The sequence below is a fragment of the Lactuca serriola genome, chromosome 5, assembly GCF_051521515.1.
Source record: "Lactuca serriola cultivar US96UC23 chromosome 5, Lser_US96UC23_V15, whole genome shotgun sequence".
Lineage (NCBI taxonomy): Eukaryota > Viridiplantae > Streptophyta > Magnoliopsida > Asterales > Asteraceae > Lactuca > Lactuca serriola.
Window position 1 is genome coordinate 56394594 of NC_136412.1, and position 72089 is coordinate 56466682.

The 72089-nt window shown below is 37.9% G+C and overlaps 3 protein-coding genes across 5 annotated transcripts; 2 read left to right on the forward strand and 1 right to left on the reverse strand.

Moving 5' to 3' along the window:
• Positions 1–2659: 2659 nt before the first annotated feature.
• On the reverse strand, positions 2660–5771 carry LOC145049535 (uncharacterized). Its single transcript, XM_078997921.1, has 4 exons — positions 5182–5771; positions 4881–4938; positions 4683–4784; positions 2660–2956 (listed from the first exon to the last, which is right to left on the reverse strand). Exons 1-4 carry the CDS (start codon positions 5769–5771, stop codon positions 2660–2662), a joined length of 1047 nt encoding a protein of 348 aa, XP_078854047.1.
• Positions 5772–15062: 9291 nt separating this feature from the next.
• On the forward strand, positions 15063–19288 carry LOC145052503 (BED zinc finger and hAT dimerization domain-containing protein). Of its 2 annotated transcripts, none has more exons than XM_079000325.1 (6): positions 15063–15361; positions 15445–15534; positions 16441–16513; positions 16993–17208; positions 17283–18154; positions 18247–19288. In XM_079000325.1, the coding sequence occupies exons 2-6, from the start codon at positions 15523–15525 to the stop codon at positions 19150–19152; spliced, it is 2079 nt and encodes a 692-aa protein (XP_078856451.1). In that variant the 5' UTR covers positions 15063–15361; positions 15445–15522; the 3' UTR covers positions 19153–19288. The 2 variants fall into 2 exon arrangements, with proteins under 2 accessions (XP_078856451.1, XP_078856452.1); XM_079000326.1 differs by having other exon boundaries at positions 15465–15534.
• Positions 19289–21125: 1837 nt separating this feature from the next.
• LOC145052504 (uncharacterized) lies at positions 21126–24609 on the forward strand. 2 transcript variants are annotated; one of them, XM_079000328.1, is made up of 7 exons: positions 21126–21806; positions 22115–22243; positions 22317–22690; positions 22764–23508; positions 23972–24065; positions 24172–24226; positions 24335–24609. In XM_079000328.1, the coding sequence occupies exons 1-7, from the start codon at positions 21356–21358 to the stop codon at positions 24395–24397; spliced, it is 1911 nt and encodes a 636-aa protein (XP_078856454.1). In that variant the 5' UTR covers positions 21126–21355; the 3' UTR covers positions 24398–24609. The 2 variants fall into 2 exon arrangements, with proteins under 2 accessions (XP_078856454.1, XP_078856455.1); XM_079000329.1 differs by having other exon boundaries at positions 22320–22690.
• The last annotated feature ends 47480 nt before the right edge of the window (positions 24610–72089 follow it).

Below are 72089 nucleotides of genomic sequence, written 5' to 3' on the forward strand. Positions count from 1 at the left end.
AGGTAGTTAGTACAGCAGTAGTTCCTATAATACAACACTACAGTACTACAATAATTTATCCTTTATATACAATTAGTGATCTTTTCACTTAAACATTAATGTACAAACTATATTTTGTTAATGATAGTTACACTTGGAAAAATTACACACTTTTACGATAAACGAACGTACAAAACAGTTACGCCTTGGTAGAAGGCTACTTTTAATAGAAAATATAGGTTTTTCTGAGAGATTCAAACTTTTACAAACACGTACAAACATTCACATACTTTTATCACTAATGTTTACAAACTCATGTTTAAAGCTATTTTCAAACGTCTTGATACAAACACCGACACTAAAATACTTATGAACTCAGGTATTCAAGACTCTTTCAAAATAACTTGTATTCTCAGGTCATCAGTAGACAGGTACCGAGGCCAACTTTTGAGAAGATGGAGCGCATCCAAGACTCATCTTATTATTTTGATTTACATTATTTTTGGTGTCTATAACTGTACAGAACACGCTTGTATTAAAATTATATATTTAATGCAATGGATGATGTTGTTTGCTTGTTTACTTTTACTGTGTTGTGATACTTTACATGACGTCATCCGCCCCAGAACATTTCTGTCGTTCTTGGTTTTAAGGTGTAACATAAACTGTCTCTTCAAGTTCGCCATTTAAGAATGTGCACATAACATCCATCTGAAATACCTCGAAGTTCTTATGTGATGCGTATGCCATGAAAATACGAACGGATTCCAACCTTGCAACATGTGCGAAGGTTTCTTCGTAGTTGATGCCCTCTTCGTGAAAATACCCCTTAACCACGAGTCTCGCCTTGTTCCTGGTAACGTTCCCTTCTTTATCCATCTTGTTGCGAAATACCCATTTCAAACCAACAACTGATGCATCTGGTGGAGTGGGAATCAGCCTCCAAACCTTGTTACGTTCAAACTCATTGAGTTCATCTTGCATCGCTTGCACCCAATCAGAATGATCAAGAGCAGTGTTGACGGTTTTGGGTTCGATCTTGGATACGAATGAATTAAACACACAAAATTCTACTTTAAAGAATAATGCAGGTAGCTTCACTTTGAGTTGAGACTGTGTAAGGACACCTGCAGACGATTCACCAATAACTTGGGTTTTCGGGTGATCTCTGGTCCATTTGGTTAGAGGAGGATAATTTGGATCATAAGATGGATCCAGTTTAGTATTCACCTCTTCTAATTCTGATTGAACATCCGAATCATCATTCACTTCTTTATTCTCCCCATTGAATGATGAGAACTCCCCAACTTCTGGAATTGAGTCATCTCCTGCGAATGGAGGTTCGTGAGTCATTGTAGGAGGCGAACATTCCCCATCAGAAGGATGATCAGAAGAAAAGGTTGAAGTAAAACCCTCCCCCTACAGTGGAGTATTCAAAATTTGATGTGTAGAACTCTCCCCATGGAAAGTAGTGTTCGTGACTTGAGGGATGTTCGAAGTTGATGGGTGTTGGTGCATGTCTTTCGCAGCGTCATCAATGATCTTCTTTAATCCGTCTACTGTGTTGTCAGGTGCTTTTGCTTCACATGTGATAGCTTTCTTTGGCTCATCAAAGAGTAGAATGAACTCCTCAGACACATTGGATACATGAATCGTGGCTGGACTAGGCTTAGGAAAGATTTCCTTTGTGTGACTTTCGCTTGATTGAATCCTCTTCAAGTAGTTGTCGTCAAACATGACATAACAGGTTTCTTCTATTTTCTTGGAATGTTTGTTGAGAACCCTATATGCCTTAGAGGTCAACGAGCATCCCAAGAATATACCCTCGTAAGCCTTCGCATCGAACTTGTTTCGTTGTTCCTTTGAGTTGAAGATAAAACACCTGGAACCAAATACGTGGAAGAAATTAACATTAGGTTTGTGATTATTTAAGATTTCATAAGGTGTAGTGGAGAATCACATATTCAATATGGATCTGTTTTGGGTATAGCAAGTTTTCGCAATTACATCTGCCCAGAAGTAGAGAGGCTGACATGTGAACGTCAGCATGGTTCGTGCAGCTTCACATAAAGAATGGTTTCGTCTTTTAACTACACCATTCTGTTGTGGAGTGTAAGGAGAAGAAAATTTATGTGTTACTCCCTTCTCAGCAAGAAATTCTTCAAACACTTGGTTTTTGAATTCAAGCCCATTGTCACTACGAACATTGCGAACCAGCTTTCGCAGTTGAAGCTCGATTTGCTTTATGAAATCTCTAAGTTTTGGTGTTGCTTCAGACTTCTGTTTAAGAAAATAAACCCAAGTGAAACATGAAAAATCATCAACTATTACAAGAATGTATTTACTACCACCAACACTTTCAATTGCAGAAGGTCCACAAAGATCGATATGTAGTAGTTCCATCGGTTCAAAGACTTTTGAGTTTACAATGGTTGGATGACTTTTCCTACTTTGCTTCCCCATCTCACAGGCTGCACACAAATAATCCTTATCATATTTCAAGAGAGGAAACCCTCACACATGAACACGAAGAACAAGCTTGTTGATGTCTTTGAAGTTGAGGTGTGAAAGTCTTCTATGCCACAGCCAGGTCTCATCAGAGTGAGCTTTCGTAAGCAAGCATATGGCAGGCTTCCCTTTCATTGTGACTTTAGGAGAATTGCTTTCGTTTTCTTTTCTATTATATAGATCCTTCATCGTCAAAGGATACTTTCAAGTCTGTCCCTACAACCAATTGTGAAACACTAATTAGGTTGTGTTGTAATCCTTCCATATATGCCACCTTAAGAATCAAAAAATCTTTGTTAGTTATCATCCCATAGTCTTTGATCTTTCCAAACAAGTTGTTTCCAAACTTTACATTTTCACCATCTTTGAGAGCTTGAAACTCTTGCAGTTCCTCCTTCCTCCCTGTCATGCGACGTGAGTAGCCACTGTCGATATACCATTCAGAGTCAAACTGCTCATCATGAATTACCTGAAAAAATCAAGCAGATTTAGGAACCTAAAGTTTATTGGGTCCTTGTGAGCCTTTTACAGAAAAAGGAAAAGCGATTGCAAGATCAACCATATAAGTTCGTTTAACTAATGTGGTTTCATCTTTCTTATTAATGGTGAAAAGTTTTATTTTATTATTTTTCATTTTTATTTCTTTAGAATCATGTTGTGTTTTGTTATTTTTGACTTAATTCTTGACGAATTCACTCTTAACTTTCTTAGGGTTAGTAGTCGATTTCTTGGTTTGAACTTCAGAATCCGAGACTAACTTTCCCTTTCCCTTGACATCTTTGGGTGATGCTTTTGTGGGATGAGATTTTGGTTTCTTAATGGGCTTCTTTGAAAGATAAGTTTTTGAACAAAGTTCCTGTTTGATTTGCAAGAATGAAAGTGCGAACATTGACTAGGATTCGCATGCGAACGAGCTTTCGCACTATGATTGGAAGGTTTTTCTCTGCGAACATAGTTAGAATTTTGGGATTGCCAAAATTGTTTCCTTCCATTGAGATTACTCTGATATCTCTAATTTCTTAGACGTTTTTGCTCAGCAAATTGCTCGATGGACTTGTGAATATTGACTTTAGGTTTTGTTTTTCTTGCATGAGTTTCATCCTTTGCTAACTAAGGTTCACTTGGAATTTCCTTTGTTCCACTTGGAATTCCTTTCTCATTGTGGGAACGATTGTTCAGTGGTTCTGCCACATATCCACCTTATACTCTCCATGAGGTTCTTTCAGATAAACCCTTCGTTTCGTCTGCATTATCTATAGGAGCGGGCCAAAAGAACTCATCGCAACCGTCTTTGTTGTTTTCGTTGACGATGGACGTTAGTTCGATAGTTTGATTTTTATCCAGTCCTTCGGTGGCAAACACGTGCTTGGGTACAATTTGGACTTTAGGGAAAACAGTTGCTTTCACTTTTAATGTTTTTGGTTTACTTTGAGAAATACATGCGAATTCAACCAAAATTTTCAAAAATCAGATCTTTCGCAGGTTGAGGTTCGTTTTTAATAACTCTGAGTAATCCACCTCATCCTCTACAAAAATTTCGCTCATATCACTGTCCTCGTCGAATTCATATGTGCTTTCAACATTTATCTTATTTTCTGAACTCAATTTGGCACTCAATGAGTTGAATTTCAGTACAATATCGGATTTGATTTGCTTCTTATTGTTTTCATCCAAAAGTTGTTTTAACATATTTTTGAGGTCTTTGGACTTAATGAATGATTCAATTCGTTCTAGTCCAATCCTGTATACATCAAAGTTTCGTCTGACGAAACTATGGATTCACATTTGTAACAGTCGGTGTCTATCTCATCTTCCTTTAATTCAAGAAATGGTAAGATCATCTTATGAATTTTCTCACCAATTCCACAATCAATGTGCAACTGAGTAATGTTAAAATAAAGCCTTTTAGCAATCAAACAGAAAATGTTATGTTGTTTTAAAATCATTAAATTGTCTCGTTGCAAGTAAATTAATTGATTCCTAGACTTAGACAACTCCGACTCGATCTTCTCAATCCACATTCGCCTCACATCGCTTTTCGACGAAACCCTGCTGATTTGATCAGTTAGGTTAGAGTTTGTCAAACGAGTCCTTTTTAATATATCGCTTATGTTTGAAAAAGTGAATTTTAGGTCGTTTAATTCAGTTTCGTATCTAGAAGCAGGTATATTGAGAGATTCGAGAATTAGTTTTACCTTGTTGATTAGTTGTTCACGTTCGTTGATTTGTTCAGGAACTGGTCTTGCAGTAAAATAACTATCATCTCTTCTTCCACTCCCAGTAGCATTCTCCTGCGTCTGTGACCCATCATTCGTCACCATCAAACACCTTCCTGCAAGCCACAAACTCTAATCTTTCGCAACGAACACCCTTCCATGTGTAGGCATGCAAACCTCGTCGTCCTCCGAGTATGTTGACCAAACCTCAACTCCTCCAATCAACAACATTTTCCTGCACAATTAAAGAAAGTATAGAGTTATCAGTAGTCTTCTTCTTGATTTCCTCCAACTTTTGCATGTGGTATGCCTCATCATCTTCTCCTTCTTTCCTCTCATTCAATCTTCTCAACATACAATCCTTAGCCAAATGGTTTTTGCCATGACAATAGTTGCAGTAATAACCAGAGTCACCAATGATTTTTTTCTCCTTTTTCTCTTCCTCCTTTTGAGAAGTACTTTTATTTTCCTCCTTCACCTTTTATGAACTATAACTGCCTTGCCAGTTTCGGTTTTTTTGTTTAATGGAAATTTATTCCTTGTGAACCGCTTGGGATTTGAAACCATTAAAGCATACTCCTCATTTGTAAGATCACATTCAGAGTGATCAGACTCAGACTCATCCTCTGCAACAGTCTTGCCCTTCGTAACAAGAGCTTGAGACCTCATACTAGAAACAACTTTCACTTCTTTTGACACCTCACTTTCATGTGCCTTAAGAATCCTAACAAGCCTGGCTAAAGTGTAACTTTTGAACTGTTCGTGCGCTTTAGCGGTAGAGACCACTGCCATCCATTTTGATCTAAGCCCATTCATGAGACATCCAATTCCATGTTTCCTCATCTTGTTAAGAAGATGATTATACCGATTGAATGTTTGGCTCAGATTCTCTTCTGGCTTTTGTACGAAGGCACCAAACTCCGAAAGCAGGGGTGTTTGAGTAGAATGTTCAAGATATGCGTCAGTGGAGTAAAGTTCCTTAAGTCGATCCCAGATGGATTTCGCAGTATCACACGAACTCACAAGACGAAAAGTATCGTCATGCAAAGCAAATCTAATGATCCTCATTGCTTTGACGTTGCTGATTAGTTTCTATTTCTCGTCCTGAGGAACATCCTTCACATCAAGGAGTAACTGGTTATATTCCTTCTGAGTTTTGATAGTTCTTTTGGTCTCTGTATGAACAAATGGACCAAGATTAATGGCCTCCCATATTAAATATCCATTATCGTCTGAACAGATAATAGAATCTTCAAAATGAAGCGTCCACACTTCATATTCATGAGGAAAGAGAATCGGGATCCTGGTTGTTGATCCAATACTGCTTGAAATATTCAAGGAATTGATGTGATAATTGTCGTGTTGCATGATGATATTTTCTTTGACACCTGTAAAGAATCAGACATGTAAACAATGATTGTTTGTAGGGTAATATCAAGATCACTTTAAGCCATCAAGATGACAATGAAGATGACTGAACTAGATCCTATATTAAGGGAAGCCCTAGAACTCTGTAAACAGAGAGATTCATATGGATTACACAGTCTCCTAATCTGATACCAATTGTTAGGATGATAATCCTTTAAGATCGATTAGATTCAAACAGGCAAAGCAAGAGCACAACGATAATCAAACTGATGTTGAATGATTCAAAGTTACGCCTCAGAAGAACTCTATGAAGAATTGCTACTGTAGAGGCGTGATTAGGGTTACAGCTAAATAATCAGAGTTAACCAAAATAAGATGCATGCATGCACCATAAATAATCTAACCCTATAAATAAATACGAGTGGACAGGCCCAACTCATTAATACAAAAGATTAAACCAAAATCCCAATGACACAACATCTAAATACTCAACAATGAGGAACCAGAAGCATCATTTGAAGTATACATCTGTAAAAACAAGGTAGTTTTAGTGAGATAAGAATAATCCTTAATATAATAACCCAAAAAATGAAATATTAAGGCTAGGATCCAACTATATAATTCACAACTTAGAAAAGGGATGCCGTAATCTAATGTAAATTTTATAAAGGTAGGTAAATGAAGATTTACCAATTCCACCAATAGAAAATGAAATTTGAAGGAAATTAAGTTAAGTAAAATTCCTTAATCTTTTAAGATTCATTGAAACTATTCAATGACATGTTTAATCTCAGATTATGTGCATCCATTTGTGATTGGGATACCGATGATCACATACAAGATATGAATAACCATGCAAAGTAGCTTGACACTCTCGTTGTCTTTTATCATCTCATTTTAATGTGTCGGCTAACCACATGCACTCCATTAATTAATGATAATTTTCGAGATGCCTATTATTACTCTTTATAGTCACTATTAGTGTGTCGGTTAACTACACGCACTCCACTAACTACTATAAAGTATAATGTGCAATTTCATGGGTTAGCATACAAATTCACATTTTTTAAAGTAACTAAGGTTGAGATTTTAATAAAAAAAAGGTATAGCTACTTTTAATAGCATTATACTACCTCCGTCCCATATTTATTGTCTACTTTTGACTTTTGAAGTCTTTATTCTTCAACTTTGACCTTAAATATTTTTGTCCTTAATATATAAAACTTAATGCAAAATTTATGAATGGATTGTATTTTAAATGTTTTTTCATTGCTATAAGTTTCAACGAGTAATACATAACAGAAATAACAATATTTAAGGTCAAAGTTGATGAATAAAGACTTCAAAAGTCAAAAGTGGACAATTATTATGGGACGGAGGGAGTACGTATTAATGAGAATTAATTGTCCTATAAAACCTGTTCGGCTAATGACCATCCACTAATATAGGAATCGGTGGGTGAGAGTGGACACTTATTCAACTACCATTTTTGTATCACCTCCGAACCAGACGACGGAAACGTCCGGGGGCTTGGTGTGACTTCATCCTTATAGTATCATCACATAGTGTATAATTGAAACATAACATCATCATCATCACACGTGTAATATAACAACATACATTGTTAACATCGAGTATTGTGTTTTGAATAATACATGCCAAAATAGTTAAAGTATGATGAAACAAAATATAACAAAGTATCCATTAGTTCGTTCCGCCTAACCTGCTCAGCGGTTTCCTGAGAATACAAGTTAATTTAAAAAGGTCAACATAAAAATGTTGGTGAGTTCATAAGCATGTTAGAGAAAATGATTTGTATGACTTTATAACTACCAGAAAATCCTATATTTTCTACAAACAATTTAGTATGTTTGTGTCCGATCTTGTATTAATGCATGTGTATTATTGTTTATTAGAATGCAAAAAGATAATGAAGAGAATGCATAGAGAATGCCCCCAGACAACTCGATGTTGTCTGGAAAAGAGAATGTCGGTATATCAACCCCCGATGTTTAGTACCGACACGAGTATGTTACCAAGTAATCCAATGAGAAAAGACAATGGTCTTCCGTAAAATTATAATGTTAATTCCTCTAAGTGAGTCATTATAACCATACTAGATAATGACAATTTCACCTGTCTTGGCGTTGTTGAACGTCGACAGAATAAGGTAAGGTTTTCGTCACCCTAGACTGGTTCAGTCTAACTATAGTGAACTGCTCAGGTGTGGGGTGTCATCCCCGTATAGATCTATACACAAATCCCAGCTCTCCCTCCAAGAGACTCTGGTTATAACTACAGGCTACGATCGTACACTCAATAGGTCTCAATCGACACGTCTCACTAGATCCTTAATCAAATTTACGCAAAGAGAAACATATGAAGCACATTCCAGGCCCAATGAACATGTAAGTGAACGACTACGACCCACTAACATGTAAATCATTTCTAGGCTCATAAAGAATGAGATTATATAACATGGGCCCAAAATATATGTAAAAGGACAACTAAGGCCTATTTCACATGTATGGTATTTACAGGCCCAAATAGCATGCAAGTAGTATCCAAGGTCCGTCGAGCATGTAAATGGGTCAGCAAGGCCCAATAAACATATATAGAGTATTCAGGACCTATCAAGCATATAAATGAGTCATTAAGGCCCAATAACATGAGAATAACATAATTAGCCCGTTTGTCATATTATTGCATTGTTCTAGTTCCATTATTTTCCGAAATGACATAAAAGGCCCACTTTTTGTAAAAATAACCTTTTTTACTCACTTTTGTCAAAAATATCATTTTTGGGCTTGATCTTTATAAAAATGTGCATTTTCGGCCCATTATAGGTAAATCCATCTTTTTGGCCCAAATTTTAATAATTTCACATTTTAAAACCCCTCTTATAAAATATTTACATTTTTGGTACAACTTTCTTGAACATGACATTTAAGCCCATAAAAGTCCAAATATGGCCCATTTATGAAAATGTTTACATTTTTAGTCCTTGTAGGGTCTCAAATATTGCAACTAACCATGTTTAGCAAAAAATAATCCCTTTTACCCCTAAAAACCGTGAGTTGCATAATTAAGACCCATCTTTTATGAAAATTGGCATATTTGGCCCATTAAAACCGTAAAGGCCCATATAGAAGCCCATTTGTGAAAATTTTGCACTTTTGGCCCTTCTAAGACCATGAATGTCACAAAGATCGATTTTGATTTAAAAATGACTCTTTTGGTCCTCTCAAAACCGTGATTTACATAAGAACCTCACCTTTTGTATATTTTGTCAAAAATGGCCCTTTATACAATTTTGGTTAGTTTTCACACATTCTTAGCTTGTTTAATCCTTTTTTCATCACATAGTATGTCACACAAGATGGTTTAGTTTACAAACATCACCAAATATGGTGGATATTTCAAATTTGGTAAAGATCTAGTATGTTTTCATAACATAAACACAACATATAACTTGAAAATGCACATATGCATGCATAAACACATAGATCTACACAAAACAACTTGTATTCTCCCCCCAAAACATAGTGAAAACCAAAAATAAGGGGTATGAACTCACATTGCTTTGAAGGTTTTGGTTTTTGATGAAGAATGGATGAGATCTCGGCCCTAGTAAGCTTCTTGAGTGAAGTTTTCGAACTTAGGAAGTTCTAGGAAGCAAGAATCACGAAAACATGTGTTTATGAGGAGTGATTTAGCTTAAAAATGAAGTAAATTAACTTGAGTTTACATGATATTACCACAAGTGTAAAGCTTGAAGTGATCTTCTTGAAAACCACACAATACTCACGAATTTTTGGGAGTGAAGATGAGAGAATTTTAGATGGCCTTGAGAGGAATTTAGTAGTGTTTGAAGTGTGAATGAAAAGTGGTGAGTAAGGAGAAGCTTGGTCGAAAATAAGAAGAGAAGGAAGTGAAGAGAGAGATGTGATGGATTATGCATGGAAACATGGGATTTCTTGATACATGAGGGATAAAATGCCTAGATAACCTCTACTCCATAGTGAGGTGTCAAGTTTTGATTTGAATTAATCTCTTTTTTATATGTATAGCCGAGAATGGGGAAAGGAAAGATAATGAAAGATTTTGGGCCTTTTCTTGATTTAGTTCGAAATTATGAGGCCCAAGATGAAGGTTTTCGGCCCATTGGGCCCTTATGAGGGTTCACAGCCCAATAGTGATAAGGAAAAAGGATTTACAGCCCAATGAAGCCCAAGAAGATAGTTTACGACCCATTAGGGCTTATGAAACCATTTACGGCCCATTAAGGCCCGTGATGACAAGGTGAGTCATTTTAGGCCCAATAAGTCCCTTGGGAAGTCTTATGGCCCCAAATTGCTATTATTTAATGAATATGGGTCCAATTAGGGTTCATATAAGGATTCTTGACCCAAAATACTCAAATCGAGAGTTTATTGGCCCATTAGGCCCCAAATATACGACTCCTGGTCCATCTTGGGTTTGAATCGAGATATTAGGGTTTCAAACTAAAACTTAAGTATATGAGATGTGTTGATTTAGGTTTTGGACCTCACTCAAGAGTTTTGATTCAAATGATTGATTTAGAATTAACATAGTACTTGACATTAGCTTAGATTATAGGTTATACAAGAGTTGATCTTTACAAGAGGACATAACTTCGTAGCTAAAAATACTAGTTGTGACAATTTTATAGGCAATTTCCTTATACCCCCATTATAGACTAGCTTCGTGAATGAAGCGTACTAGCGGTTTGACTAACTTATTCTTATACATATAATAATTATTAAAACTTTTGATTATATAGTATAAGGTGTATTTTAAAACTTGTTCAAACTACTAGGTTTATATTTAAATTTCAAAAATTAAATAATAAATTTAAAATTTAAAATTAAACCAAATGATTTAATAATTATCTATTAATTAACATTCAATTAATTATATTAAATCAAATAATGATTATCCAATTAAATTAATAAACTAATTTAATCCTAATCCTTATACGCCTAAATTTTCGAAAAACAGGTATAAGATTTATCTAATTTTAATTATCCCTTTTTTAGGCAAGTAAAATGATAATGACCAAAATTTAAAAATCCGTAACCACCTAGCAATTTTCGAAAATAGCTTGGGGAGGAAGGTAAGGGTTTCAAACACTTACCTAAATTTCGATTTTCTTGGGGAGGAGAGTTAGGGTTTCAAAACCCTAACCCTAATTTTGAAACTTAGGGGGCAAGAAACCCTAATACAATTTCGAAATTTATGGCCTTATATGGTTCAATTGCCATAAACCCTAATTTGATCAAATCAACAATTATAGCAAATTCAATTGAAAACAAACCTAATACTTTAATACAACTGATGGGTTTTAGGCATAACAAAACAATTGAAAACAAACCTATTGAACCTATGACTATGAATATCGAAACTAAAAACCCTAGGTAATTTTCGAAATTACTAAATGATAAGGTTTAGGGTTACAAACCTTTTAGTTGTTATAGTAAACAACTATAAATCCTCTTATTGATCTTTTGGAAGCAAACACCACAAACGTCATGCCTCTAATGGTTCATACCCAACACAAGCAAGAAATAGATTATGGAGAGAGGAGGGAGGAGGGAGGATGGAATAATTTCGGCCTAGCTCTCTAAAGGTATGAGTGGCTGAAATTGCTAAGGGTTGGGTTCCTTATATAGTGCAACCTGGAAACCGTAGATAAGCCGAAAACCAATATAATATTATTTTGAATTGGTAATTATCTAGCTTCATAATTATCCTCCAATGATAATTCTAGAACCCTAAAGGCCTCATAAAAACCGTCCAAGCCTCTAGGAATGTTCTAGAGTGCCTCTTGTTCAACTATTAAACAATTATACTTTAATCCCTGTATTTTTAATTAATTCCATTAATCCTAAAATTAATTCAAATTAATTTCTGATTAATTATTAATTAAATATTACTATTTCTAATTAATATATTATTCTCATAATATACTAATAAATTGTTTATTTCAATTTATTAATCAAATAATAAATCAATCTCTCTCTCCAAAATCATCCTGTCCGGTTGCTAGGTTTTAGGGCAACCCAAAGGACTGTGCTACTATCAATTCAAGTTTATATCGATTATGGTTATGGGCTTAGACACCTAATCCAACATTTAAGAGGGAAAACTGTGTGTACGTTGGGCGTATCGAAGGGTGCGTTGCACATACACATGTTGAGCCCCGATGCCTCAGACCACGAGTACGCCCCGCGTACGAGGCCTCCGTTAACTCGGCTGAGTTAACTCAGATGGGTTGAATCGGTTAGGTTGACTCAGTGGATTTTTCTGATTTTGACCGGTTTGGACCAATGGTATTTTGGGTATTTTGAGTTATAAATTAAGATTAGGTCCTTGGTTTTGGTTAGGTGATCGTTAAGCCAATTTTTCGGGACTGAGATTTATCCAGCATGTATTCCGACCGAGCGGTGTATTTTCCTCACTGTGCTTATGGTTCGAATACACCAATGCCGACCTAGTAGATTACGTATCCTAGTTTAGGATGTTACTATGTTATAGTGATATATTAAGATCTGCATGTTTATCTATTTGCTGTTATATGTTTATTTGTCATAAATATGTCGACATAATATGGTTGAGTTGAGGTAGTACTGCTTTGTGCGGTAGCCAACAAACCCGGGAGCAAGCTAGGCATAAGACGTGGGCCTAAAGAGCAAGCCAGACTTGTGTTGTGGCTTGGGAGCAAGCCATATATGAGCTGTGGGCCTGAAGGGCAAGCCATACTCATATTGTGGGCTCAAGGGTAATCCACTCTTTTAGATATGGACCCAATATATGTTGTTATTTGTATATGTGTGTTGGTACATTGGGCTCTGACTTATAATTTTTAGTTTATCGTTTCAGGTACTTATGAGGATCGTGGGAAAGCAAATGCGTGATCGTACACAACTTCCTGTTTTATGTCATTGGGTTTTGGGAAAACTCAAATTTGAAATAATGCTTTTAAAACAATGACTCTTTTTGTAAACAATGTTGATTAATGGTTGATTTTGAAAATTTTAAATTTCTTTGAATTTTGGAGTGCTACAAAAACCTTCGGTTCCGCGAACTCAAGATCCAACAACTGAAGATCCCCATAGTTATAGCTCATTTACATATATGCCAGATTATAAGAGAACTAATATGTTTGATTTAAACCATGAACCAAACATGCATAACACGTATTGTCCCTGTGAAACTTCAATGTTCAACCAGGAACCAAAGAGACGCAACACGTATTTGCACCTAGAAACTTCAATGTTCAACCAGGAATCAGAAAGACACAACACATATTTTCCTAGGAAACTTCAATGTTTAACAATGAACCAAAAAGACACAACACATATTTACCCCGATAATCTTCAATGTTCAACCGGGAACCAAAGAGTCACAACACATTTTTTCCACGTGAACCTTCAATGTTTAATCAGGAAAAAACACGTCATAGACCCTACTTCAACCATGCACTTATGAATGGAATCACACGTGAATGTCAACCATACATACCACACATAGAAAATGTGGAAGGAGATGTAAATTGTGGATTCTGGGCAGTAGTTATTTCTATTGGTTTTGGTGAAGATTATTGGCTTCAAATTCGGTTGGACTTACGGAAAGAGGTATTAAGTCACCTCATAAAGTACAAAAATATTTTTAGCGATAATGAGCTATTTTCTCTTAATCAATCATTGAATTTCTATGAATCACCCACGATTGGATGCTGGTTTTCTAATTGCTAACAATTACGATGTAATTGTTTATTTCTTAAGCAAACTAGACTCTTCAACATGCTTCTCGCTTTGGGTGGTCCAGAACACTACCCAAATCATAGAGCTATTGCTATTGCACTCGTTTACGGTAATCATTATATGAAAGTTGATTTACAGGAAGGGTATCCAATGCTTATCGTTTTTCCATGTTGGGTTTCTCACTATTCACTATATGCTATTGGATGAGAATCTTTGTATAATACTAGACTACATACATGTTGTTAGATGAGAATCTTTGTATACTGTTAGACTAAATGCATATTTTCAACCAAATAGACCACAAAATAATCGTGATATATACATTGTTATCGTATTAGTTTATTAAAAAAATAAGTTATAATTTATTTACTATTATTAATTTTTGAATCATTTTTTAATGTTTTCCACATTTCATTGTTAATTCTATTATTATATTAACGGATGAAAAGGTAATAAAACATAATCTAAACCCATTAGACCATATACGTGGACCATATATTAATGAATTTATATGTCAATTTAATATTAGTGAATTTAATAACAAACCAACATTTACGTAAGTCATAATCTAAACCCACTAAATAATACTATGTTAAGTTTAATATAAAAACAAAAAATAATCAAAAAGTAAAAATCATATGTCAATTCTAATATAAAAATAAAATATGAACACAATGTACATAAAAAAAGTAACATATATATAATCCGAACGAAATAGTCTGAATGAACAAAAGAAAAAAAATTTAATAGTATTAATAACCATAATAATCATATTTATTTAATAAAAATATTAAAAAAAAAAATAACTTGTACCAAAATCACTACAAAGAATAACACAAAGATAATACAAACGAAGTAGTCCCAAAGAACAAAAAATTATTTTCAAAATATTAATAACCATATATATTTAATAAAAATATTAAAAAAAAAAACAAAAAGAAAAAAAAAACAACTACAAAACAAAATATCAAATCAATGCATCAAAATACTACGTAAAGAAAACCTTTTCAAAAATTGCCTTGCTTTTTTTTTTAATGAGAATGACGTTTCCAATTTTCTTTTTACAAATATATATGTATTGTTTGAAATGACAAATTTTCAAATAAAAAATAAATATTTTGAAAAACATCCTAAAATTTACAAAGGAGTATAACAATATTTAGTGAACGAGAAATAAAGTTAAAGTAAATGCCATTCTATGGGGTAGAGATGTAAATTGGCATTGAATTGGGAGAGAGAAAGAGCGAGAGATCCTACGGCTCTGCTAAGCCTCGCTCGACTCCATCGCCTTTATCGCTTCTCTTTTTCTCCGCCTTTTCCCCCTTCTTGCCTGTACTCTAAGCTCGGCTCCGATCCGGCTAAGATCCAGCTCCCACCATTTTCTCTCCTGTTCGATCTCCCTCCTTTCTGCTTTGCAAACCCACACAGACTGACAGACTTACAGTCAGTATGCATCTTTGCCTTTTGAAACATAGTTAGATGTAGGACATTCAAATCTCTCATGTGTGAGTTCAATCCACTCGACCCTTTTACGTTTTCCTTGCTCGATTTGTGTATTTTGTGTAATTTAGAGCATTTTTTTACAGTTTGATTTTGCTGATTGAAGTTTGCTTAGGTCGAGAGTGAAGCCCCAAAAAAAGTTGTTGGCGCTTTCTTGACTTTTCATGCAGTTTGGGGTAAATTTCTACTGAATTTGTTGATTGAGTTCCTGTGAAATTGGATTATTTCATCAGTCTAGTTTGTTTTTCTGTGTGAAGCTACTTGGATTCTTAAATTTGTTATAGTACATCTATCAATTTTTATGACTGTTGACTGTTGATTATTTCTGTTACTCAATAGTGTTCATGTACACCCCTGAGACACAATATTTGAAGTTTTAATATGCAGAAATGAATATATTGTTAAACCCTAATTCGTTTGATTATGCAAAATTTCTCCATCTATGCAATATCATACTTGTTTCTTTCCATAACATATAAGACCATGAAATGCATGTGTGTTGACATCCGATTATAGCACATTATGGTATGATGTAACTAAGAATTCGGGCAATGTAGCATATGAGAAATGTTTTATGAAAAGAACTTGATGGAAAATGTTTGCTAATGGGTTCATATGTGGAAAGTGTTATGGAAATATTGTGCATCTAAGGGGTTGTTTTGATGTGTGTTTTCAAAGTGATCATTGCTACTCAAAGAATCAGAATCAAAATTACATAATCAGTTAATGGAAGTTAAAGATAATTAGGTAAGTTTACATTTATCTAACAGAATAGTCATTTTTAAATCGATCTTTGTCTATTTATCCTATTCTGATTATATATAGTACAAATTTTATAACCATATATCAAAGGCTCTGAACTGAAACAATCACTTTAGATGCACATCCAAACACCCTCTAGAAAGAGGATTTTTCTAGTAGCACTTTTGTGTTTGCATTAGTAGGTATGAAATTTGAAAATTAGTTTTAGTTGATTTCATTTGCTTATGAATTAAAGTTTCTTGTTATTTAAGATTCTTTTTGGTTGCATGTTTTACTAAATCTAACATGTGAACTTTCTTTATTTCATATTATTGCTCCAGGCAGGTGTAGTTGGTGACAAATCTGGAGTCTTGATGGATTGGAACGTAAGCACTGAATACAAAAATTTAAAAGGTACTTACTTGATTTCTTGCCATATATAATTATTTTTATTATTGAACTTGATTGGAATCAAATGAGAGGTAAGTTGTGAAAAAAATGAAAATTCAGATGCTTTAACTTAATGACCTTATGGGTAGGCACTTAATATGGACAATTATACATAGTTGTTTCATTTCGACTTAATCTGGACAAAATGACTTAATGGGTTAAGCCAAAAAACGCGTATTAATGCATTACATATTTCTCTTTCTTCTTTTTTCCCTCTAAACTCCTCTCACGTTAAAAAAATGTTAAAAATGATGAAGATTGTGAAATATCGTTTTAGAAATATACGGTAAATTGGTCATTTAGTATCATTCAGACGACTTATTCAGTCCAAAATTATGTATACAACACTTTATGTAGAAAGAATGACATCTATATCTAATTATCTAAACTCTTGGTTTATTGATTACAATGATATTATTTTTTTTATTGTTTTCTTAAAATAGATATGGAACCAAAATCTGTGATGGATGTGGCACTCATTCCAAACATGGAACCAATAGATGTTACACCAGGTACCTCTGACAAAGGAAACAATTCAACAAAACCAAGAAAGAAGACCATGACTTCAGTTTACCTCAAATTCTTTGAAACAACACCCGATGGCAAGAATCGTAAGTGCAAATTTTGTGGACAAATCTATTCAATTTCTACAGCCACAGGTACTTAAACTACTTACTTCATCTACAAGTTAATATATTTCTTGTATGTTTAACATTTTTCTTTATTGTTGAAGGCAATTTGGGGAGACACCTCAGCAATCGTCATCCAGGGTATGATAAGTTAGATGATAGCATCTCCACCCCAGGCTCACAAGCAATAATTGTCATCAAGAAGCCTCAAACCCAACCCAAAACATCTCACATTGAACCCGAACATCTCAACTGGCTCCTCATAAAATGGCTCATTTTAGCATCTTTGCCACCTTCCACATTCGAAGAAAAATGGCTATCCAACTCCTTTAAATTCCTCAGTCCACCTGTCCAAATCTGGCCCACCGAAAAGTTCCAAGCAGTACTCCACGAAGTTTTCAGAAGCATGCGCGACGACATACGGTGCATGTTAGAAAACGTCTCTTCGAAAGTATCGATAACCCTAGATTTTTGGACTTCGTATCAACAGATTTTTTACATGAGTGTTACTTGTCAATGGATTGACGAGTCTTGGTCTTTCCGGAAGTTTCTTTTAGATATATCTCGGGTTCCTTCACCTTGTGGAAGTGCAGAGATATATCACACGCTAATCAAAGTGTTGAAGTTTTATAACTTGGAAACTAGGGTTCTTTCGTGTACTCATGATAATAGTACGAATGCTGTTCTTGCATGTCATACTCTTAAAGAGGATCTCGATAGCCAAAAAGCCAACCCGTTTTGCTACGTTCCTTGTGCTGCTCGGACTTTGAATTCTATTATAGATGACAGTTTGCGATCGACCAAATTAGTGATTTCAAAGATTCGGGAGTTTGCATTGGAGATGAATTCATCATCTGAGATGATGGAGGAATTTATTCAGTTTACAACAACTTATCAAGAAGGGAATTGGAAGTTTCCACTTGATGTTTCTTCCCGATGGAGTGGCACTTACCAAATGCTTGATATTGTTCGTAAGGTATAACACATAATCAAAAAAAAAAAAATCATGGTAAAAGAGTAAAGCATTTAATTATTTTTTTCTTTTTCTTATTAAATAATCTTATCTAGGCAGGTAGATCTATGGAAACTTTAATTCGAAAGTATGAAGAAACACATGGTCGATTACTGTTAAATTCAGCTGAGAAAAACGCAATCAATATCATGCATTCGTATCTCGAGCCTTTCTACAAGACCACAAACGACATATGCACGAATCGCCTACCAACTCTCGGACTCGTTCTCTTCTTCATGGACCACATTTCCGAGACCATAACCGCCTGCCGAGAGTCCCGCCACACCCCCGATTGGCTGAAAAACGCGGCGGTTGACATGGCGGCAAAAGTCCGAAGCTACAACGATCAGGTCTCGAATATTTTCACATACATGACCGCGATTCTCGATCCCCGAATCAAAATCGAACTCATTCCCGAAAGTCTTAATTTAGAAAACTATCTCGAAGAAGCAAGGAGCCATTTCGTGAGAAATTACTCAACTACCCATTTCGCGTCTGTCACGGTGGCGTATGGGAGTAATCAAGAATTAGAGGATGGAGGAGGGGTAAATGTGTCTTTTGCGGAGGAAATTGCGCGGAAAAGACGGAGGGCGAGTATGGGGACGGCGACGGATGAATTGACACAGTATTTGTCGGAACCGCCGGCTCCGATTCCGATCGATGTGTTGGAGTGGTGGAAGGTGAACAGCAGTCGGTATCCGCGGTTGTCGGTGATGGCGCGTGATTTCTTGGCGGTGCAGGCGGCGGCGGTGGTGCCGGAGGATTTGTTTTGTAGTAAAGGGGATGAGGTGGAGAGGCAAAAGGTGTCGCTTCCGTATTCGAGTATGCAAGCGATTCTTTGTGTTAGGTCGTGGACGGAAAGTGGGATGAAGTTGAAATATAAGTCGACGGAGATTGATTATGAGAGGCTGATGGAGTTGGTAGAGAATGGGGGTGGTGGTTTTGAGAAGAAACAGAAATGAGATTGATGGGAGGAAGGGGTAGGATTGTAATTTGGAGAGGGGTTTGAGTTTGTTTGTGTGTTGGTGTATATTTAGGTCTTGTAGTTTGTGGATGTACAGATTACAGTGGATAATGATTCTAACCCATTTGTTACCATTTGCCTTTTACAACACCACATTTAAGGCTGAGCAGCTAACTTATTTTTGAGTTTCTTTTAAGTTAGCTAGCTTCTTTTTTTTTTTTTTTTTTTTTTTTTTTTAATTAGTTTTTTTTTGTCATAAAAAGTTGTTTAGATTAGTCTTTCAGAAGTTTTTAATTTTTTTTTTTAAAATATATCTTTAAATAATTATAGAAACATATATATATATATATATATATATATATATATATATATATATATATATATATTAAATATCTTTTATATTATTTTATATCTTTCAATTTGTTTATCAGTAGTTTTTTTATCAAATGTTAATTTATTTTAGTAGCTATCATTTCAAATAGTATATCAAATCTAGCCTACCATGCAACCTTTATTTGTAACAAGATAACAACATTTGACACTAGAAAATATTTTGTAACTTTTTCAAGATAGCTGAATAGAAAGGCAACCAACTTTGATCGTTGCTATTAGTCTACTTTTTAAAGGTAACCAATTTTGATCGTTGCTATTAGTCTACTTTTTAAATTCTAGACAACACTCTTTTGGATGTTGAAAACAATTTTAGTAATTTTTTGTTTATAATTAAATTAAGTTGTATAATCATAATTTTTATTATGTAATGGTCGGTATAAGTTCAAATATATAATTTAAACTATATATAATAATAATAATAATAATAATAATAATAATAATAATCTGTTTTGGTTCATATTTCAAACATGATATATTTTTAGTCTCAAAACCGATGACTTTTTTTTTATATCATCTACTCTAATAAATTAATGTTTTTTTGTCATTTGTCACACTCTCATTCAATTTGTCAAATGTTATTTTGTGCTTATTTTGAATTTATTTTTTTTCTATGTCATTTTATGAGTTTTTTCTATTTTATTAAATTTCACATAATATTTAATGTAATAATTGTAATAAATGTAGTAATACATAAATATCAGTTTTATTAATAACTTACCTTTTAATTTCAAAATTTTCAAGATTAAAGCTTATTAGTTTCTTTTGTTTATTTATGTAAATTATTTGTTTAAATTTAAAAGTTACATTTTCATTATAATAATTCATTATTTTTTTCTTATTTTATTATAAATTTAAAGTTTTCAAATATTTAGACTTTTATATTTAATGTTTTTTTTTTAAATTAACCCATATAATACATGAGTTTCACAACTAGTTATAAAATACAGTTAAATTCTTTACATTGTTATAAAGTACTTACCGAGTTAAACAAAAAATCTTTGCAACCGATATATTTGAGGGGTTTTTATAATACCATTAATATATAATATTTTATCTACACATATAAATGAAACATAAATATATTCTTTCTATTAATAACAATATCAAAAAATCTATCTAATAAATAAAGATCTTTTTGACATATTGTTACATTCTTATTTATTTTGCCACATTAATTTTATGGTTATTTTAAATTAACTTTTATTTCACATATCATTTTATGGTTTTTCTATTTTATTAAATTCCATATATTATCTAATAATAAATGCATATCAATTTAATTAATAAATTTTCCTTATAATTTCAAAATTACTAAATTAAAGTTTCATTAATTTCATTTATTTATATATCTAAATTATTTGCTTAAATTTAAAAGAGAAAAAAAATACTTTAATTTTTATAATTCAATATTTTTATAATTTTCTTATAAGTTTAAAATTTTCAAATATTTTAAATTTTATATTAATTTTTTTTAAAATAAACCCAATTATACATAAACAAAATTCAAAGCTGAAGGAAAAAATTAAACGGGCCCAAAGTGATGAATGATATAACAAAAAACACACCATTTGTGATTTACTTTATGCTATATCTTATTAGAAAAACGAAAAACCCGACAAGTAACAGTTCCCTGCAAATCGTAAAAAACCCTCGTATTCAAAACCTCCGATTTTGATTCACCAATCAAGTTTCAGCCTTTCTGCCACTAGTTCTTCATCCCAATTTCACAATTCTACAGTAAACTGTTGATGGAAATTATACCATCGGATCACCACAGCTGCCGCCGTCGTACCAACTGATAATCGCCGATGGACCCTCGCCGACCGTCCCGGGTGATCGATCCCAAAGTCCGGAAGGTCGGTTTCTTCACCCCTGGCCCACCCCCAGACCGCACCCAATCGGGTCCGGCCGCCACCCCTCCCACCCAGTCTCCTGTCTCTAATACCCTTTCTCCCGTTATGATTCCACCTGCTCGCCATGCGTCTGACAACTTATCTCGCGCAGTTGGCATGCCCGTTCCTGCTGGTCTTCAATTGCATGCCCATCCGCCGGTAGATAGCTTGCAAGTTGGGAGCTATACCTTGTCTGATTCCGTTCTCAGCCCTTCTCCTACTCAATCGCCGTCGAGCCGCGTTGGACTTGATGGAGAATTTTCCGAGGATTCTGTTAACTGGATGAAGCGGAGCAATTCTGGAAAATTCGCGGCTGTTCTTCCCACAGGCCGTGACTTCACACAATCAATCGAAGCATCTATCGATGGTAGTAAATCAATTCCACTACTTTTGAAATCAATATTACTTATCTTGTTAAATTTTTTATAGTGGTGTGATTGTCTCACAAAGCTGTGTTTATATAAGGGCTTATCATTACTTGTTCACTGAACTGCCAAATCTCATTGATTCATTGTTCCCCACACAACCAAAGCAATGCACATATTTCACATAGTGTCTGCTTTCCATCAATGTTTGCCACACAAGTTTGTTTACAGCTCATATATTATGTGACAGGATCAAAATCCATTTTGTTACCCAAGATCTGAAAATTGCCTTTTAATTTTCATTTTGCAGAAAATAGTGGAGACCTTGTTGCTGAATTGCCATTGCAAAAAAATCCAAAACCACTAAAGTCAAAAACAACAAAGGCTGAGAGACGTGCTTTACAGGAGGCTCAACGAGCTGCAAAAGCTACTGCCAAAGGTTTTATCACATCATCATCATCATCATCATTATGATTATTTCTTATTATAATTTGTGGTTGATGTGTTTTTAGTAGGTGAGGGAAGTAAGTCTGTTGCTACTTCTGCCACATCAGCGCCAGCACAAACAAGTAAACCAGTAAGACAGCCTAATCAGAAAAAAGAGAGTGGTCCACTTTTGGTTTCTTCAACATTAGTTAATGAGAAGAAAGGGAGTGAGAAAGCAGTAGAGAAAGATAGAAAAAAAGAAATGCCACCTCCACGAATGCAATTTGATGACAAGAATCGTGTTGAAAAAGCTAAAAAGAGGTCAGTGGTCAAACAGACTGAAGCTAGAAACAGAGTCGAATTGTTTAGGCATTTACCACAATATGAACGAGGAAATCAGCTTTCTGATCTTGAATCCAAGTTTTTCCAACTCGATCATGTGCATCCTGCTGTTTACAAGGTATGCAGCTAATTTTCTTCATTACAAGAAGTCATCAAGTGTCTAATAATTATATAATATCTTTTTTTCTTAGGTTGGTTTACAATTTTTAACTGGGGACATAATGTGGAGCAATACCCGTTGCATCGCAATGCTACAAGCATTTCAAAAAGTCATAGAAGACTACACAACACCACCTGAAAAAATCCTAACCAGAGACCTAACCTCAAAACTCAACAGTTCAGTCTCATTTCTAATCGAATGCCGACCCCTTTCAATCAGTATGGGAAACGCAATCCGTTTCCTAAAAGCCCGAATTACCAAAATACCCCTAACCCAAACCGAATCAGAAGCAAAAATCTCTTTATGTTCAGACATCGATCGTTACATAAACGAAAAGATAGTTCTTGCAGACAAAGTAATCGTCGGGCACGCGGTTACCAAAATCCGCGATGGTGATGTTCTTCTCACATACGGTTCATCGTCTCTCATTGAAATGGTTTTATTGCATGCTCATGAACTTAGGAGGCAATTTAGGGTTGTGATAGTTGATTCGCGTCCGAATCTTGAAGGGAGAGTTTTGCTTAGAAAGTTGGTTGAAAAGGGGTTGAGTTGTACGTATACGCATATAAACGCGGTTTCGTATATAATGCATGAAGTTACGAGGGTTTTTGTTGGGGCGGCTTCTGTGTTGGCTAATGGAACGATATATTCGACGGTTGGCACTGCTTGTATTGCCATGGTTGCTCATGCGTATCATGTCCCGGTTTTGGTTTGTTGTGAATCGTATAAGTTTCATGAAAGGGTGCAACTTGATTCCATTTGTTCAAATGAATTAGGTATGCTTGCTTTTTACTCGACACTGTGTTTAATATGCATTGGATTGGGACTGAGACCGAGACTGAGACTGATGTCAGTGTGACAAAAATTATTATTTTTTTCCATCCAAAAAGTTGGAACATGATGGGACATGGACTCGCTCTAGATCTCTCGTCTGTGCAAAAGACGAAAATATCCTTGTCATCCTCTTCGTCAAAAATAGCCTTAGAAAGTTTGTCCAGTCATGTCCAGTTTTATCCAATGTAACGATAAAACTGGACTATAGGGCTGTATTTGATGACGAGGATGACAAGGGCATTTTTGTCTTTTGCACAGACGAGAGATTGGGAGCGAGTCCATGTTCCACCTTTTTGGATGGAAGAAAAATTGTAATTTTTGTCTCATTGACATAATGCATGCCAAACACAGTATAACATTTGTGGGACATTTTTTTTTATGTTTTGCATCTGTAAATGTTTACAGGTGATCCTGATGTGATAGCTAAGGTTCCTGGAAGAAGAGATAATTGTTTGGATGATTGGGCTAGCAAGGAAGGCCTTCAACTTCTGAATTTGGCGTGAGTGTACAAAAAAATTCTAGTTGAAATAAAGTGAAGTTATCTATCATTCTATATTGTTAACAGCTAATGATTTTGATTATGTGCAATTAATTAATTGTAACAGGTACGATGTGACTCCTGCTGATTATGTGTCGATGATAGTCACCGAACATGGCATGGTAAGTCAATCCACATCTATGCCTTTGTGGCATCTTGAGTTTGTTTGATTGGAATTACTTTATACATTTAATTTCAGATTTAATTTGTATGGATAAATCATATTTCAGATCCCACCCACAAGCGTGCCTGTGATTGTGCGGGAGTATGGGCGAGAGCATATACTGATATAATACAAGAATTGAGTGTTTTTGTTTATGAATGATTCTTTGTGGATTTTTGCAAACATGGTAATTGTGTGGTATGTAATATGGTTTTTGTAGACTATAAAGTTTTTTTTTGACTCCCTGGTTGTGGGACGGGAGCATACAAAGATAGGAAAATAAGTTATGTAATGGAGTACATACACTCTTATTATGATTCGTTTAGCCGAAAATTTTGGAAATAGGTTGTTCATCTACTGATTGAGTAAGTCTATTTTTGATGAGGTTTTTGTTGTATTTTGTTATACATCATTCAATGTGGCTGCTAAGCTGAACATGTTTGGTGTTTTGTTGTTGATTTCATAAAGGTTGTGTTTGTTACATGTGACTAGGTGTATAGGACATTGACAAACTTTTCTTATGGGCTATTTTCATTAGTGAGAATTTAGGACCTAAGGTGTAGTACTTGGAGGGTTAGAAATAGGCAATGGAAAATATTCTTCTGGTATATCTATATTTAGTTTTTCCATATTCAATCATATTTCATTTAATTTGATCTTTACCAAACACATTCTTAAGCAGCGTCGGAGGATGCTAAAATGTCTAGCAGTAGTGGCACAAAAAAAATCTGATCAAATATAATAACATTGACATGTAAAACGGGTTCGGGTCGAGACATTAAATGGGCTAACAGTGATGGACCCGGACACGAGACATTTAATAAATGGGTTATCATAATCTAAAAGAAATGTATGTCATATTCACATAGTTTACGGAATGTTGTGGTATGGATACGCGTTTGCAGTATGCAACTTGCTAGGTCCTCGAAATTTGGTAAGACTCATTTCGGTACTCTCCGGTACGATATATCATAATAGCGGTTCTCACATTGGTATAACATGGATATAGCAGTTTTTTATACTACATAATTAAATAATAATTTTTGAATTTTTTAAAAAATGCAGAGTTTTAAATTTTTATAGAAAACATGATTTTTTAACTGTAATATATATATATATATATATATATATATATATATATATATATATATATATATATATATATATATATATATGCGCCTTGTGATGCTCCGATGGCGACACAAATGATAGGAGAACAGATTTGATGTCGATCGAACGATGGTTCAGATGGATGCTTATCGGAACTTTGTCAACCTCGATCTCGCCAAAGCTACTAGATCTGCTAGATTTTTAAGATCAGCCGCGGCTAGGGTTTTTTGTAGTGGAAGAATACGACAGTTAAGAGTAGATGTGGAGTCAACGACGTAGATCTACATGTAACACATCATATTTGCATATGATCTGGTAGAGTTTCGTGGAGATCTGAGAGAAAGAGATAAATTGGAGAGAAATCGACAAAGGCGGTAGATCCGAGATGTTGAAGGCGATTGGTGAGTTTTCCAGCAACCTAAAGTAGTAATAGATAGCAATAGATGGTGGAGAGAGATGATAACAATGGTAGGTAGCGACGACAAAGAGAGCTTGTAGATTTGATGTTGTTGGTCATCGGATCTCATAGATCTAGCGTGGTGTGTCAATCCAATACATATATGGTGGTTTTTAGTGTTTATTCTTATGGCGGAGGAGGACAAAACTGGAGGCAAATGGATGTAGTCGTTTATGCAGGTGATAGAGGTGGCAGAGGTAGCGTCGCCGACGATGGTTGTGGTGGTGGTGCCGTTGTCAGCGATGGTGGTTTGCATCATTGGTGGTAGAATCAAATAAGAAAAAAGTTTTGTCAATATCTAAGTTTAGATAAAAAAAAAGAGTATCTAATCAGATAGATTCCATAAAATGAAATATGAAATAAGGGTTATATTTTGTATTATTTAAAATCATGTCATTCCTTTTTTAGACATTGAAAAAAAATGCAATTTATAAAGTTTTTAAACATGTATTTGATAAATGGAAAATGTACCTTCAATAATAAGTTAAAAATAATGGTTTTTAGGGTTTTTAACTTTTAACGGTTCTCATTTGACCTTATATATATATATATATATATATATATATATATATATATATATATATATATATATATATATATATATATATCGACATATGTTATTCTATTCAAACTAATTATTATACATCTATCATATGCTATTAGAATTACTAAGAGAATAAGTTGTTTAACAATGCGAATACGTTCAACCTTACAATAATATCGTCATTTTCATGCATTCTCGTTAATTTTTTTTTTGTTCTCACACATCGTTTTTCACTCATTTTCATTCTGATAAAATACGACCCAATAAAACATTCTGACAGAAATGAGAATAATAATAATAAGTGTATAATAACCTTATAGACGATTTAATTAGTGAGAATGTGTGTTAATGACAATAGTTATGTAAGATTGAACGTATTTATATTATCAAACAACATATTTTCTTTATCATTCTCATAGCATACGATAGATGTACAATAATTAGTTAGAATACTTGAACCTCTCTCTCTCTCTCTCTTTCTCTCTCTCTCTCTCTAGTCTCTCTCTCTCTCTCTATATATATATATATATATATATATATATATATATATATATATAGGTTCATGTGTTTCTTACATTTATTGTGTGCTAGAATACACCAATAGGAATTTAGTAAAATTACATAATTATTTAATTAAATAAAGATAAATATTAAATGATTTTCATAATTGTATGTATATTAAATGTATCCATAATTATATCTCTCTTTTTATGGAAACTATTTAAATTCGTCATTAATGTCAGCAATAACATTTTTTCAGAATGAATTCGCATCTAGGTTTTCTTGTATGGGTTCGTGTTTATGGACTCATTAACTTAAAATACCATAAAGTTGTATGAAATATGAAGAACGAAAGTGTATTCTACTAGAATACTGTAACACCTAGAATCAGAAAGACCAAGAAAAGAAAGGAAAAACTCTAAGTCAAGAGTCAATTCGTCGAGTCCAGGGAGGAACTCAACGAGTCGGAGCGGGATCCGGGGCATAGAGTAAGTGACCGACTCGGCGAGTCGGATATTGGACTCGGCGAGTCTGGTCTGGACGAGAAAAACCCTAATCACGGGGGTTGTGCCCTATTTAAAGAACATTACATCCCTTCCCCAGCCTCTTTACCACCCTTTTGAGAGCCAGAAACCCTAAATCGTGAGTGAGAGTCCTTGGAAGCAATTTGGAGCTTAGATAAGTGGTTTTTGTGAAGAGATATTGAAGATCAAGAAGCTTGGATCAAGGGGGTTTACAGATATTTGGATTATTCTTCAGTGGGAGGTCATCTTGGAGGTAATAAGTTGTTACCTTCACCCTTTTTGCATCTAGATCTATTCTTGAATGAGATTTTGGGGCTATTTTGGTAAGATTGAGATCTATTTAGGGTTTGGGGCTTAGATTTGAGGTTGCTACTTCAGATCTAGGGTTGTGATGGTCCATAATGTCTTAAAGCAGCCCCTTTGTCTTAAACCCTAGCCCTAGAGTGTTTTGGGCCTTTAGCTCCTTGGTTTCACGTAAAGTTTGCAACTTTACATGGGGGTTAGACTTTAGAAGAGTGGATCTATGGGTTGGAGCCCCTGCATGGCTCGAAAAGCCACTATATGGATTGAGAGCTGACTAGACTCAACGAGTCACATGGGTGTACTCGGCGAGTTGTATGAACATGAGCATGGACTCGGCTAATTGAAGAACAACTCGGCGAGTCTGTTGAAGATTGCCTTGGACTCTGTGAGTCTGTTCTTGGACTCAGCGAGTCTGGTCACAGAACCTCAACCTTTTCTGGTTAAGATGCAGATCAGTGAGTTGGACAGGATGGGACTCAGAGATCATTGAACTCGACGAGTCTTGGGGTGACTCGGCGAGTTGAGTCGTATTTTGAGAGTTTCCGGTTTAAGAACTCGAAGAGTCTATGCGTTGACTCGACGAGTCGAGTCAACTGGAAGGTTGACTTTGTCCAGAGTTGACTTAGTTTGACTTCTAGAGTTCAGTTTGGATCTAAGTGTTATATTGATATTAGTAGCTTGGGGAGCTAGTGGAGCAGCGGTTCGGAGAGTTGTCAAACAGCAGCCATAGGGTTATCAGCAAAGTTCAGCAGTGTAGGTGAGTTTCCCTTTGTGTGAATGGGTCTACGGCCACAATGCCGACACATGTAGTTATGAGTAGGAAGACCCGGGGGTTAGCCCTAGGCACAGTATGCTAGTATGACATTCGGGACTAAGGTCCAATGTTAGCGGGCGGGTTCCCAAGGAATGGTTTGTATGATAGTTATACTTGTTATCTGTGTGATACATGTATGTGCCTGGTATGGAGGTGAGTGTGGGCGAGGCCCTGTATCTCACCAATAGCAGAGTGTGGACGGTGTTCCATACCTCATTAGCAGTAGAGCAAGGGTGAGGCCCAAGTTAGGAAACGAGTGAGTGTGGGCTGGGCCCGTATCTCACTGTCAGTAGGAGTGTGGACGGGGTTCCATGATTCAACAGCAGCAGGACAGGGGCGAGGCCTTAGTACAGTAATCCAGTAGAGTATGTTAGTTATGTGTTGTGATATGATTGTATGCTAGTATATGTGAGCGGGCGGGGCCCGAAGACAGGCGGGGCCTAAGGAAAACAGATTTGTACGCCGAGCGGGGCTCGAAGCCAAGCGGGGCCTGGTGGCGGACGGGGTCCGATAGCGGGCGAGGCCCAATGCAGCGGGCGGGAGCCCAGTATGTGGTTATGTGCTCAGTATTATGTATGGCATGTTTGGATTAGTAGATATGTATGGTATGCGGTAGGTTGGGGAACTCACTAAGCTTCGTGCTTATGATTTTCAGTTTTGGTTTCAGGTATTCAGTTTTCAGAAGAGGAGCTCGGGAGGGTTGTAACGCACACACCATGGCAAGTTAGCCTGGGATGTTTACTCTGATAATTAAACAAGTGTTTTGGAAATGAAACTATGATTTGTCATATAAACCCTTTCTGTATGTTTGAATGACTTAACGCTATGAATTAGTAATGTTTTTAAAAGAAATTTTTGGACTCGAAGATGTTACAAGTTGGGATCAGAGCTTTGGTTTGAGGGATCCGGGCACACTCTCGGGTATGTCTGAACTCAAACTGAGGAAGTGGTATAAAATTTTTCCAAAAGAAAAACCATATTTATAAAAGGATTTTGAGGAAAGAAAAGGGTTTTAGAAAAAAGCCAAAGGAACTTTGAAAAGAGAAAAGGGTGTGGTGCATGCAATCAGCCGAGCTCAAGTAAGTATTCCCAAATTACCCATACAAGTTTATGTTATGATATGATTATGTGATCAACATGCTAGATTTAGGGCTAAGGATCTAGGAGGATGCCTTATGTGCCTGTTATATGCGCTTATTGAGCTATATGCTAGCATTGGTTAGACAGTGGTAGGATAGCCTGTTTAGGTTATGTCTGATTATGTGAGCTTATATTGCATGCTAGTACAGATTCTTGTATTTTGATAGAACTGCTTAATTATGTTATGGTTAGATTTCCCTTTGGTCTGAATGTTGCTTGCTTTGTGCTTCCTGGGATTCTGAGTGATGAGAGTTAGCTATTAGATGAATACGTTAAGTCACATGTGACCAGGGTTGAATAATCTCAGAGTTCTGGATTTGACCCTACTGCACAGCTCTCGTTTGAGTCTAATTGTTGTAGGGACGAGTCCTTTACTTGAAGGATTATCCGAGCCTCGTCACATGTGATGGTATTCAGGTAATGGCTGATTGGCATTATGAGTAAACCTTCAGCAGCTGAGGAATGGTTGGGTCGGAGGTTTCCCTAGGATAGGCATAGGATGAGTTTAGTGTTGGGAGCAGTGGTAGTTGTGCAAGGGACTTGGTGGAGTTGAGGAAAATCTTGAGGAAAGTACGGATTGATGTGGAAGGTAGTATGGGCCCGTACTACTTAAAGTAGAGGATCTATACTCGATTCAAGAGGGGACGAGACAAAACCAAGGAACTTGTAGTGCGTGTGAGGTCCCTCGGCAATGATATGTATTTTGATGATTGTTATGGCATGTTTTCAGTATGACGATATTGCAAGATGGACCAGTGGATGAATCAAGTGTTAGAGAGGGGTCAGGCTTGGGTTCAGGGATCGAGCAGCTCGAGGAGTGGATGAGAGAGTTTGTATCAGCTGAGATTACGTGTGATATTCTTGACCAGACTCCTGTGATCTTTGGCATGGTCAAGGAGGGCATCCTAGAGATTTTGGATGAGAGGCTTGGAGCCTTTTGCACAGAGCTGATGGCTATGTTGGGAGCACGTACTTTGACTTTCTGGGAGTTCAGGGCTTGTGGAGCTCCAGATTATCATGGGTTCAGGGACCCCATTGCTAGTGGCAGATGGTTGGCTGATGCCGCCAACGCTTTTCATTCTAGCCGGTGTCCCGACGGGGACAAGGTTCGACTCGCCTCCTGTCTTCTGAAGGACAGGGCACAAGATTGGTGGGAGGAGGTTGGTCATGCTATCGGGGATGATGCCGCGTTGGACGCGATGACATGGAGTGATTTCTCGGCCAAGTTCAAGGCCGAGTTTACACTGATTATTGAGGTGTAACAGTTAGCCCGGGAGTTCCAGGATCTACAACAGACGACCGAGACGGTGGCGGAGATCACCGCCAAGTTCAGGGAGAGGACTCTTCTTGTTCCGCAGTATGTCGCGGATGAGGAGATGAAGAAGGATCAATATCACGATATGCTGAGAGACAACATCAGAGAGTTTGTGAGTCGGTCCAGCTGCAAGACGCTGGAGGATATGATTGCTCGGGCCAGGGAAAGGGAGATCGATCTGGAACACCTCGGGAAGAGGAAGCCGGAGGAGGTTCAGATATCTACAGGATCAAGCAAGAGGGCCAAGACATCAGACTCTAGATCGAGAGTTCCTCAGGACCGGGGCCGTTGTGGCAAGTGCGGCACGAGGGTGCGTGTATGAGTGGCAGCGGTGGTGATTCTGGTTGCTTCAAGTGCGGCCGGATTGGTCATTTTAGCAGAGATAGTATTGCTACCACTGTTGGGTTTTGAGCATTCTAACACTCCTAAGTGTACATGCAACCCTAAATACCTTGGATCTATGTTTTCTCTATTATACATGCAAATCTGAACTTTCCAAGGTATTCATCCTAACTAGCATAATAACATTGATTCAAATGAATATATCAAGTTAGAATTACATACCTCTTTGATGTAGATTGTCTTCATGAAGCTTGAGTGCCTAGTGCCCCAAGTGTGACACCTCAATTGGTTCACACAACACCAAATACACATGGAATAACTTGAGAGAACTTCACACTTCATGAAAATCGGCTATCCCTTTCTATATCCATAGTCGGCGGATTTTCTCCAAGAATAAGATCATTATATAGTTAGGGTTACACCATGTAAACCCTAATTATCATGGCCTTTCATTTCCATGATCCATGGGTACAAATACACCATGGAGCATCTTATGGGTTTTAGCCCAACTTGACAATCCATGGAGCATTAGCCCACTATATAAGTATGGATGATTTACACAATCAACCCATATATTTAATTAGTCTTCTTTTGATCACTTAATTAATCCTAGATTAATTCTTGATCAATACTAATTAAATAATCTTAGTAATATATATTAGAACTTATAATATATTAACAAACCTTAAGTGTTATTTCTCTCATTATAGTCTATCCAAATGCATGATGCCATGCAACCCAAATGGACCATGCCGGGTCGGGTCAAGTCTTACCAATTATAGTTATGGACTTAGACATTAATCCAACAACCACCACCCAGGGATCAGACCTGTTATGTTTCCATTGCATTCAAAGGGGACACAAGAAGGCCCAATGTCCGAGTTTGCATTAAGCAGGACAGGTGATGGCACCTGCCCCTGCAACCATGAGGATCACCGACGGCCGTCAGAGCTGAGCAGAGACGCCTGCAGTGAGGAGCAGGGCGTATCAGTTGATTTCAGATGAGGTGTGAGCAGCCCAATGTGTCAGGTACATATCTTCTTTCATTTCTCTATCAACTTATGATATGGTCTTATTGTTATGGTTCTGCATCGGTATTGATAATGATACTTTGGAATTTTGCGGCCTGCTGGTGATTGATTTATATGCCATCTACATACCTTGGATGTTAGAATGATAGTTGGAGGTCGTCTCCTTTAGAGTGGGTTACTTCGGATGCATTATCTGTAGCATGCCTGTGAGGGGCTTGTTAGTGCCTCGCTAGTTCGGGAAGGTGTCGATTGGAAATGGATCGGTTAGATCCCCAGTTGTGGTAAGTCGAGTTTTCAGTGAAGTGACCAGGGGATGGTAAGAAGAATTGGAAATTCTTCTGAGCTGTGAGATGTGAGGAGCTAGTCAAGTCGAAGTGGGGGAGAGCCATCCGTGTGGCCAAGGATAGAAGTAAGTACAAGACTGGGGTGGTTTCGCAGTCTTGATAAGGAAGGAAGTAGCTCAAGTGGCTGTTTGGATGGAGGATCAGGTTAGTTGGGAGTTGGAGAAACTTTCCAACCTTGAGTTTGTGTATTCATGTCTAGCGGGTGACTGGTTCAACCAGGTCGCAGAGCCTTCGCCAGGTGCGGGTTTAGGCGGGATATAAGACTGTGGGGGTAGCCGCAACATTCCCCAGCAGCAAGTCGTGAGGAAAGTGTCATAAGACTGTGGGTAAGCCATAGTGTTCATTAGCAGTTTAGTTCGTGGAGTGTGGGCGGAGGCCCGTATCTCCTAGATAGCACGATAGGGATCAGGAAAGGCTAAGTCATTGAGGTTTAGTATGGAGTTGGCCTTCATATACCTTGTTAGGTGAGGCCACTCGAGTATGCAGTTGGGTGAGACCCGTGGGCGAGGCCTGTATGTTAGCACCAGTATAGGTGAGACCTGGGAGCATGATTGCTCGATAGTATAGTTGGGTGAGACCCGTGAGCGAGGCTCGTGAGATTATAACAACGCAGGTGGGACCTAGTAGGGACCTTAGAGTCAAGATAGGGGATTAAGGATCCCAAGACTTGTAGCCCCGGAGTGGCAGGATAGATAGAGCAGTTTAGATAGCCGAAGTTTCTTCAAAAGTCGTTAGGAGCGACTAAGAGATTGTGCTAGTTGCAGTGACTGGTGAGTATTCGTTAACTTAGTTAGCGGCAGAATCTGTAGAGGGACCAGGGTGCTCTCGGTCCATTCGGAAGACGAATTTGAAATGGCAGGACTTTAAGTCAGGGAAGTGGCGATAGAGAAGTATGGTGTGAGACAGCTGGTTGACCGAGGAGTGCTACGCCTCTCGCAGCAGGGTTGAATAATCTCAGAAGGAAGGATTTGACCTTGTTGCGCAACTCTCGTATGAGTCTAACCGTTGCAGGGATGAATCTTTTACTTGAAGGATTATCTGATCCATTCGTTGGGATGGGTACTCAACACTAAGTTATAGTAGTAAGAAGTATTTAGTATGTATTGGCAGTAGTGACCAGCATCGGGAGTGACTGGAGTAATGGGTACCACAAAGGATAGGTCCTTCATAGTGATGGAGGAAATGATTAGTTATGGAACGTTGCATTGGGAAGGCCAGTACACGCACAAGGAATAAGGGGGTGAACCCCTAGCGTGTCCAACATAAGTACTCGGGGAGTACCAGAAGGATCGTCAGTTGAGTGAGTTGTGTGCTCAGGATTGGTGGGATTAGAGTGCACTTGAGGATTGATATCTACAAGGACTAGTTTTATTCTAAATGACCGGACGGAAGGTCCATGGAAGTGGTCGCCCGGAGTTATTTTCATCAGTCACGGGTGATGCAAGCGGATTGCAGATCAGATGGCCGTAGCGGACTTCGAGGACGAAGTCTAGTTTAAGTGGGGGAGAGTTGTAACACCCAGAATCAGAAAGACCAAGAAAATAAAGGAAAAGCTCTAAGTCAAGAGTCAACTCGTCGAGTCCAGGGAGGAACTTGACGAGTCAGAGCAAGATCCGAGGCATAGAGTAAGTGACCGACACCGCGAGTCGGCTATTGGACTCGGCGAGTCTGGTCTGGACGAGAAAAACCCTAATCCCAGGGGTTGTGACCTATTTAAAGAACATTATATCCTTTCCCCAGCCTCTTTACCACCCTTTTGAGATCCAGAAACCCTAAATCGTGAGTAAGAGTCCTTGGAAGCAATTTGGAGCTTAGATAAGTGGTTTTTGTGAAGAGATCTTGAAGATCAAGAAGCATGGATCAAGGGGGTTTACAGAGATTTGGATTATTCTTCAGTGGGAGGTCATCATGGAGGTAATAAGCTGTTACGTTCACCCTATTTGCATCTAGATCTATTCTTGAATGAGATTTTGGGGCTATTTTGGTAAGATTGAGATCTATTTCAGGTTTGGGGCTTAGATCTGAGGTTGCTACTTCAGATCTAGGGTTGTGATGGTCCAGAATGTCTTAAAGCAGCAGCCAATGAGTTAGTGGTGAAGCCCCTTTGTCTTAAACCCTAGCCCTAGAGTGTTTTGGGCCTTTAGCTCCTTGGTTTCACGTAAAGTTTGCAACTTTACATGGGGGTTAGACTTTAGAAGAGTGGATCTATGGGTTGGAGCCCCTGCATGGCTCGAAAAGCCACTATATGGATTGAGAGCTGACTAGACTCGGCGAGTCACATGGGTGTACTCGGCGAGTTGTATGAACATGAGCATGGACTCGGCTAATTGAAGAACAACTCGGCGAGTCTGTTGAAGATTGCCTTGGACTCTGTGAGTCTGTTCTTGGACTCGGCGAGTCTGGTCACAGAACCTCAACCTTTTCTGGTTAAGACGTAGATCAGTGAGTTGAGTGGTGAATCAGTGAGTTGGACAGGATGGGACTCAGAGACCATTGAACTTGACGAGTCTTGGGGTGACTCAGCGAGTTGAGTCGTATTTTGAGAGTTTCTGGTTTAAGAACTCGAAGAGTCTATGCGTTGACTCGACGAGTCGAGTCAACTGGAAGGTTGACTTTGTCCAGAGTTGACTTAGTTTGACTTCTAGAGTTCAGTTTGGATCTAAGTGTTATATTGATATTAGTAGCTTGGGGAGCTAGTGGAGCAGCGGTTCAGAGAGTTGTCGGACAGCAGCCGTAGGGTTATCAGCAAAGTTCAGCAGTGCAGGTGAGTTTCCCTTTGTGTGAATGGGTCTACGGCCACAATGGCGACCCATGTAGTTATGAGTAGGAAGACCCGGGGGTTAGCCCTAGGCACAATATGCTAGTATGACATTCGGGACTAAGGTCCAATGTTAGCGGGCGGGTTCCCAAGGAATGGTTTGTATGATAGTTATACTTGTTGTCTGTGTGATACATGTATGTGCCTGGTATGGAGGTGAGTGTGGGCGAGGCCCCGTATCTCACCAATAGCAGAGTGTGGACGGTGTTCCATACCTCATTATCAGTAGAGCAGGGGCGAGGCCCAAGTTAGGAAATAAGTGAGTGTGGGCTGGGCCCGTATCTCACTGTCAGTAGGAGTGTGGACGGGGTTCCATGATTCAACAGCAGCAGGACAGGGGCGAGGCCCAAGATAGGAGAGGCATTAGTACAATAATCAAATAGAGTATGTTAGTTATGTGTTGTGATATGATTGTATGCTAGTATATGTGAGCAGGCGGGGCCCAAAGATAGGCGGGGCCTAAGGAAAATAGATCTGTACGCCGAGCAGGGCTTGAAGCCAGGCGGGGCCTGGTGGCGGACGGGGTCCGTTAGCGGGCGAGGCCCAATGCAGCGGGCGGGAGCCCAGTATGTGGTTATGTGCTCAGTATTATGTATGGCATGTTTAGATTAGTAGATATGTATGGTATGCGGTAGGTTCGGGAACTCACTAAGCTTCGTGCTTAGGATTTTCAGTTTTGGTTTCAGGTATTCAGTTTTCAGAAGAGGAGCTCGGGAGGGTTGTAATGCACACACCATGGCAAGTTAGCCTGAGATGTTTACTTTGATAATTAAACAAGTGTTTTGGAAATGAAACTATGATTTGTCATATAAACCCTTTCTGTATGTTTGAATGACTTAACGCTATGAATTAGTAATGTTTTTAAAAGAAATTTTTGGACTCGAAATTTGGGATGTTACAAATACACTCTCATTCTTCTAGAATAAACTCTGATTATGCTAGAATACATTCTCGTTCTCCATGTTCCTGACAACTTTGTTGTATTTTGAGTGGGTGGGCCGTGAAACAAAATATGAACCCATAAATAAAAACTTAGATTGTGTTGACCCAAAAATCTAGCGTAAAATTTTCATTTTTCATTATAGTCAAATACAAATGTTACTTAATCCAACCATTCAAAAACATTGTTTAATAAAAGCATTTATCAGAGTTACATCCCAAAATCACATAATGCGAAAAACACGGGTGCGTGCACTGCGATCAAGCCGGGCCCTTTCTTTCCAAACCGATGATACCTAAAACCATAAACAAAACTGTAAGCACGAAGATTAGTGAGTTCCCCATAACATACCCCACACAATCCACATAACCAAATAAACCATATGAATCACATAAGCCTTGCATATAAACATATAAGGATGCAATGGACTCCTTCCAGGGTCTTACTCTAGGATGTCGTGGGCTCTCCCTAGGGTCTTACACCTATATGCCATGCCCCCATGGTCTTACTTGGAATGCCATGGGATCCCCCACATGGTCTGACAACCAAGTACCATGGGCTCCCCCCATGGTCTTTACCTGGAGAGCCATGGGCTCCCCCACATGGTCTGACAACCAAGTGCCATGGGCACCCCCATGGTCTTTACCTGGAATGTCATGGACTCCCCTACATGGTCTAATAACCAAGTGCCATGGGCTCCCCTATGGTCTTTACCTGGAATGTCATGGGCTCCCCCTTCCCCGGGGAGCTTCCATGCAAGTATCACAAAGATAACTAGCATATCAAATATCACATAAACAACTAGCATACCACGTATCACATACATACTAGGCATATCAATAATGATTCCACAATAATCATCACAACTAACTGAATGCGTCGGCCTTGGTGCCTTCAACCCATTGGTATGGTTAGGAGACTCACCTCGCGCTGCTGACGTCCTGCGGATAAAACTATGGTTGTTGGCTGACAGATCCCCGAACTGTCAACATCAAAACAACACCCGATTAATAATTGGTTTCCAATACATAACCATTAGTCCATGCTTGGGGTAAAAGACTACTTTACCCCCAACCTAGCTTGATCCAAGACCAAGGCCCAAACTCACACTCTGAAGGCCCAAAAGTCTAACAATTAACCAAGGCCCAATTATGGCCCATTTTTCCAAATTAGGCCCAAACCTTTCACATGGGCCTTACCCTAAAGCCCATCCAAAAATCCTAGTCCATATACTTATTCTTAGATGACCCATCAAGAATCCAAACATCTAAGCCCAACAGGAAATCCCAACTCAAAACCCAACATAATTAGGGTTTTCACATAAAATGACGATTAAGGTTAAGTGTTCTTACTTAACCCATTAAGGAATTAATTCATTAAGGTCCCGTTTGATAGTTTCTATCTAGAAAAGTGTTGTCTGGTTAAGTGCTGTGTGGGAAAGTTTTCTGACTGGGAAAGAAACCATGCTGTTTGATTGTACATCTGATTGACTATGCTGAGTGATGAAAAAAAGTAATAATTCAATAAAAAATAAATTAAAAAAAGCTATTTAAAAAAATTAATAATCCAATAAAGAAAGAAAGAGGTGGGGTTTGGTGTATAATTGTCTTTCCAGCCCATTCAGCCAGAAAGATATTATTTTGGGGCTTTCTGGGAAAGACATATCTTACTGGGAAAGACCCCTTCTTTTGTGCAAATCAAACAGTCTTTCTGGTCCATTCAGCTAGAAAGATCTGTTTGGACCTGGAAAGATACGTATCAAACGGGACCTAAGTCCATCACTCCACTTGACCAAACATACAATGTTGTCGGGCGTAATTCAAAATTCCAAATCCAACGGTCCAAATGCGGGTCCCGACAAATCCAAAACTCACATTTCCAAAATTAGGGTTTTCTAAACCCTAATTAGGGTTTCCAACCCAATCGCAAGCCAATTAGTCCAATGGTTAAGTTTTAGGTCAAATTAGGGTTTCACTAGGCCGGGCACCACCCACTGCCACCTCGGGCGGTGGTGGTCGATGGCGGCTCACGGTGGCAGCCACTACCTTGTGGTGGTGGTGGTGGTGGTTATGATACTAAATCAAAACATCCCAAAAATCAGTCCAATCATACACAAGTGCACACAGCCACCCAAGGTGGCGACATGAGGTGGCAGCGACCACCTCACGGTGGTGGTGACAGGTTTTTCCGGCCAAACAATGTTCATACAAGATAACACCACCAACACACGCCTAAATACACAATAAAAGACAGACACACACAACTATCTTCCACGATGGCTGGTGGCGACGGGAGATGGCAGCTGGCAGCCATGGTGGTTATTTTTCTCGGTTTCCGGCCTGCAACACCTGCATGACACATCTCGGGTTTAACAACAACACATATCCATACACGACATGAGACCACAACTCTCAACCACCGACTAGGTGGCTGATGACGCTGGAATAAGCTTAAATGGCAACGAAAAGCCAATGACGGTGGCAACGACGTGCCTGACGTCGAATCCATACGGAGGAATGAAAGTGTGAGATGCTACTGACATTATCGAGAGTCTTTTGACCGTTCATGTCCTGCTTGACAACGTTCACAACTTCACTCATCGGTCTTCGGCGGCTCCTACGGCTGCACACAATGTCACCGGCAGCAGGGCTGTTGTGGCGGCGTCCGACAACGAGGCTGCATATGTAGGGTGGCGATCGGTTACGACAAGGTGGCGGCGGCTGAGAGCACTCCAAGATGGTGGCGGTTGTGAGATGTATTAGGTCTAGGGTTTGCTCCATGCTCCTTACGAATGGGAGGAAGGGGTAGTGACGGGCTTAAACCCGCCTCCATCACAAACTTCATTTCGCTTTTACAATAATGGTCCCTGACTCCACAAACCCTTTTCAATTTAACTTCCAAATTTTACCAAACACCCCTTGGCTTCAAAATTTCTTTGCAAAACTACCCCAAAAATCATACTTTAACCCCCAATATCCAAAATTATGACATTTAACTCCTCGAAGCCAACACCTTGCTAAATTATTATTGATTTTGGCTACAATAATATAAAATAAAAAAAAATTACATCTCGGGGTTTTAGAGTTTATTATTTACTTAATTTCAATGGAATGTTACAAATCTCTCCCATTTAAATCAGATTCCGTCCTCGAAATCATTCCTTACCATTTCTGACACACCCGATAACTTGAGCAACACGGCCACAACCCCGAGCATACGACCATTTTTGCAAGGCAACCAAAACCAACCCTCGCAGGGTTCTAAAACCAACCAGAATAACTGCAGTCGTACATCATGTCGGGTCTCCTTCAACCTACCGTTTTCTGATTCCAATTATGTTATGACCTACTCACAACCTTGCGAACTGGCCCACCCTGGCCTAAGTCATATGAATGAATCCGTGAATGCCACGGCTACCATGTAGTCTTTCTACACTTCCCACACTATCTAACCGCTTGTGAATGCTACGGATCCTCAACAGTCTTACAACACTTTCCATACCATCTGACCGCTTATGAATGCTATGGCTACGCCCACAGTCTTACAACACTTTCCACACTATCTGACTACTAGTGAATGCTACGGATCCCCCGTAGTACAACACTTTCACCCTAACCGACCATTAGTGAACGTTACGGCTCCCCCACAGTCTTAGAACACTTTCGCCCTAACACAATCGCAACCCAATGCCTACCCTAAATCTATCAATTCGAAACGGACACAGATTCAAGCACACACTCGACCGAACACCCAAACTAAACTTAATTCATGACTGGAACCCCAACCTAATTCCCCAAATTCTGCTATCAAGCACTAAGAAGACGCGATTCACATGTTTGGGAGTTTTACTGAACTCCCAACTCACACAACCCTCAATCCAAACAGCCACTTGGGCCTCCCTCCTCATTGATGGGGATGCGAAACTCATCCTAGTTTCATAACCTCTCCTTCTCCTAAATACTTGGATGATTCTCCCCCCACTTTGAATCAACTAAATTCCCAACGCCCACGAGAATTAAAGGATTCCCAATCCCTCCTACCTTACAACGATCGAACCGATGACAACTAGCGCTTACCAACTAGTGCTCCATCACCATCCAATCTCAATGATTACCCAACTCCTGGAATCCGGAAGAATACACTTGAGACCTTAACCAGTCTGATAATCCAAATCACCGCCCATGATACCATACCAATTCCTTGAGTTCTTATGCCAACGACTAAGAACCGTAACTCTTTCCATGTACCGGCAAATCTCTACTCTAATTTCTATCCTTAAAGAATCATTGAACTCTAACCGAATTCAGTCCACATGAAGGTACAATTCCCTTGACACATCTAATGATCAAATAATTCACGCAACTGAGTCCACCATCTTCATGCTACCATTCCTTTCTTAGCAATGGTAGTTCCTTGAACTCTAAAGTTCTACCATAGGCAGATGTCGATCATACCCAAACAAATAACAGAACCACTAAACCCTCACTTTACTGGAGAACTATCCCACTAATTCCTGACCAAAGATCCTCCAGGCAATACTCCTGAATAGATGCCAAAAAAGACCTGGAACAATAACGGTACACGAAGGACCACTCCGGAAGATACGTCCATCTGAAGATTCCTCAAAGACTCATCGGCATGTAGAATGACATATGACAATCTGTGATAACTCAGACAATAGCAGAGAACCGAACTGAGATCTAACTTATTCAAACTCAATCAAAATTCCAAAGCGATACGATTCCCGATATCCACTTAAAGTGACAGAAGATAACATACCCGCAAACATCTGAAGGAATCCTGACCACCTCCTCATGAGTTAACTCGACCATCCCGAGGACATGGTGCAACATTCCCTTTCGATCCTAATGACAGAAACTAACAATAGGATCCTCCTTCCTGAAGGATTCTAGGGATCCACAGGCTTTGGGCTCCAGATGAGCCCCTAACTTCCCTGCAACAGTTCCACCCCGAAAGGCCCCAAGACGACTAACGAGAGCTCCCAAATCCCTTCCTTGGATGAACGAAAGACCATCGAGGTCCATTCCAAAACTCTATGAGTAATCTTTGATGATATGAACTCCTGCGATCATGCATCGATTGGCCCAGGTCCTGCTCCTGAGTCACAACCAGAATTTGGATCCCATTCCTAAGTGCTCCAAATCAGTCTCCCGCTCTTGGGCTCTAGAAATCATATCATTCAGGGTCTCGCACCCTGACACACTCACCAGCAAAATCGTTAATGGCTGAAATGCAATAGCTGGAGCAACCTCTGCCCTAAACCGAGCTACAAACTACTCCCAAGACATAGTCTCCAATCCCGAAAGACCAATAGATCGCACCATCAATCCTTGCCACCTGATACAAGAGATCCAAGGCGAACCGAACCTTAGATCCTAAGGGGTATGAACTAATGTGGAAAACACTTTCCATCTCCTTAATCCAACGCGAACTCAAATCCATGGCAGTCCTTCCACTAACTGGCTCACTACCGGAGTCGGGACCAAAGCCTGGTCCTTCCCCATGTGTGCTCATCCTCATCTGGTAAAGTAGCTATCCCCACGATCAGAGCATAACCAAGAATTCTCCTTCCCATAAGCTTCTTAGATTCTCCAAGACTCTCACCGATTCGATTATGGATCATGTGCTTTCAGTAGTACGGGCCTAATACTACATTCCACACCTATCCATACTTCTCTCAGCAATCCTCTTGAATCCTCTAATTCACCTACTCCACCGATACACCAAATATCTGCTAAACAGCAACACGATACCTACCAAAGTAACTCCTAGGCTCATAACTGTTGGATTAGTGTCTAAGTCCATAACTATAATTGGTATGTACTTGAATCGAGAGTAGCATGGTCAATTTGAGTTGCATATCACCATGACAATTTGATAGGATGGACTTTTGAGAAGAGGTTATTTATGATATGTTAATATATTATAAGCTCTAATATATTAATATGAAATCATATTATTTAATTAGTATTGACCAGGAATTAGTTTGGAATTAATTTTGTGATCAAAAGAGACTAACTAAATAAATGGGGATTGATTTGGTAAATCATTCGTTCTTATAAAGTGGGCTTATGATCCATAGTTCTTTATGTTGGGCTAAACCCATATGGTGACCCATGGATACTTCATGGAGGTTAAAACCCATGGAGCCTAAGGAATAGGGAAAGTCATGCACATTAGGGTTTGCATGGTGAAACTCTAGTTGTGCCACACTATATAAGAAGCCCCTTGGTTGGTGAAATTGCACTAGAGGTTCTTGGAGAGCCATAGAGTCGATTTCTTGTGTGCACCATACTCTCTCAAAATTTATCCTTTGCCCTAGGTGTGTTGTGATTCCATTTGAGGAATTCATACTATTGGTGCTAAGCTCTTAAAGGTTCAAGGCTTTCAACTACATCAAAAGGTATGTCAACTAACTAGAATTTTGTAGTATAGATACTCCATTGTATGCTAGTTAGGATGATGCTTTGGAATATTGAAAGTTTGCATGTATATTAGAGAAAACATAGATCCAAAGCATTTAGGGTTGCATGTACCCCTTAGGAGTGTTAGAATGCTCAAAACCCAACAGTGGTATCAGAGCCTAGGGTTGTTTTCCAATATACTTGATGCTACTTGCTTTCAAAAGCTTAAAAATCATTTTTTTTGCTTTATGGACAGTGCACTCACTAAGTCCATTGGGGAAATCGTCGGGTCCCCTCAGAAAACTGACCAACTCACCGAGTCAGTTCATGCACTCGACGAGTTGGAGCTCTAGAATACAGATTTTCGAGGTTTTTGGCTAGAATTGGACTAGGATCATTAACCTAAGTTGTTTTTGAACTTATAAACCTGTTTTTGATGTGGTAATGATCATGCTTATCCAATTTATAAGATAATTGTCAAAGTTTCATGTTTTGTATTAGTTTATATGGTTAGGCTAATTACATGAAATTTGTTTGATATGAATTGTCTTGTGCTTATGAGTTAGTTTTAGATCATAGACAAAATTGTTTGATTTTTGTAAGTTACAATAGTTGATCTAAATGTTTTGATGAATTCCATAACTTGTCCTCAAGTTATGGAAAATGAAAAGTTTTTCTTTTAAAGAGATGATTAAACTTATAGGTTATGAACTTGAAGAGTCTTTTTCCATAAATGTTTTTATGAACTCCATAACTTGTCCTCAAGTTATGGATTTTCAAGAGTCTTTTCATTAAAACCTATATTAAACTCATAAGTTATGGATTTCAAAGGTTTTTGAATAGTTCAAAACTTGCCCTAAAGTTTTGGAATTTGTAAATATAGAGTCTTCTTTTGACACATTTAGTTCCAAACCCTAGATTTTTACAAGTTTAAAATTCAACCCTTATACTATTATGATATTATAGGCTTAATATATATATATATATATATATATATATATATATATATATATATATATATATGTATATGAGTAAAGTCAGTATTACCGTTAGTAGACCTCATTCACGAAGCCGATCTATAAGGGGGTATAAGGTTATTGCCTATAAAATGGCAGTTTAATGGGTGTCCACTCTCACCCACCGTTTTCTTGACTGGTGGAGGGTCGTTAGCCGAATGGGTTTGACAGGACATTTTAATTTTCACTATAAGTATAATGATAGTTATAAAGTAACTAAAATTTTATTAAATTCCCAATCATAGTTACTGTAGGAAAAATGTGATTTTGGTGCTAACCCATGAAATTGCACTTTGCACCTTGTTAAGTCGTTAGTGGAGAGTGTGTGGTTAACTAGCACACTAACCTGGACTGATAGTGCGTGGAAAAGGGTAGCTTGATGTTAATCAAAGATGAATGGAGCGTGTGTGGTTAACCGACACATTGATTAGGTGGTTGTAACATTGTGTCACACCCCAAAACCGAGAATGGCGGAATACGTTCTGAGATGGAGGACGTCATGTACAATATCATAACAATTGTATAATAGTAAAAACAAGCAACAACATCCATTTCATTAGTATAGTAATTGTAAATACAAGCGTGTTCTGTACAGTCAATAGACACCAAAAGTATAAACAAAATAAAAGATGGGTCTTGTATACGCTCCATCTGCTCAAAAGCTGCACCAGTACCTGTCTATCTTTGACCTGAGGATACAAGTTATTTTGAAAATGAGTATCAGCATAAAGCTGGTGAGTTCATAAGATTTTAGTGTCGTTGCTTGTATAAAAGTGTTTACAATTATGTAATATAAAAGCTTAAATTAATGTTTGAGAGTAGTAGAAATCCCTAGAAAATCCTATATTTTCCAGAATTGTACATTTGTAAGTTAAATCCTTCGAGTGTGTAAAAGTATTCTCATTGAAACTTCCAGTTATAAAAATAATGTAATAAATTTCATACAAGTAACGTAGATGAGGAAAAGTATTGCCGGTTGGCTGTAGTAGTGTTTCAAACTTCAATTAGTAATAGGTATTTATTTACTTCAGGAAGTTAACTTGGACTGTAATTCTTAGTGTGCTAATTTGGATATGGATGTAATCCCTCATGTAACCAAACTGAGTGATAATAGAGAGCCCCATGACCTTCTCGGTCATACGTAGTGTAGTAATGTAGTGCCACCCCTGGGCCTAGTCGGCTCGGACTGTAGTTAACAGTCGGGGTGTAATAGCGTCCGTCCTGTATAGATCTATACATGTAGTGTTGCTTTCCTTCTAGGAAGCTTTGGTTACATGGTATTTGAGCAGTAGAGTTCCGTATAAAGGGATAATGTGCTATATTCTGGATTAGTGTATTCTCTTGTATTATAGTGTAGTAACCTTTTAGTGTAGTATATAGAGTGTTCTCTTTAACGTGCATTAACTCGTAATAATAGTAATTATAGTGAGTATCATAGTAATAGAGGTAACAAGCAGTAGACTTAACTATACCTATTATAGTTAAATAGTGTGTGGAATTGCAAGCCTTTGATTTACAAAGGTATCGATTAAGATGAAGACTTTCATATCTAACACAAATATATATGATATATAACTAAGAATTCAACGACAGTCGGACGGATAACATTATACCCTAAGACCACAATCAAACAAGAATAGGAAGTAAGGCGAGTTATCGGTCCTAAGTCCTTCAACTCTTAATTATATAAATATATTGGTGTAGATATAGTTTAAAAGAAAAGTAAATTTAAAAGTAGTTTGGAAATAATTTAATGACAATTTAACATAGAAAATGCGTTTGATAATTATCTAGAACAATTTTATTAACAAGTGGCTAAAAGTATAGAAAATCCTTTTTGGTTGCAGGTTATATATCACATATGATTTGATACTAAAACCTGTTGCATTTAACTTGTATCCCCCCCTAAAACATGTAAAGACGTTTGAAAAGGTTAATTAAGGGGTATGAACTCACCTGTAGTGAGTTGAGCAGATGAAATTTGTTGGGTAGAATGCTAGGTGTCAAATGAGAATTTGAACACTCACACGGATCCTATGAAACATGTAGCGACACATAATGGTGTCTAATTAGTTATCTAATCACTAAATAAGTAAGTAATTACACGCTAATGCATGAAAACACTTTGTTTTAAGTGCTAGGAGGCCATTGGGTTGCAAGGAAGGAGTGTAAGGCCTCACTATGGAGTTTACTCCTCAAATACTCACCTTAGGTGAGTTTACGGTTGAGGGACCAATTCCCCCATGAGTTTACGACCGTAAACTCATGGGAGGAGTGCATTTGTGTGCCTTAAGGTTTCTTGCATCACTAGGAAGGGTTCTAGGGTCAATTCCAAGGCTTGAGGGGTGTTTAGGGTTCAAAAGGGGCACTCCCTTGGAGTTTGCGGTCCTTGGACCACTCCTTGGGAGTTTACGGTCGTAAACACTAGGGTTTATGGCCGTAAACCCTTTGGCACACTATTCCCTTCGCGTTTCGTGACCTTAAGCTCAATCATACAAGTTTTTAGTCCATTTAACATGCTAGGGAAGGAGTTAGGGACACCAAAACACCATTTATGGTGTTTTCGGTTCATGAATGTTCATGGACTGTAAACTCATGTTTACACTCCTAAAGGCCCGATTTTTGGTTTCTAACTTCATGCATGTATGTTTCTAAGTCAAGGACGAGCATTAGAAGAGTTTTGGAGGGATTTTGGGGCTTCAAAAACCCCCTTAAGGGTGTTTACGGTTTTGGGAGGTGTTCCCAAACCGTAAACTCGAGTTTTTAAGGTGTTTGGGTGATTAAATCCCAGGTTTGTATGAATGCAAAGCTAAACAACAAGCTAGGGAGTATTACTTACGATTTTGGAGCTTGAATGAGGTGATTCTTGAACAAACCCACTTGTAGAGAGAGAAAGCTTTTAGAGTGAGAAAAAGTTCATGGGAAAGAGCCACTCATCCCTTATATAGGGCTTGAGTTGCTGGCCTGGTGGGGATCCACCCCATACCGACGTTAAACGGAGTTTAAATTTTTACCCGATTAAATGGTCGTAATTAAAAACTTTTTCCAAATAAATTGGAGGGTATTTCACGTGTTTTTATTTATTTCATTACGACACTAATAAAATAAAATAAAGCATTTATTGATTTGCCTAACCCAAATGTTAACGAAAATACTAATAAAAATTATTTTATTAGCGGCAATGGGTTACAGTGACGGAATAAAATTTTAGGTTGTCACACATTGAGTATACCAAGCTAACTTGCATGGTTATTCACACCTTGTTTGAGATCCTCAGCATCTCAGTCACAAACTTGAAGGGCACAATCGAGATTTAAACATGCCATTGAAAAGTTCAATGAATCTCAAAGGATCTAGGAGTTTCAATTCACTTAAAACCTAAAGTTCCTTTTCGTTTTTCATGGTGGAAATTGGTAAATCGTCATTTACCTACCTTCAAATAGTTTACAATTGGATTATGGCATCCCTCTTCCGAATTATAAATTATTGTGTTGGTCCTAGCCTTAATATTTCATTTGGGTGTTATATTAAGGATTTAATCAACTAACTTGAATTTCTCCCACGTAGATGTCTAGTTCAGACAACTATGGTCTTCATAAATCTCTTGGAACAAGCTTTCCTCTTGAAGATGATGTTCCACAATATCATGCTTCAATTCTTCCACCTCCTCCAATTATTCTCCCTAACCCACAAGTTCGAAGACTTGAAAAGTTCAGGATCACTCAAGCCCTATTGGATAGAAAACACAAGGATGGAAAGTCTGTGTGTGTACATGTCTTGGATATGAAGTCACACATTGACAGGCTGAGAACGTTGGGTATCGTGCTCCTAAGGAAGTTGGCTATAGACTGGGTTCTTTAGTCACTTCCTGAGTCATATAGTGAGTTTGTTAAAGACTACTATGTAACAGATCACGACATGACCCTTATTGATCTTACTTATTTGTTGATTGCTGTTGAATCAACAATGATTTGACGCAATGATCAAGCAAATTTGACTGGAAGATCTACCTCTCAAGCTGACATGGGCAATGAAATGGATATCCTAGAAATGATTCCTTCACCTAAAGAAAAGGAATTGGCCATGATCAAAAGTTTTGATCATAAGGGAAAGGCCAAATCTGAGGTTGTTCCATATGTCATTCCCGATGAGCCTGTTTGTTTCTATTGCCAAGGAAAGGGACATTGAAATAGAAGTTGCCCTGACTACCTGAGAACTTTAGTCTGATTGTATGGTTCTGCTTCAGGTAAGTCCATTATCTAACTCTGTTAAGTTCCTAATTGATGATTATTAATACATGATGTGACAGAGTTTCATTTTGATGTTTTGTAGGATCATATAAATGGAAGGAAGCTTAAAAGAAGAGTATGTTGAATCTGATCACGAAGATGGCTTTCAATCGCATGGTTCGAAGATCGAATTTTTGAGCTGCTAATTAGGAGTTATGATAGATTGCTAGGAAATATGTAATAACATAGTTTTCATTTGTATTTGCATTGTAAGGAAAAGTTTTTCGCATTTTATAAATAAATAAAATTTTGTTTTTATTTTTATTATATCTCCTTACAATGGCATTCATGAAAAATTGATGTTTGTATGTTTCTACTGTTAGCAATATGAATTTGATTCTTTCGTTTGTGTTAGTGTCGAGAATTTTCCAAATAACGAAAGATTCCCATCACCCAAGTTTCAGTTGGATAGAAACTTGGAATCATTTAACTCGAATTGTGTGATGAATGAGAACCTTTGTCTTTGGGAAATTAAGACTAATTCATTGTTCACATGTATATGTGAGTCAAGTGAAGGACTATGGGATTGGGTACACTTGGTTGTGCCCTGTTCAGGTCCACCGCATAGAACGAGAAGACTATTCGTTATGATTTACTAAATTTTAGTAAATGTGGTTATGCTTACAAGTTTAAGTATTGTCACAACTAGCATTCTAGCTAGGAAATTTTGTACTCTTGTAAACATTATCTACTGTAAACTCGTAACCCTAATTCATGTTATGCTTGAAGTTCAACCTATGGAAACAAATTCAAACCTAAATTCATCAAGTAAAGTTGAAAACCCTAAAAATCCCGGTTTAAGCCCATTATGGACTAGAATTTTCTTATTGGGCCTAATTGGCCAATAAGCCTCCAATTTGACTTTGTTGGGCTTAGAACCTTCAAATGGGCCATAATTGGACCCACATTCATGAAACCTAACCTTTTGGGCCATCATGGGCCTAAAATGGAATGGTGTACCTCTTTTGGGCCTTATTGGGCCATAACTAATCAAATTAGCCCTAATGAGCCATAAATCCATCCCCTTAATATCACATTGAGCTGTGAACATTCACAAGCACCCAATAGGCCGAGAAATACTCTTTAGGCCTTAAATTTTTGAAATGGGGCAAATAATGGCCCAAACTAAGCAACTCTTTTTTTCTAGCCCATGTTTTCAGCCCAAGCATAAAAAAAAAAAAAAGAAAGGATGAAATGAGGGTTAACTTTAGTAGTGCCACCTCATAAATGTACATAGGATATCAATGCACCATTCTCATATCTCCATGCAAGTCAACTCACCTCTCTCTCCCCTTTCATTTTTATCCTCGATTGAGACCACAAACCCCCACCTCCCTCTTCAATCTTCTCTCCAAACTCCCTCAAATCTTACAAGAACATTTCCTCACTTTCATCACACTTTCGAGATTTACTTAGGTTTCAAGAGGATCTTCACATGATAATCATCATTCTTGGTAAGCCTTTACACATTCAAGTTTCATAACTCCATCTTCATGATAGATCACTCTTTTAAACAAAGTGTTTGGTGATCATACTCCTAGAAATATTCTTGAGTTCGAGTTCTACTCAAGGGAGTTGTTAGGGCCAAAAATCACTTCATCTTTCCACATCTTCTTCAAAACCGAATCCACAAACTCAACGTGAGTTCATACTGTAACGCCTGTGTTTCCGGGCTTGCCATTTTTAGCAATGTAATAGTCTAGGTTAACCTTTGTAACCCGTTTTGAAATAATAGAAGTATATTATTTGAGTATTATGTGTTTTGTGCTTAATTGCTTAATTAAATGGTTTGATTAATTAAGAATAAAAAATAAGCGTAAAAATTTAAGTGTAAAATAAACTTGATATCTTTGTTTAATGTTGTAGTAGTTGAAACGAGGTTTCCGAATTTATATAGAACGCCCAAATCTGACTTCGTATGAGGAAGTTATGATTTATCGAAGTTTCGGCTTAGCGGTGTGCAGCCCGAAATACTCGATTTGAGATCGAGCGGTTTTTAGTCGAAACAATCTAAACGAGGATCGAAGGTCTCGTTGTTGGTCTCGAAGCGATGAAAAGTTAGGCGAGAACGGACGTCAAACGAAGAAGTTATGAATTTATAACGAAGTTTTTCTGTCCTGGCCTATTAAAAATAAATAATAAAAATAAAGTTAAAATTAGCCGACGGAGTCTAAACGAAAGTTGTAGAGCGTAGTCTCACCTTCGCGTGGATATAAAGAACGTCGAAAACGGAGTTCGTATAAAGAAGATATGAATTTCCGAAGTTTATTAAATATTTTATATTTAAATTTAATTGAAAAATCCGGTATTATCCGAGGACGAGTCATCGGACTCATCCGAAGTACGCCCCGCGTACACCGAAGATGTCGACACTCGCAGCAAGTGGCTTCGGATGACGAACGCAGTGACGAATTCGGACCAGTACTCCCCGTGTACTGGCGTACGCCCCGCGTACTCCGAGGCTCCAGCCTCCTATAAATAGGATGCGAGGGCAGCCGAGTTCTTTTGCTATTTTCTCTCTTCTCTCTCCCGTTTTGCATCGATTTGCGTGCCAGAAATACCCCGAAGCCCCGGTATTGTTCTCGAGCCCCGAGGCAAGTCCCGAGATCCCGAAGATCCCGAGAAGTGCGGTTCCCGAGCCGAAGCTCTGCCCGCGAGAAGTTCGATTTTTGTGAAGATCTTCCAGATCTGCTGAGTATTACTACTTCTGCAAGTCATAGTGCTGTCTGATCATCTTCTGACCAAGTGAGTGTATACTACCTTTCATAAACACGATAATAATACAAGTATGGTTTGAGTGTATTAAGTATATTGTTGTTTATATGTGTGAATGTGTATTCACTTTCTTCTATCTCATAGATATGATTTATTCTCTATGAAATACATGTTATGTGTGTGTGCCTCATCTGTTATGTGGAATATGTATTAATTAAAGCATGCTATACAGGTTTTCAAAACTATGTATAAAAATGTATATTTTATCTACTAATATGTTGGGTAGAACATGGGTAGATAGTTGGTGTGTAATAAAACAGATGAGAGGCCTCGTTGTTGTTTGATTTAGTCATCTAGCGGAGTTTAGATGATGACCACGAACTTTTCTAGATAGTCTTGTGGAAACATTAGCAGGTTCGCCACCTGTAGGTGTTAATGAACTTGGGTGTTCATTCGCTGTACTCCATCCCCCTCATGGTTGCATTATTTGACTTATATTGCGGAGGAACCCCCGAAGCATGTGTTGTCGCTCCGATGAAATATTCTTAGACCAGGTCCCTTATGTTAGTTGTTTTAGGGACATAAAGTGAGAATAACGGGAATGGGTAATTGGGTTATTGTTGGTTGGTGGAAATTAAATATGATTATTTATTGTGGGTTGAAAACCCTATATGCTCACCAGGCTCCCAAGCCTGACCCACTTAGTTTTATTTGTATTACAGGAAGTGGCGCGAGGGCATAAGATGGATGAACCATCAAGTTGTTTTGTTTACAAGTCTGTATATGTATATATTTGTTGAATGACTTGTAATGTAATCGTTTATGCTTATTGGTCTGTATCGGAACATGACACCCCGAGTTTTGATTATATAATGAAAAATACATTTCTTTTATGAAATGCTTTGGTAAACATTGTTTTATCACGTTTTGTTTTTGTGAACAAATTCCGCAACTCTTTCAAATCAAAAGGATTTACTCTGAAAATATTTTAAAAGCATAAATGAAAATCGGTCTTTTCTGGCGGAGATTTTGGGGATGTCACACATACCCCCTTGCTTTTTGGTTTTTACATGGTTTTTGGGGAGAATACAAGTCTCATGTGTTGATCTATGTGTGTATGTTAGTTTATGTGATTTATTTGGTTTGTGTTGTGATAATATGATAATACATTGCTATAACTCGAAATTTATGATAGAAGAGTGAAGAATACATTAACACATGACATAATAAACAACCTACTTTGGAGATCCAAGAATCTTTATGCTTAAGATATGAAAACGAAGCAAAAATCCTCATAAGTGCCATTTTTGTAAAAATAACAAAAGTTTGGTGTAAAAATGACATTTTCAGATCTAAAAGGGTTAGAATGATATTTTTGTAAAACAATCTAACTTTTATGAAAAATTACACCTTTCTAGGGGTTAAAAACATAAATGTTAGCTTATTGGGCTTACATATGGGCCTTATGGGTTTAAGGGCCCAAAGTTGCGAAAAATGAAGTTTTGGGGCTAAAAATGTCATAACAGTCAAAGATCGAACTAAATTAGTAATTAAAACAAGTATGGGGTTGAAAATGGCCTTAGTTTTAAATTCAGGACTAAAAATGTGAAGTTTTTGGATTTTGGGTCAAAAATGTAAAACTTTCGAAAATTGGGTCAAAACCGTAAAAATTTTGTAAACAAGGGGCTAAAGATGTCCAAAATTTATAATTTGGGCTGAAATCCTATTTTAATAAGTGTTTTGGGCCGAAAATGCCAAGAGAATAAATTTAAGGACCAAAAGGTCAGTTTTCATTTAAAAGGACTAAAAATGTCATTTTATTTAAAAAGGGATGAAAGTGTAACTTTTTGATGAAGAACGGGCTGAAATGTCCAAATAAACATTTTTGATCAAATATGTCAAGAATACAACAGTTTATAACCCATGGATACGAAGTATATATATATATATATATATATATATATATATATATATATATATATATATATATATATATATATATATATATATATATATATATATATATAAACCATATCGTCGTCATAAATCGAACATCGGGTAATTTTGCTTCGTAATTAAATAATCAATGTAAAACAAATCCTATGTTACAAATTATATAGACACACAAATACACGATAAGATAATTGAGCCCATTCTTCCCTATTTTTGCTTATTGGGCCTTCGTGATCCAATTACATAATCTCTTGGGCCCATTATAATTAGAATATGTTTATCGGGCCTTGGTGGCCCAGTTACGTGTTTGGTAGACCTTCATTAGCTTTTTAAATGCTATTGGGCCTCAGTGGCCCATTTGCATTACTAATGTGGTCCCAAATATTCATCATGAGCTTAATGGGCTTTAACGTGCCCGTCGCATGCTCAAAGGCCTAGAATAACATACATGGCCTACGGTCCGTCATGGTCCTCACTCATGTTTCTTAGGCCTACTTCATATTCACGAAAACATTAAACAAGTATGGACAAGGTTATTCACATTCATAAACTATCAGTTGGATTTAGTGAGAAACATCGTTGAACACCAACGAGTGTTTGGGCGTAGCATGTAGTTATAATCAGAGTCTCCTGGAGGGAGAGCGAGTTTGTGTATAGATCTATACGGGGGTGACTCCCTTACACATAAGTTGTTCGCTACAGTTAGACTCGGCCAGTCTAGGGTGATAAAATCTTGATCAAATCCGACATTTTCACAAATGCTAAGGCAGGCGAAATAGTCATCATCATGTATGGTTATAACGACTCACATCGAGATCCGTTACTCATTTCATCTTTTGGGAAGGTGAATTTGTACATAGTGAACGCACAAGTGATTACTCGATAATGCAAAACCATCATACTAATTAAAACGGAAAACATCGGGTTTTCCGGGGATAACAATGATATTCATCACAAACATACATTCTCTATACAATGAACAAATATGAAAGTTATTCATTTCACATATTTTAAATCACATGCACGTACATTTACGGGATCACCACAACATTTTTCGTAAACAATCTTATTATAGAAAATATCTGATTTTCTAGGTTTTACAAACGACATAAACTATTTTACATCAAACATACTTATGAACTCACCAACATTATATATGTTGACCGTTTTCAAAATAACTTGTATTCTCAGGTAATTGTTAGAACGAGGAAGCATCCAGTGTGTGTTGAAAGTTTCTTATGTATTTACTTGTCACACCCCAAAACCAAGAACGGCGGAAACGTTCTGGGGTGGAGGACGTCATGTAATGTATCACAACAATGTAAAGTAGTAAACAAGCAACAACATCATCCATTGCATTAATAGTATAATTTTAATTACAAGTGTTCTTTCATAGTATAAGACAACATGATGAATAATCAAAATAAAAGAGGAGTCCTGACTGCTCCGTCTTCACAAAACCTGGTCGTCGTACCTGTCTATTTGTGACCTGAGAATACAAGTTATTAATGTGTCTTTGATTTGTAAAACTTGTAATGAAAGACTTGAAATTGTTTTGAAAGAAAGTTCGTATAAGTATTAAAATGTTTGTAAGTAGTTGAAAGCGTTTGAAAAACCCTAGAAATCCCTATGATTCCTATTAGTATAAAAGAAATCTTCTACCAAGACCTAACTATTTTGAAAGTAGTCTTCTACCAAGACTCGACTGTTTTGAAAGTAGCCTTCTACCAAGACCCGACTATTTTGAAAGTAGCCTTCTACCAAGACCCGACTGTACTACTATTATTATTAATATAAGAAATTGTATCCTTTGGTACTAGGATACTCAAATATAATTTACCTCATCGGTTATGTGAATGCGTCACAAGATAAAGGTAATAATATAAATAACTTAATTATTATCCTTTTGTGCTAGGATAACTAATAGTATTAACTGTAGATATCCGTAGATGCACATTTACCTCTGTAGCTAACAGCTAGGTATAGGAATAGTTAGTCCCTTAAAGTATACCTATAATGGTATCAACCGTAGACATCCGTAGATGTGCATTTACCTATGTAGCTAACAGAGGTTTTATGAATGGTTAGTCCCTTAAAGTATCCTTTGGTACTAGGATATTAAGTCCAATCTATCTCATCGATTATGTGAATGTATCACAAAATAAAGATAAAAAGGAGAATTATATGTAATAGTATCTACACATATAGTATGTAATAGTAACTCATCATATAGTATCTACGTAACAGTATCCGTGTAAAAGTATCTATGTAAACGTACTCATGTAAACGCATCTATGTAAACGTATTCATGTAAGCGTATCTATGTAAATGTACTCATGTAACATGTAATGTATTAGTATAGACTCATGAATGAACTGACTCTTGTGTGATTCCTTCTACTTGGAATGGTAAGTAGTATCTCCTAAGTATACCTATAATAGTTACTAATGGTGTACGCGTATAATCGAAAATATGCCTTTGCTACCCAAAGGTACTGAACTAATGGAAAGAAACTTTTATGTCTATATATGTATACATGATATATAACAAATATTTAGACGACATTCGGATGGATAACCGATACCCTATAGCCCACATCCCAACGAGGAAAAGGAAATTAAGTGAGCTAACCTTCCTAAGTCCTTTAAACATTACTTATATAACTATACATATATGGGCATGCATTTGATAATATAAAAGCATAAAAGAAGTTTTTTAAAACCTTTGAAAAAGATTAATATCTAAGAAAAGATTGACTTGATGTTAGTTTATAAAATGGTCTGAAAGTATTTGTTTGATAAAACAGTTTAAGTATAAAGAAACCTTTGTTTGAAACACCATTGTAAAAGAGTTTGAAATGAAACATACAGTGTATAATAAACAGTTTAATAAAGAGTTTTAAACATATAAAAATGTTTAAGGTAAACATTTGAAGGAATCTGTTTGGTAAAACAGTTAACGTATTGTAAATCCATTTGCATGTTATTTATTAATCACATGTGATTGATATAATAACTAGCATGATTCAACTTGTATCCCCCCATAAAGCATTTAAAAACATTTAGAAACATTTAAAAGGTTAATTCAATGGGTATGAACTCACCTGTAGTGAGCTGATTGGAAGGAAGTGTCGGACAAGTGCTTGGTGTCAAGTGAAGACTTAGACACACACAATGATCCTAATTACATATGAAGATATATATATATATATATATATATATATATATATATATATATATATATATAAACAATTAGTGATTATAACACTAATTAAACATGTATAAACATCCTATTGTGAGGAAAACACTTTGGTCAAGTGCTAGGAGGCTATCGGGTTGCAACAAAGGAGTGCAAGGCCTCATACGGGAGTTTATGGTCCAATAACCATGTTTGTTGGAGTTTACGGCCCAGGGGAGTTTACTCCTGGACGTAAACTCTCAATTGATCACCAAAAGGGGTTTAAAACTCTAAGGGCTTAAGTGGTTAAGTGCTCCAAAGCTTTAAACAAGTGTTTGGGTGGGTTTAAGGTCCTAAAATGACCTTGAATGGTGTTTACAGTCCTGGGACCACTGGCCCATGAGTTTACGGCCGTAAACTCATGGTAAGAAGTACCATTTCGTGAATTGTGGTCCTTAGGTCAATGGTGTAAGGTTCTATGTCACTAACCAAGGCTTACTAAGGTGTTAGGGTGTCATTTGCACCCTTAAAAGGGGTTTACGGCCCAAGAACATGTCTTGGCCGTAAAATCCTTGAATCCCATGATTTCTTATGTTTTCTAAGCTCTAAATATGATAAACCTAGTGTACAATGAGTTGGATCAAGAGTACTTACGATCTAGGAACTTGAATGGTCGGTTTTGGCCAAGAACACTAGTGCGTGTTCTTGGTGAAACTTGAAGATCTACAAAATGGAATGATTTCACGGATGAAATCATGTAAGTTTACTAGTTCATGCAATATATCAACTAGTTAAGGCAATAAGCTTACGAGATTTGAAGATCGGGGACAAAGATCGGGATGATACTTGAGAGGATTTGGGCCAAATGGAAGGGAGGAATGAAACAAATGGCCTGGACTTGACCTTATAAGAGGAGTTTACGGCCCACATGGAGTTTACAACCGTAAACTCCCATGTGGTGGCCGTGAACTCCTGGTCAAGGTGTTCCAGACTTGTTCTTTGAGCTATAGATTCAGCAGATAAACCTCGACACTTATTCCTTAAGTGTACAAGGCTGAGAACGCTCAAATAAACTCCTAATTGTGCTAAAAGATAGCATAAATGAGTTTGACTTTTAATGAAGTGTTTGACTGTACTAGATGGAAATTTTCGAGTTGTCACATTACTAATCGTCAAACACTTTATATTTTGGGATCATGTAATGTAAACTATGTACTTGATGTAAGCAATTCCAGTTGTACTATGTAATGTTTGGTGATGAATGTGTTATGTTTCATGTATATTCATTGTGATGATATTTCAATTGATAGTCACGCCAGCCCCCGGACGTTTCCGCCGTCTGGTTCGGGGGTGTGACAAGTATAATTCTAAAACATTGGAAAAGTTTCAATGTATGGCAGAACGAATGAGAAGAATCAAATTAGGCAGAAAGATAAAAGTTTCTCCAATCTGAAAGATGGGAGAGTACTTTAGTATCGTGTTTTATGATCATCTCAATGATTACGGAAAACCATATCACAATTGATCCTCTAATGACATCTTAGTGCATTCTTATGGCTAAGAAGAGGAATCATGAATTGTTGAAATGGTTAAATCAAGAAGATGAGTCATACTTCATTCCAAAAACAAGTCTTAGAGTCATACTCCAAGATTGTAATTTGAGTGACGTAATCTTAAGAAGGTTTGAAACACTTATCAAATGTAGAGTAAAATATTTTTTGCTCTTGTACATTTGAAATTGGTAAGTTGTGATGTCTTGGTAAGGAAAAAGACCAACTAAGATCAATTGTGTGAAGTGTTTATCTTGATAAGAATCTGTACTAACTCTTGAATATTTGTTTGTCAAGGAATGGTTCTCGACAAGAGAAACAAAGATGTCAAGAGGTCAGTGGGATTCTTAATGATATTGACAAGTTTCAAGAACTAATCAAGAATAAACCTATTGTTTATCACTAGCACATGACTTGAAGTTTGTAACCTATCGTATTGACATATTCTTGTTTCTGTGCTCATTCTAGTAAAAGTTGACTATGCTTGTAGGTTCTATGAGTTCTCGATTGTTTGCATAACAACTTGGAAGACATGGTAGACCCTTGTGTTGCCAGGTGGCAAGAAATTAAGATTGAACAAGTTCAGTCCATATGTGGTTGGATTTGTCACAACCCTTGTCTTATGATTATAGTTTGACAAATTCACATGGATAGGAACACATACACCATAAAATCTAAGTGTTATAAGGTTTCTCTCCGCTTCATGAAAATGATTGTGAGGAAATGCTTTCACTAAGTAGATTTTAAGGAGATAGCAATTGTGATATTTGCATTCTCAAATTTGATTATGATTACGACATCCCTTTTCATAATTCGAATTATGAGAAATGGAAAAAGGTCTAAACATTTGAGACTTATTGCTGTAAGTTCTTAAATTATTTGGACACACATGTGAGCTATCTAAGGAAAGGTGTATGAGTTTGAGAAGCCTGGGTAAAGTCTTATCAAAGCATCTCGTATCAGAAATCTGAATTTTGATAATGAAAGTCAATAAGTATTGATTTCTAGAAGTCCAGTTGATTTCTGAATACATGTCAAAGCTAGTGGGAGCATAAGTGCTATGCTAGTAAGATAATAATTAATATGCTATTGGGAGCATAATCAATTATGGTGAATATTGCAAGTTAGCAATGTTAATTATAGAAAAAAAAGTTTCAATTCGCAAGTTGCGAAGTTTGAAAAGTTGTTTTTCAATAATTAAGGGAGAGGAAATTATACTTCATTTCAAATCTAAAAGCTTGGATTGTGAGATTTTAATCAAATTTAGTCATGATTGTGTTAATTGAGTTCTTAAAATTCGATTATGATTACGACATCCCTTTTCATAATTCGAATTATGAGAACATGGCAAATAGAAATATTGTAGCAAAAGACTAGTTAGGTATCATGTCTTCATGAATCGTGTCCAATATGCTTCGGGTATAGGATCGATTACATGTGCTATAATATTTATCCGTTCTAAAATTTTCCAAATGCCTTGTAACACCCTGTTTATTTATTAAATAAATAAATTAATTAATGGATTGTAGCCCTAAAATCAATAATTATATAGCAATGTGTTGGTCTCGAAGAGCTAATTGTCATAATTTTAGAAGTCGGGGGGTAAAAGTGTTAGTTTCGGATTGGATTCATAAATATTTATGAAGGCAGGGACTAAATGATAACTTCTAGGACTTCATTTGAAGGGATTTTGGGGGCTAAGGGGCTGTTTAGTAAATATTGAACATGAATTGTAAAGAATTATAATGCTGAGGGCTAAAAGGGTAAAATTAGGACTCGTTTTGTAAGGAATGGGAGGAGGAGGGGACGGTTGTGTCAATATGGGAATATGTTTCATATGAGCCGGGAATATAGCCTTTCAATCGTTTGAAACCTAACCCTAACACTCCACATATTCAATAGTCGCCATCTATCCACTCTTATATCTCCCCATCGGCGCCGCTACCATGTTGTTTCCGATCAACCACCGACAACGAGGACCCAAACCATCGAAGCCAACCGCTGTTCCCCATCCTATCGACCGAGAGATCCCCTGGTGACCTAAGTCAGAGCAAGGAACATCGAAATGAAGGTTGTGATCGTCGCTGCCTCCAAGGGAAGCCATCACCACCCATCTGGTCCGTTCTCCGACCAGCTAGTGGCCACCAAGCAATCACCCGACCTCATCCATTTTCTGACCGGTCGACACTCCATCCAGCCATCGTCATCAGCCAATCACCTGCCGCCTTCGGTCAAGAGTGTTATTGTTGCCGTTCGGTGAACGCCACCAGGTGCGTGGCTGCCTTCAGACCTCGAGAGGTGTGTGTGTGTGTGTCGTTATGTTGCTGCCGCTGCCTACCGCCACAAGAATCTCGTTGGTTTGTTTCTTTCTCGTGTTAAGCTCAAGAGTTGCGTGTTTTGGGTTGCTGAACAAGTGAGGGTGTGTTTTTTCTAGTCGGAAACCACCATGGCAGCCAAGCATGGTGGCTGCCGCCATGTGTCTTAGTGATTACGTGTGTTTATATTGATTATTAGCCTTGTAAAATGTAATCTGAAATTGGAATAATGAAAGGAATTGAAAACCACCATAGGGTGGTGGCTGCCGCCACCGGCCGCCTTGTCGGGTGGCGATGTGTTTGCCTTGTAAGTTTCATTCGTTTGGGGGTACTTGAAACCCTAATGGGCCCAACGAAGCCTAATGGGCCTAAGGAAAACCCTAATGGGCTTAATGATATTCTAATGGGCCTAATAGGCCCAGTAAAGCCCTAATTGACCTAGAAGCCCAACAAATTGATAAATGGGCTAGTATTTGGGTTGGGAAAAACCATAATGCCAATAAAACCCTAATTTGGGGAAATAATCGGGACACACAGGAATTATTTAATAACTTGAAATATTAAATAATAATTATTGACAGAAATTAATCTAAGCAATATTGGACATAATGGATTAAGTCCTTAGTGGGTTAAACCCTTAATGGGTTAAGTGAGAAACACTTAACCCTTGGGTCATTTTATGTGAAACCCTAATTTCACTTGGGCCTTGAGTTGGGCCTTTCCATTGGGCTTTGGTAATTGGATTATTAATGGGCCATCCAAGAATAATCTTATGGACTAGAATATGTTGATGGGCTTAGGGTAAGACCCATATGAGGGTTTGGGCCCAATTTGGAAAATTGGGCCATAGTTTGGGCCTTTGTGATTATGAGATATTGGGCCATTAAAAATACCAAATGATGGACTGGACTTTTGGTTGGGCCTTAGAATGAGACCATGCAAAGGTTTAGGCCCAATTTGGAAAATTAGGCCATATGTTGGGCTTTGATGCATCGTTGACTTTGGGCCTATGGATTGGGCCTTGGGCTTGAATAAAGCCAACCTTGGGGTAATGTAGTAATTATCCAAGTATGTATTTATGGTTATGTGTTGGGACCAAATTATTAATTGGGTGTTATTTTGGTGTTGACAGTTCGGGAATCTGTCATCCAGCAGCTGGGGTTGAGTCTGCGGGACTTCAGCAATGTGGGGTTGAGTCTGCGGGACTTCAGCAGTGTGAGGTGAGTTACCTTCCAGTATGGGTGGGTCTAAGGCACCAATGTCGGCCTACCAGTAGGTGATTATGTTCGAGATGATTGTCTTTGTGATAATTATCTGCTTGCCCTTATTTGATATGCTTATTGTGCTGGGATGCTATGAGATATGTGTTAGTAGTAATAGGGGTGCAATCGTCCCTAGTTACTAGGTGAAAGATACCGAAGACGGTTACCGGTTGAAAGATACCGAAGGGGTGGACAAAACCCATGCATGCCTAGCAGTATGTTTATGATATGTTATTATGTAACCAATATGGTTATGATATGTCATTATGTGAGTAGTATGTTTATGATATGTTATTATGTGACCAGCATGGTTATGATTTGCCATTGTGTGACTCAGTATCTTTATGTTATGTTATCATGGAACCAACATTTTATGACATGTTATTATGTGATAGTGATAGGGGTGAAATAGTCCCCGGATACTAGTTGAAAGATACCGAAGGGGAGGTTAGCTCCCGGTTATCGGTTGAAAGATACCGAAGGGGATGTTAGTTCCTGAGTACCGGTTACAAGATACCAAAGGGGAGTCCAACTCCCAGTTATGCCAGACAGATACCGGTTAAAAGATATCAAGGGATAGGCAATATGTGGTATGTGGTATGATGGTGGAACTCACTAAGCTTTGTGCTTACGCTTTCCAGTTTTGGTTTCAGGTACTTCATTTCAAAGGAAGGGAGCCGGCTCGATCGCAGCGCATCACACCATTTTTCCGCACACGAGATCCTTGGGATTACACTCTGATATGGTTTTATGATACTATGTTTCGATTATTGACACTTTGGTTTTGACATGAGATATTATAATGATTGTTTTTATACTAGTGGTTTTATGTAATAACTTATTTAAAATGAAATTTTTGGCTTGTATTTTTGGGATGTTACAAGTTTGTATCAGAGCCTTGGTTTGAGGGATTCGGGCACACTCTCGGGTGTGTCTGGACTCAAACTAAGGACTTGGTATGAAAATTTTAAAAAAATAAAAATCATTTATTAAAAAGGAGTTTGGAAAGAGAAAAGAACTTTGAAAAGAACAAGGCGTGTGATGCGTGCAATCAGCCGAGCTCAAGTAAGTTTTCCCCAAGATACCCATACATGTTATGATATGATATGATTATGAGAACTGAATGCTAGATTCGGGCTAAGGATCTGGGAAGATGCCTTATACGCCTGTTGTATGTGCTTAATGAGCTGCATGATAGTACTAATCCGTCAGTGATAGGATAGCCTGTTTAGGTTATGCCTGATTGTATGAGCGTTTGATTTGCATGTATAGATTCCTGAGTAGAGGATAGAATGGGTTGACTGGAATATGATGGTTAGATTTTCCATTGTCTGAATGTTGCTTGCTTTGTGCTTTGTGGGAATCTTAGTAATGTGAGCTAGCTATATTCATGAGGTAGATAGTTGACATTACTGGGAATATTTCAGCAACTGAGGACTGGGTGAGTTCGGGAACCTAGGACAGCCTAGGATATCTTTCAGTGGGTTAGTAGTGAGGCTCAGTGGGACTTGGGTGTACCAATTTGAGGAAGTGACTTGGAGGATTCGAGAGGATTGTTGAGGAAAGTATGGATAGGTGTGGAAGGTAGTATTGGGCCCGTACTACTGAAAGCATAAGATCCATACTCGAATCAGTGAGAGTCTTGGAGAATCTGAGAAGCTTATGGGAGGAGTTTGTAACCCGGTTTGGGGACAGAGCATGTTCCAGTTGTTGTAGCTTAGCCATTGGTAAGTGAGCTAGTGAGAGTGACATGGTTTCAGACCCTGAAAGAGATGCAAGAGTTGTATATGCGAGATTGACTTAGAGTATCCTGGGAAGAGAGGGTCATGCCAGGTGCATATAGTAGAGGGTCCCGGGGAGAGACCCAAGACTTCTGATCATCAGGTGAAAGGCCAGCAGGGCCGGAGTCAGTGCAGCACGTACGAGAGAGTTCATAAGGGAGTCTGCCACTCCAAGGGTTTAGGCTGCTGTAGGTGTGGCAGGGTTGATCACGTCAGCTGGAGGTGATTAGGATTCCTCCAGATGTTGTGGGTATTTCATCTTTTGCTGCTACTAGATGGATGTTGGGAATACGTATCGCTTGGGAATTATGAGTGAGTGTGGATAAGTCGGATCTCAGGTTGGTTTTCTGCTAGTGTCTAGGTTATCAAGGATCATATATGCCATCCTGCATGCTGAGAAGTCCTTGATTAACCTACGGAGGAATGTATCTTGTGGAGGGGGTTCCGCGTGTACCTACATCATTCTGGATCTTTGTCAGGATTTGTGCAGGGTACTATTTAGAGGATATTCGGTCAGGGTTAGAGTGATAGTTCTCCAGTGAAGTTAGCGTTCAGTGGTTCTATCATGATTTAGATGTGGTTGACAATTGTATATGGATGAACTTTGGGAGTTAGAGGCACTACCATTGCTAGGGAAGGATTGGTAGCATGTAGATAGTGGAGTTAGTTGCGGGTGTTAGATGCATAAGTGTTCGGTCATTAGATGTTCGAAAGAATTGTATTTTCGCATGGGTTGTGTTTGGTTAGAGTTCAATGGTGCTGCAAGATTGGGAGTGGGATCAAGGATTCGTCAGCTAGGATGAAGATTGAGGCCTCTAGTGGTCAGCATTAGAGGTGGATTGAGGTATCAGACTGGACTAGATTTCAAGAGTACTCTTCATGATTTCAGAGAATGGGCGATCTTGAGGTTTGACTAGTGACTGATCGTCAGCACTGGTAAGCTCAGATTGCTGACAGTGGACTATTATAAAGTAAGAAGGATTGGGAACCCTTCAACTCTCACGTGTCGTGAAGACTTAGCTGAAGCTAAGTGTGGGAGAACTAATCAGGTATCCATGGGCAGAAAAAAAAGTGTGAAACTAGGATGAGTTTCGCATCTCCGTCGGGGGGAAAAGGCGGTCGAGTGGCCGTCTCGGTTGAGGATTGGTGAGTTAGGAGTCCAGAAAACATTCCAACATTTGGTTCATGCTTTGCCTTGGCAACAGATAGCAAGTTTGGGGAACTAGGTTAGAGTTCCAATTTGGACTCAAGTTTAGTTAAGTGTTAGGTCGAGTGTGTGTTCGACCCGGTTTGGAAAGTGTTGTAAGAATATGGGGGTAGCTGTAGCATTCACTAGTGGTCAGTTAGCATGGAAAGTGTTGTAAGACTACGGGGGTAGCCGTAGCATTCACTAGTGGTCAGTTAGCATGGAAAGTGTTGTGAGACTACGGGGGTAGCCGTAGCATTCACTAGTGGTCAGTTAGCATGGAAAGTGTTGTAAGACTACGGGGGTAGCCGTAGCATTCACTAGCTATCAGGTACTATGGGAAGTGTTGTAAGGATGCAGGTGTAGCCGTAGCATTCACAAGGGTTGGAAAATAGTGATAGAGTGTCGTGAGACTACGGGTGTAGTCATAACATTCACTAGGCTGGTAGATGGCATGAGCGTGTTGTTGGAACACAGAAGGAACAGTGGTACCCACCAGCTCGGGTGCAACAGTAACGATACGGATATCCTTGAATTGGATTTCGGAGTTACCCAGATGGATTAGATTTGGTTGGGCCAGTGATAAGACTGTAGGAGCGCCACTACAGTTATGGGATCAGGAAAGCAATGGACTGTATAAGATTGTTGACGATATAAGGTTACCATTGGCCGGGTAGCAATCACTTTTAGTCTTGGATTTGGTGACATAAGGATTTGACGCATGGACCCGATCGGTTGGATCAGGAGGTTGTTAGAGCCACAGTGGCATGATAACTAGTGGCGACTAGTTCCAGAGAAGGATTGCGTAGGGAGCCCTTTGGCTCCGCAGCCGGGTAGAAACCCGATATTTTAGACGACTGAAGAATGAGTTGAGACCAGGAAGGTCTTGATAGGGCATTAAGAGGGAATTTTCAAAGTTTGCATGTATATTAGAGAAAACATAGATCCAAAGCATTTAGGGTTACATGTACACCTTAGGAGTGTTAGAATGCTCAAAACCCAACACCAACCTCACCGAACCTCCCCACTAGCTCACTGGAGCATATCCTAGGTTTTCCTAGGTTCCGAACCTCACCCTGCCATCAACTGCTGAAGAACTCCCCATGATGCCAACCATCCACCTCCTGTCATATTCACTTAGTAGTTGACTCTTATCATTCAAGAGTTCCACAAAGCACAAAGAAAGCAACATTCGTGCAGTAACTCTCCAACCCATGAAACTATCATAGAACATTCAACCCACATATCACACCTCTTGCTATCCACATCTATCCTCACTGTTGGCTTCCTTATGCATGCAAATTATACACAGAACAGGATCTAATAGAATTTCGAATACTAGAATCTACCCTAGGACCAACTAGACAAGGAATAGGAAATAAGGCCAAATCAATTATTCTAAGGCTATAAGATCCTAACCATATACAATTTCTAAAGCATACACTTAGCAGTTACCAATACCAATAGTCATTCCCATTCCAGCATAGCATCCAATATCCCCAAGGCTACAAGCATCACATATCATGCCAATCAATCACTGACTAATCAACACTAGCATGCAAGTCTACCAGCTCATTCAACATACATACAAAGGCATCTCTCCTAGCCCTGACTAGCATGCAATTCACAGATTCACAAATCAAATCATAACAAATAACATATATGGGTATTCTGGGGAAAACTTACTTGAGCTTGGCCGATTACATGCACCACACCCTTTCTTGTCTTAGAAAACTCTTTCCTTGAAAACATTTTTCTCTTGAAAATTTTACAGATCCTCAATCTGAGTTCAGACACACCCGAAAGTATGTCCGAATCTCTCAAATTAAGGCTTTGATACCAACTTGTAACGACCCAAAAAGCCAGGGTAAAATTTTCATTTTTTACTATAGTCAAATACAAATGTTACTTAATCCAAACATTCAAAAACATTGTTTAATAAAAGCATTTATCAGAGTTACATCCCAAAATCACATAATGCGAAAAACACAGGTGTGTGCGCTGCGATCAAGTCGGGCCCTTCCTTTACAAACCGATGATACCTGATGTTGGATTAGGTGTCTAAGTCCATAACTATAATTAGTATGTACTTGACCTGAGATTAGCATGGTCCATTTGGGTTGCATTCACCAGAACAATCTGATAGGATGGAGTTTTAAGAAATAGGTTATTTATGATTTATTAATAAATTATAAGTATAATATATTAATTGAGAAATCATATTGTTTAATTAGTATTGATCAAGAATTAATTTGGAATTAATTTAGTGATCAAAAGAGACTAATTAAATTAATGGGGACTAATTATGTAAATTAGTGATACATATGGTTTGGGCTATTGATCCATGATGGAATAAGTTTATGTGAGAGTCCATGAAGAGTTCGTCCATATGAGTTATGGATCATAAGCCTAAGTGTAAGAATTAGGGTTACATATGACTCTTGGAATTCTAACACTATATATGTAACCCCTTAGACTCGAAAATCGGATGCACAAGCATTATAGCAAGTGTATAGCCGATTTTATGGTGTTCCTAACCTCTCTCTCAAGTCCTCCAATTGTTGATGATGTTTTGTGAAGCATTTGAGGCATCACACTTGAGGTGCTAAGCTCTTAAAGGCCAACTAATACAAGCTACATAAAGAGGTAATCATCAAACTAGTTTTTTATGATTCATATATAAAGTTGTATGCTAGATAGGCTTCATGATTGGGAAATTTTTAATTTGCATGTATAACTAGAGAAAACTTAGATCCAAAGCATTAGGGTTGTATGTGCACCATAGGGATGCTATAGTGCTCAAAACCCTTCAGTGGTATCAGAGCCTAGGGTAGTTTTTGTAATATTGATGCATTGGTTGATTTTCAAAGCTGAAATGGTCACATTTCTGGTCCTTGACTGATGGACTCGACGAGTCCAATGATCTGAATCGATGAGTTCACTCACAGACTGGCAACTCGACGAGTCCAGTTCACGCACTCGACGAGTAGAATCTTCTGCTTGCAGATTTTCGAGCTTTTTGGCCAGAATTGTTTTAGGATCATTACCAAAAACTGTTTTGTATCATAAAATTCGTTTTTTCTGATATCGTGATGATTATCCTCATCCAATTAAAGGACAATTATCAAATTGTAAGATAATAAGTTGATTATTTGTATTATTTGATTTGAATTGCCTTGCTATGTGAGTTAGATTAGGTCAACTTGGAAAATAATAAAATATATTAGTTATATTTGATCTAAATGGTTCTTGAAGAGAGTTTCATAACTTGTACTCAAGTTATGAAATATGAAAAGTCTCATTCATGAACATTAAACTCATAAGTTATGGAAACCAAAAGTTTTGAAGAGTTACAAAACTTGCCCTCAAGTTTTGGAATTTGTAAAGTCTCACTTATGAAACATTTAATTCCAAACCTTAGAATTTTAAAAGTTTAAAATTCAACCCTTATAATATTATAATATTAAAAGTTAATAGTTATATATATATATATATATATATATATATATATATATATATATATATATATATGTGTGTGTGTGTGTGTGTAAAAGACTAGTCATTCTTACCGTTAGTAAGTCTCATTCAAGAAGTCGGTCTATAAGGGGGGTATAAGGAAATTGCCTATAAAATGGTGATTGAATGGGTGTCCACTCTCACCCACCGCATCCTTGACTGATGGAGGGTCGTTAGCCGAACTGGTAGGATAGGACATTAATTCTCATTAAAAGTATAATGATAATTATAAAGTAACTAAATGTTTTTTTATAAAATTCCCAATTTTAGTTACTTTAGGAAAAATGTGAAAATGATGTTATTCCATGAAATTGCACTTTGAACCTTGCCAAGTCGTTAGTGGAGCGTGTGTGGTTAACCGACACATTAACTTGGATTAGTAAGAGTGGAAAATGGTAGCTTGATGTTTGTCATGGATCAATGGAGTGTGTGTGGTTAACCGACACATTGATTAGGTGATAAATGACATCGAGTGTACAATTCACATTTTCATGGCTATTCACAACTTGTTTATGATCATGGGTATCCCAGTCACAAACTTGAAGGGCATAATCGAGATTTAAACATGGCAGTGAAAAAGTTCAATGAATCTCAAAAGAATCTAGGAATTTCGATTCCTTTAATACTTAATATTCAATTTCGATTTTCATGGTGGAAATTGGTAAACCGTCATTTACCTACCTTCAAATATTTTGCAGTTGGATTACAACATCCCTCTTCCGAATTGTAAAATATTGTGTTGGGTCCTAGCCTTAATATTTCATTTGGGAGTTATATTAAGGATTCTTATCTAATCTAAACTTTGTCTTTCGTTTTCAGATGTCGTCCAACACCGCTTCTGGATCAAACCCTCCTTTACCCTTATGAACTTGTATGGGAAAGTCACTTTTGATGTATCCAACTTCAATGAATGGATCAGAAACATCAGGATGATTACCCGCTACGAGGACAAAGAATATGTCCTTGATAAGGAGCTTAAGGAGATTGATGAGACCACTGCAACTCCACAGGAGATCGCTGACTTCCAGGCACATGAAAGGGATGCTACCAAAGTGACATGCATCATGTTGGCCACGATGATAGCAGAGCTCCAAAATTCCTATGAGGACTTTTACCCTTTTGTAATGCACCAAGATCTGATGGAAAGATACCATCAAAGTGCACGACAAGAGAGGTATGAAATCATCTGCTCCATGATAACAACCATGATGAAGGACGAAGAGTCCGTCACGAGCCACATGCAGAAAATGCAAAGATATGTGGATCGGTTGCTGAAGCTTAATGTGAACTTCCCTGAGGAGCTTGCAATAGATATCATTTTGCACTCCTTACCATCGTGTTATGATCAATTCCGCATGACATATCACATGAATAAGGAAGAGGTCAAACTCAGCAAACTTCAGGGACTTCTCAAGACGGCAAAAACAGGTCTTAAGGGGAAGTCGGTTGTTAACACTCCTACTCCAAACTCCGCCCCGGTTTTGGCAATCGGGAAAAGTCGAGGGAAGAAGAGAAAGAGCTCTTCGAAGGGTACCAAGGATAGGACCCTTGATGACTCTTCTTCAAGTGGAACCAAGAAAGGTTTCATCACTCCTTCTTCTGATCCAAAAGAGGCTGAGTGCTTCTATTGCCATGAAAAATCACATTGGAAGCGAAACTGCCCAAAGTACCAGCAAGATGTGAAGGATGGGAAAGTTAAACCCAACCATGCAGGTATTTACACTATCTTATCTAGTAACTCACCCCATTCTAACTCTTGGGTCCTTGATACCGGCTGTGGTATTCATATTTGTTTTGATTTTCAGGGACTAAGAAGAAGTGAGAATGTGGAGCAAGGAAGAATAAACTTGATCATGGGGAATAGGAAAGCTCTACCTGTCACCAAGATTGGAGTTTATACTTTATCGCTAAGTAATGGGTTTAGTTTAGATTTGAATAAATGTTGTCATTCGCCAGAAATGGCAAGAAACATTATTTCCTTTCATGCATTGTATAAACAAGGTTTTACCTTTTCATTTGATAATGAAGTTGGTTCGATTAATGCTTTCTTTAATAATGTTCTTTATTTTAAAGCATTACCTTGTGTTGTTGTGTATCAAACTGTATCTGTGGTTGATAACTTAGGAAATAATGTATTATGTATTGATTCTGTTAATGATAATAACTTGGATAAAGCATCATTATGGCATTGTCGTCTTGGACATATAAGCAAGAAACACATAGGCCAACTCCAAAAGGATGGAGTCTTGGAGTCGTTTGACCTAAAGTCAGATGATAGTTGCGATTCATGCTTACTTGGAAAAATGGCAAAGTCACCCTTCATAGGTTCTTGTGAGAGGGGTGAAGGTTTGTTGGATCTTGTACACACGGATGTATGTGGGCCCTTCAAACATGCCACAAGGGATGCTAATCGTTATTATTTGACTTTTACTGATGATTACAGTAGATATGGATATGTCTACTTAATCAAGCATAAGTCAGAGACTTTCGAAAGGTTTAAAGAGTTTAAATAGGAAGTCGAGAATCAATTAGGCAGGAACATTAAGATGCTTCGATCCGATCGAGGTGGTGAGTATCTTAGTTCAGAGTTCCTCGACTATCTTAGGGAATGTGGGATTGTCTCACAATTGACACCTCCCAGGACACTGCAGTTGAATGGTGTGGCTGAGAGGCGTAATCGAACCTTGTTGGACATGGTTAATTCCATGATGAGTCGAGCTTCACTACGAATCTCATTTTGGGGGTATGCCTTTGAGACTGCCGCCCATATCCTTAATCTGGTCCCTACAAAGAAAGTTGCCAAAACTCCTCATGAGATGTGGACTGGTAAAAACTAGACCACATCAAGATTTGGGATTGCGAGGCTTTCGTGAGACGCGAGACTCATGATAAGCTCGAACCTCGAAGCGAGAGGTGCATTTTCATCGGCTCCCCACATCAATCCTTTGGTTACCTCTTCTACAGACCTAGTGAAAATGTGGTCTTTGTAGCTAGGAGGGCGTTCTTTCGAGAGAGAGAGAGAGAGAGAGTTCATAAGCCAAGGAAACAGTGGGAGGCAAGTTGACCTTGAAGGAATTCAAGATTCAAGCGGTGAAGGAACTTCAAACCCTAGCACTCAACTTAAGGAGGAAACTCCTGTTGAGCCAATTGACAAGTCTTTACCTCTGAGGCATTCCACAACGGTTAGGAATGCACCTGGGCATTATTATGGATTCCGTATTACTGCGGAAGGTGATACACTTATCAGTGATGAGACACTAATAGGTTTGGATGAACCTAACAGTTACGCGAAAGCCATGGCAAGCCCTGAGTCAGCCAAGTGGAAAGAGGCAATGGACAACGAGATACAGTCCATGTATGACAATCAAGTTTGGAACTTGGTTGAGAATGTACCAGGTCGTAAGACTATAAGGTGCAAATGGATCTTCAAGAAGAATAACGACATGGATGGTAATGTACACACTTATAAGGCACGACTGGTTGCAAAGGGTTTCTCACAAACTCCGGGAGTTGACTATGATGAGACCTTTTCTCCAGTGGCCAAGATTAAGTCTATTAGGGTTCTGTTAGCCATAGCTGCATTTCATGACTATGAAATATGGCAAATGGATGTCAAAACCGCTTTCCTTAATGGAAAGTTGGCTGAGGATGTTTACATGAGTCAGCCAGAGGGTTTTGCCAATACAGAGTACCCTAATAGAGTGTGTAAGCTTGAGAAATCCATTTATGGGTTAAAGCAAGCACCTCGCAGATGGAATCTTTGCGTTGATGAGAAAGTCAAGGAATTTGTCTTTTCTAGGAGTGAAGATGAATCTTGTGTATATGTAAAGGCTAGTGGGAGTATAGTTAGCTTTTTGGTATTGTATGTGGATGACATACTACTCATAGGAAATGACATCCCAACTTTGCAGGAAGTTAAGTCTTGGCTTGGGAAGTGTTTCTCTATGAAGGACCTAGGAAAAGCTGCCTATATTCTAGGGATAAGGATCTTGAGAGACCGGAGTAAAAGACTAATTGGACTTAGTCAGAGTACCTGCTTAGATAAGGTGCTGAAGAGATTTAGCATGCAGGACTCCAAGAAAGGAGAGTTACCTATTCAGTGTAACGCCAGATTAAGTAAGACTCAAAGCCTGAGTACTAAGGCTGAGATAGCAGAAATGCGTCGAGTACCTTATGCTTCGGCTGTAGGATCGATCATGTATGATATGACTTGTACTCGACCTAATGTAGCCTTTGCTTTGAGCATGGTTAGCAGGTATCAGGGGATAGATCTATTAATTCATATCATCGTACATGTAATTGTGATGAAACAAGTCAAGGATAGATCTATTAATTCATATCATTGTACCATAAGATTAAGCACCGCTAATTTCAATTTGTTATAGTATACAATTTTTCAATTCGGTTTTAAAATTGCAGCAATTGCAAAGCGAGATGAAAAACAAGACAGATAG

Bases quoted from the DNA above. Each gene is read 5' to 3' on its own strand.
- LOC145049535 (XM_078997921.1), bottom strand. From the start codon at position 5,771: ATGAGGATCATTAGATTTGCTTTGCATGACGATACTTTTCGTCTTGTG. The intron at 4,785-4,880 runs GTTTGCATGCCT...GATGGGTCACAG, and splicing joins CATACTCGGAGGACGACGAG to ACGCAGGAGAATGCTACTGG. The intron at 2,957-4,682 runs GTAAAACTAATT...TGATTTTTTCAG, and splicing joins GTGAACAACTAATCAACAAG to GTAATTCATGATGAGCAGTT.
- LOC145052503 (XM_079000325.1), top strand. The intron at 16,514-16,992 runs GTACTTACTTGA...TTCTTAAAATAG, and splicing joins TGAATACAAAAATTTAAAAG to ATATGGAACCAAAATCTGTG. The intron at 17,209-17,282 runs GTACTTAAACTA...TTATTGTTGAAG, and splicing joins TTCAATTTCTACAGCCACAG to GCAATTTGGGGAGACACCTC.
- LOC145052504 (XM_079000328.1), top strand. From the start codon at position 21,356: ATGGACCCTCGCCGACCGTCCCGGGTGATCGATCCCAAAGTCCGGAAG. The intron at 21,807-22,114 runs GTAGTAAATCAA...TTCATTTTGCAG, and splicing joins AATCGAAGCATCTATCGATG to AAAATAGTGGAGACCTTGTT. The intron at 23,509-23,971 runs GTATGCTTGCTT...AAATGTTTACAG, and splicing joins CATTTGTTCAAATGAATTAG to GTGATCCTGATGTGATAGCT.